Source organism: Medicago truncatula, chromosome 7 (genome assembly GCF_003473485.1).
Source record: "Medicago truncatula cultivar Jemalong A17 chromosome 7, MtrunA17r5.0-ANR, whole genome shotgun sequence".
In the NCBI taxonomy this organism is placed as follows: domain Eukaryota; kingdom Viridiplantae; phylum Streptophyta; class Magnoliopsida; order Fabales; family Fabaceae; genus Medicago; species Medicago truncatula.
In genome coordinates this window covers 14,070,186-14,142,274 of record NC_053048.1, presented here as the reverse complement: position 1 = coordinate 14,142,274, position 72,089 = coordinate 14,070,186, and the positions used below count along the sequence as shown (strand labels likewise).

The window sequence follows — 72,089 nt, the reverse complement described above, 5'->3', positions numbered from 1 at the left end:
GTCAGTCCTCTCTGGATTTGGCAATACAAACGCGTCTTGGTTATCAACCCTCAATCGAAATTGTTCTCTCCTCCCGTCACTTACATCCTTAATCATTTTCATCTGAATTAGCGTATCAATCTCAATTCCCTTGTAATCCTTCATTGGAGGTTGGTCAGAATAATATTTTATTCCTAACTTCCTTGCAATGTAATCGATTGGCCCCCCGACCACAATAAGACCAGCGTCCTGTGTTGCAACATATGCCATATGGCTTAAAAGATAGTATCCCGTGTCTACCTGATACTTGTTAACCATAGCCCATAACATGAAAAGTTCATCGGTCCTAACCGTACCCGTTTCCTTCCGACCGAATAAGCTGCAAGCCATAACCCTGTGAATGTAGCGGAAAATAGGGTTGTGGATTGAACTAGCTTTAGCAGATCTAGCCACAAATTTTGTCCTCCCGGATATTTTTAGCCAAAATTCATCAGAGTCATAATTATCAGGTCTAGTATTTGGGTTACGAGAATCTTGGATGAATCCCGTGGCAGGGAAACCCATCCGCTTGTTAAACTTAGTTAGGGACATGCTAAACTCCCTGTTATTCAAGCTAAATGACACAGTGTGTTGTGGTTCATCGATATTCAATTTATCTTTGGTAAAACACAGCGTACTAAGAAATTCTAGGGTAATGTGTATATATGTGGAGTACATATGCCCTAAAAATCTCTCCAATCCTATGTTATCAACCAGAAGTCTAACATTTTCTATTATACCTAATGTATTTAACGTGGTTTTATCGGGATACCTGCTCAATGCAATTCCCCTTGCAGCGAGTTTGTTGTACCTCTCCCTTTCCTCCGATTTCTTTAGGATAATCCCAAGCTCATTAGCCTTACCCTTCTTCTTCCTGCCGTCCGAAGAGCCAGCATCATCAACAACTTTTTTCCTCTTTGAATCAGATGAAGCGTCATCAACACCTTCTTTTCTCTTGCTCGCCATTTTTTAAATTCTCAAAAGGGTACAAAATATGGGTTTTGAAGATTGTTTGGTTTTTACCTTAAATTTTGGTTGTGGAAAAATGAATTTATGTTGGGTTTAGTGTTTGGGGATGAGGATTTGTGTTGGAGTCTTGTTTAATCTTCAATTTTGTTGGTTTTGAGTTAGGTTTTTTGACCACACGAATTTGGGAATTTATATGATAATTGGATGAATTTTGATGGAGGTATGGAAAAGAATGTGGTAAACTTGTTGGTTGGTGTTGTTTTTGTTAAGATTTAGTGAAGTTTTGAGAAGTAAAAACTGAGATTGGGTTGAGAAATAAGTTGATAAATAGGTTAATGGAGGTTTAGGTTTTTAGAGAATCTGAAAGAGTGTTTGTTAGAATGAAGAGCGGTTAAGAATATCTAAAACAATTTCTAGCTCGACCGTGTTCATTAATGACACAGTCGTGTCAATATTGAATGCTATTTAAAAAAAAGAGTTGGATCTAGGAATCGAACCCAAACCCTCCACCTCACAAGCACACATTCTTAACCAATAAGCCACATGGGGCGCGTTCAATAAGTAATCAACTTCACATGTATATATAACTTATTAGGCTGCATATAATAATTTTTTTTTCTTCTTTTAGTCTAATAGTAAATGAGTTGTTTTTCGTCACAAAAACGAATTGACATTAACATATAATATAATGTTTCGAAAAAAATAAGAAGTGCACGAGCGTGTTGCATACTAACACGGTCGTGCAAGGTTTCAACATAAATATCCATGTTAACACTCCCAACAACATCTTCAATCAGGCATTGTCCTTCAATTGATATTAAAGTTAGAGAATTGTTGTTCCCACATTTGGTTTGGTTGTGCCACACGAGTAAATTACTCAAATGCTCCTCGGCAGTTAACTGCCGAAGTTTTAGAAATCCAGCGGCAGTTAACTGCCTAATTGTTTTGGGTTTTTTTTATGTTTTATTTTTGTGTCGCGCACATTTTGGTTGACATTATGGTACTTAGAATAAAATTGCATTTGGAATAAATAAATTTGAAAAGTGAATAAATAAGATAATTATTGTTCCATTCAAAACAAAATATATGTTATCACATTACATTGCATTAGACATAACATTACATTCCGAAATTTACATTCCAACTGCAACAATCATCTTACCACTGAATGTGGCAAATTCAAACTTGCTAAGCAGCAGGACCCCAGTATTCGATCAGAATCTTGAACGCTGGTATTCAAGTGTCAAAAGAATGAGGTGCATTCCTTGACACTTGAATACCAGTGTTCAAGAGGCTTATCGAATACTGGAGTCCTGCCGATTAACAAGTTTGAATTGCCCCATCCAGAGTAAGACAATTGTTGCAGTTGGAATGTGCATTCCAACTCCAACAATTGTGTTACCTTTGAATGGGATAAATTCAAACCTGCAAAACTACAGGACTCAAGCATTTCGTCAAGAACTTCATGTTTTCCCTTTGAAAAGAATAAATTTTTGTTAGGCCTGCTTTAGATGATGGTATTCAAGTGCCACTGAATTGAGGTTCAATCCTTGACACTTAATACCTTCATCTAAACCAGCATAACAAGAATTTAATATTTTCAAAGGAGAAACATGAGGTTCTTGCGAAATGCTCGAGTCCTGTTGTTTGACAAGTTTGAATTACCCCATTCAAAGGAAGACAATTGTTGTAGTTGGAATGCATCTTACCCTAACTAATGACGATCTTATGGCGAAATCAAATTTTTGATGATATCTTCAGTTGATCTAAGCAACTTCACCTGCATATCGATCCACTGTAATATGCTGTGTGTAACACCCCGTTTTCCCAATATAAAAATTTCATAAAAATAATCAGAGTTTTCCACGTAAACGGAATGTCACATTCTTTTCTTAAAATCATAAACTGAATAAATAACTATTTATCCTTTAAAATTCAATAACAAAATATTTAATACTTCGCAGCGGAATATATTCAATAACTAAACAGTCTTTGGCACGAAGGTCTCTTCATAAATGTCTCATAAAAATCCACTCTAAAAACATAGTCATAAATCTTCAAAAACAATACGTAAGGAATAGAAAAGCAATAACAAAGTTCCCATCCCGTTACGTATCAGAGCACCTAAAGACACACGTGAGAGAATTGACTCACTTCACAGCTAAACTTGATTACCTACAAGTTACTCATACGAAGAGCAACATTTTCAAGCAAAAGGGGTGAGATTTCACAAAACAATAATATCAAGCATATAATTCAATAGAGGAATGCTAGCAACACTCTCTTTTGAGCACTCTCTCTAGCACTCACTCATTTATTGGGTGAAATCAATGTAGGACCTACACTTTGAAAATGGAACCCACATAAAGTGGTGGGACATACATTGATTTCACCCAATAAATGAGCGAGTGCTAGAGAGAGTGCTCAAAAGAGAGTGTTGCTAGCATTTCTCAATTCAATAATTATATTTAACAACATAAATAACTTCATCTATTAGTAATAATATTCTTCATGTAATAACTCTTAATAGTTCAACCAACTTCTAATTATCATTTACTTCATATTCATCACATTATAAACATCATTATATAGCACATATTAACCAAACTGTAACATCATAGATCATCACATCATAGTTCATATACAACCTAACAACATCTTAATCATAATTCATATACAACATAACAACATCATTAATTCGTAATAACATTTCTCCACCAAGCATCTCATTATCAATTCATGAATAAAAGACAACTTATCAACTTAACATAAACGTCATCAAGTACATTTAACAACTCATATATAACATCCTGTAATCATCAATCACTAATAACTTAAACAACACAATATAATCATCACTTTATGATAATAATCAATCACAACATAATCATCGTAAACGACATCATAACATTATAATCAATATCATATACAACATCATAACAACATAACAATATCATAATCAATATCTTAAACAACATAGCAACATCTTAGTCAACATCATATAATTCACATCATAAACATCGTATAATCTTCATAGGTACTTCTTTAACAACACATGGGTAGAAGACAACTCGACAACTCATAGATGATAATTCATCGACAACTTAACAACTCATGGATGATAATTCATCAACAACGACTTTGACTCGACAGATGCGACAATGCAACTTAGACACTTATATGCATGTGGTACCAATCGTCATCATAAGTATTAATATACTTTAATCGTGCGGAGGACAAAGCTCCTAATCATGGTGAGGACAAAGCTCAATGAATGCTAATGCATGGACTCTATCAACAAGACACCTTAATCAACTTATCACTTATACATCCAATAATTTGGAGTTCATCATCAACTTATTCATACTCATGCAACTTAGTTAAATAACAATTGCAGCATAATCAAATCACATCAAGCTTAATAACAATTCATTTCAACAACATCTTGATCATTCAATAATATTTCGAGTAATGCATTTAATCATTAAATCACACTACAAACAACTTAGCAGTTCATAACAGCAACAGAAACAGCACAAGCAATTCACAACATAACAATATTAATGTGAAGCATCAACAACTTAAACATCATACATTTTCCATATAAGGCATATAAATATTTCACATAACCAACAACAGCAACATAGGCGACACGTAAACATCTCAAGATATAACGATATCAAATGATAATTAACAACAACTTAAACATCATATATAATTCACAAAATGCATATACAAATATATTACATTACTATCAACACTAAATCATATTATAATAGCTTCACAGATCATCAGTAATATTATATTCAACCCACATTCCTACCCAAACACTAAATCATAATATTATACTCTTAAACACCTTAATTGAACTCATAGAACTTCTAGTTTTGAGGGTTGGTATTATCCCATAAGTTTTGGATTAACTTAGAAATGGTTATGCTGAATTTTCATAAGATTTCACTATGACCTACGTGCAGTAATTTGACCATAACTCAAGTTCTATAAATCGTTTTGACGTCAGACCAATGGAATTAGAAAGCTAACATTCATACCTACAGTTTTCGTGTTTACACCTAAAGACCAATTCTGTACCAATCAATACCAGTTTTCATTTCAAATTCGGACAAAGTTGTGCTGAAATTCATAAAAATTCACTAAGACCTCCTTGGAGTATTTTCATCATATCTCAAACACCAATAATCATTTTCATGTCAAACCAAAGCCACTGGAAAGCTAACACAATTATCTACAACTTTCATGTTTACACCAAAGGCCAATTCAAAACAGAAACGTGTGAAAAAGAAGCAAGACCGCGAAACAGGGAATGCTGTCAAAGTGAAGCTCGCGAGGCGAGTGAGTGTACTCGCTGTGGCGAGTTGCGACGGACAAATCTACGGGAACAGACCAGTTTTCACTCCAAAAGCCCCAATTTCATCAACCCAGATCCCAAATTTGATAGGAAACTCAACCTATGTTTATTCTACAGCCTGAACTTCAATTCTTAACACAATTTCGATGGTTTCTACACTTTTCAATTCAAAAATCAATAATCAAAACCTAATCCCAATTATCCAACCTAAGAACAACAACATGTTAAATCACAAATTCAGAATCATAGGCTTAAGAAGATTGAATGTTAGTCCCACCCTTACCTTAGAATGTGAAAATCGCAGCTCTCTCTTGTCTTCTCCCTTTTATGGCTTTTTCTCCCTTTTCTCCAAAAACAGTAGTACGTTATGTTTTTTCTAAACTAGGTCTCTCCTATTTATATAAATCATCAACCTACTTATTTTATCTTATTCCACTTACACCACTAAACTCTCTAAATTCACGAAACAGCCCTTAACTAAATATTTTATTTTATTTTCAAATCTTATTTTATTAAACAATATAATAAGCTACCAAATAAATCATATAATCATATAAACAAACAACATATATATTTCTATAACATATATATATTTTTACACTAAATAACATATATTTCTACAACAAATTATATATATTTCTATAACAGGTCATATATATTTCTATAACAAATCATATATATTTTTATAAAAAATAACATTTATTTCTAAACCAAATAACATATATATATTTCTAAATCAAATAACATATATATATTTCTAAATCAAATAACATATATATTATACTAATAAATACCAACATATATCATAACAAAATATCACTCATCAAAATAAATCATAGAAATCACACAAATCATATAAGTATATTTTAAACTCATTAAAATAATCAAATAATTAGAGAGGGCGTTACACTGTGCTCCCAAAACATGGTCATCACATTTTTGTCATTCGTTAATTCAACCCAAGTGAATGATACTCTCCCCTCGTCGAGCGTTGGACGTTTATACCAAATGTGTTCCACCATCCTTGTGTCTCTGGGGTTGACTCTTGGTTGAATTCAGTCAGTTCATCCTTGAAACCTCTTAACATTACGCCAAGGCACCGAACCTTCAACCTCTGAGGTTCTCCGCCGTTGAATTGTGCATGAACGTCGATCCACCCGTCCATTGTTTTAAATCTACACAATAAGAAACTAAAAACAATAAATGAAAAACTCATTCAAACATTTCATCAAACACTTGATGTGCACGTTATACATAGACTCTAAAATTCATAAAAATAACCCTAAAATTATAAATCATATACTCTTACTAAAATAAAAAAAATTAATCATATAACATAAACATCATGCAAATATTTTAACAACATTAAGCAACTAACATCTATCCTAAAAATTAATTATAACATGTAAATCTACTCAAAAACTAAAAAATATTAAATGTACTCAAAAACTAAAAATCTACATAAAAGTTTATTTTTTTTTTCATTATACGTTTCACTTCATCAAAATACTAAAAATCTTGAAGAAAAAAAAATCATATCTATCACACTAAACTTATTCACGCATAGCAACAGCAGAATACACAAATAATATGAAAAAATAAGTTAACTCACGGTAAAGCAGAAGGTGTTCCAATTTGTTGAGGGTTGACTGCATGACCATTTTCTTCCATTGTAGAGTCTGTAGGTGTTCAAGTTTTTGAGAGAGTATTCTTTCTTTCAAAAAAAAGTTTTTGACCTGATAGAGTTTAGAAACAACGTATTTTTGGTAGAGTATTTTCTTCCACTCAAGTCTCAAAAGGTGTGATTGAAACTATTTATAGAAATATGGTGCTAATATTTTCCAAAATGACATTAATAAATCATGACATTATAATCGGGCATTGTCCTTCAATTGATATTAAAGTTAAGGTTCTTACATTGGTCAAAGTACTATAAGATGTAAGTATTATTTTATTTTTGTTTTATTATGGATTTGATAGGTTAAAGGATTTTATTGATTGGATAGCACATACATTTGCCCTTTGAATGCTTTTCATGTTGCATGCATATGTCTTTCAACTTCAATCTCAGAGATTCCATAAATTGGATGCTCCCTCACTCAACCAATTTTTTAACAGACACTACCCCACATGTGTTGTCCTATTCTCATTGGTCCAATGACAAATGTGTTAAAAATCATATTTTCTTCTTCCCTATAAATAAATATATACCATCATCCCTCAATTTCTCACACACTATCTTATTTACTCTCTTCCTAAGTATCTAAAATTTAATTTTTACCATGGCAACTCAGCCATCCGCCCCAGCAGCAGTGAAGTGCAATGTCAAATTGGAGCATATTGATGAAGTCTACGACGCTTGGTACTTGGTACTAGTGGAGACGCTATCAGAACTATCTCGTTACTTCAACGATTATTTCATGAGGTACCATGAACCAACTCGTAGGGTGAAAAAAATTTGCTGCATAACACCATACTACCCGTTGGATACAGTCCACAACGATTGGAAATTAAGCTACGATATCAAGTATCTTGAAACCGACCGTGATGTTCAAGACATGTTTCAATGGAGGACAAACACAGGGGACCCATTGTATTTACATGTTGCAACTCAATTAATCGACTGGTAGATTCCACCGATTATTGCTATCCTACTTAATGGATTGTATTTTGATGAAATATGTCTTTTGTAATTTCAACTACATGTATTCGCGTAATCATTGTTATATTATGATAATTTATTTTGATTATGTTTTACAGAAATAATTGTTGTTTTGCTATGTTAAGTACATTAATATCAATTGAGGTGACGAAATAATATACATAATTATGTTTTACAATATTCTTCCACCTAAACTCCTTCCAAGATTTCAAAACGAATAATCAAACTCAAAATTCTTGCCCTAACTGAAAGAATATTGGAGTCAAACTACCTGCATGAACGTTCAATGAGAAAACATGCTTGCAGATCTAACCCTAATCACAAGATTCATTGATCTAAACTACTTCAAAGATGTTAGAATAACTAATCAAACTCACAACTTTTACCCTAACTGAAAGAATCTTGCAGTAAAAGTACTTGGAACGTTCAATGACTAATCAAACTCTTTATCGACTAATCAAAATCTTTACCGACTAATCAAACTCTTTACCGACTAATCAAGCTTACAACTCTCAACCTAAAGACAAGATTCTTCAACCTAAACTACTTCCAAGATGTCATAACAACTTATCAAACTCACAACTCTTACCTTAACCGAAAGAATCTTGGAGTCAAAGTACTTAGGTGAATGTTCATTGACTAATCATATTTTTCACAGACTAATAAAGCTTACAACTCCCGACCTAATGACAATATTCATCGACTTAAACAACTTCCAAGATGTCATAACGACTGATCAAACTCACAACTCTTACCATAACTGAAAGATCTTGTAGTTAAAGTACTTGGATGAATGTTCAATGACTAATCAAATTTTTCACCAACTAATCAAATTAACAACTCTCAACCTAATGACATGATTGTTTGACCTAAACTATTTCCAAGATGTCATAACGACTGATTAAACTATTTCCAAGATGTCATTTTAAACTATTTCCTCGGAGTAAACTAGTTACTAAGTTGACTAGTTTATGAGGGGATAGTTTGTCCAATCGACTTAGCTCCGGGAACTCGATCTGAGAAATTCAAGTTTATATATCCTTTTAGGTCTTAGAAGGTCATTTTGAACGGTCGGATTGATTGTACTTGTTGCTGTTCAGGTGATAAGCACGTTTAGTTCCTCGGAGTAAACTAGTTACTAAGTTGACTAGTTTATGAAGGGATAGTTCGTCCAATCGACTTAGCTCCGGGAACTGGATCTTAGAAATTCATCCTTTTAGGTCTTAGAAGGTTATTTTGAACGGTCGGATTGATTGTACTTGTTGCTGTTCAGGTGATAGGCACGTTTAGGTCCTCCGAGTAAACTAGTTACTAAGTTGACTAGTTTATGAGGGGATAGTTCGTCCAATCGACTTAGCTCCGGGAACTCGATATGAGAAATTCAAGTTTATATATCCTTTTAGGTCTTAGAAGGTCATTTTGAACGGTCGGATTGATTGTACTTGTTGCTGTTCAGGTGATAGGCACGTTTAGGTCCTCCGAGTAAACTAGTTACTAAGTTGACTAGTTTATGAGGGGATAGTTCGTCCAATCGACTTAGCTCCGGGAACTCGATCTGAGAAATTCAAGTTTATATATCCTTTTAGGTCTTAGAAGGTCATTTTGAACGGTCGGATTGATTGTACTTGTTGCTGTTCAGGTGATAGGCACGTTTAGGTCCTCGAAGTAAACTAGTTACTAAGTTGACTAGTTTATGAAGGGATAGTTCGTCCGATCAAGCTTGTACCTCTAACCCTATTGACAACTCTAACCCTAATGACAAGATTCTTCGACCTAAACTGTAACGCTCCTATTTCTATTAAAGCAATTAAACATGCGAATAATACATTTATTCAAGAAATAGAGATTACGTCTTATTCAAAATTCAAAAACCGATAGACATGTATGTAAACCTCAACAGTTACAGCGGAATATAAATCAGAGTGATCAAATATATACATGCCATGAGCAAATAAATCATATCCCAAAGATAAATCTCAAAACCCAAACATACGGGTAGTCATCAACAAAATAATAATCCAAAGGAAAATATAAACAACCTAATCTAGACCGACACGACAAGCCTAGATCAGAGCCGACACGACACCGATATCGGAGGCAGCTCCCGATATCCCAAGCAAAGACTCACCGAGACTACTCCTGCACAACGTCTACTCACCCATACAGGCAAGTAGGCGGTTAAAACCACTGGGGGTAAGCATTACATTATCATAATCCAAATAATAATCAAATCAAATAATATCATGTACTTGAATAATATTAGTCATGCATAAATACTTACATCACAACTCGATATCTCATATCAACATACATCAATCACATGAATAATTACCCAATCATAAATATTCATTCACAACACCAATCATTGAACAATCCTTATCAACATTCATTCATCTCAATTCATCGTCAATCACATAATTCACATAGGACTCATGCTATGATATGCACTTACGGACACATAAATGCATGCGGTACCAAATCTCAACAAGGTCGTCACCTTTCGATGCCACTTGCACATCGATTGTAAGGGCTCACACCTGCCTTACAATAATCTCGAAGTAAAAGAGTCATCCCTTTTACAGCAACACCGACTATGATGCATGGACATGTATAATGACTCGATAATGCGACAACAATTCTCAATCTCAACTCAATATATAGGACAACACCCAATTATATTGATTATCTCCACAACATTGCATTACCAAGAAAACATGCCCATACACAATTAAATCATAGTATTCACCATCACATTTCAACATAATTATCAATAATCAACAATGTCATGCAACATCAACTATATCATATAGTTTCACCATTTCAAGCATTCTCATATTCCAAGTAATGGGGAAAAACAACATCTCATGATAAATATCATATTCAACATATAACCATTAAACATCAACTATCACATATAGTTTCACTATTCAAGCATTCCTTACATTCTAAGTAAGATAGCATACATATCTCATGATAAACATCATATCCAAAATATAATCACTCATTCATACAACTTCACTTAGTCATACAAGAATAATCACAATAACTCACAAAACAATTTGCTAAAGAAACATTTCCGACAAAAATCCAAATCATGTGGTAAACGGCCAACATTGATAATTTTCAAAGCTAGGCAACTTATTCAAGTTTGAAATCCTACAATTCAATCTTAATCAATCATATAAGTATGAGCATAGGCCACTTACGAACTATCGATCATTAGTTCAAAGGTTAGCCTAAGTTCGTATGAGAAAATCTCAAGTTTATACATTCCACATTCCCACCCGAAAATCAAGTTTGACATGATTAAGACATTGTACCAACCTTACAAGCATTGCCTAAGCCCATAAGAACTGTAAACTAAGCTTGCAACTCCTTTTGTTCACAAAGACCAAGTTCCAACAATTTCCGAAAAACCGAAACGACACAAACTCAAGTTTCAAACCATTTAGAAAATTAAAGTTCCGACAAAGCCAAATGTGTTCCAGTAGAAAAGTAGGTGAAAACAGCAAAAGAACACTTCAAAACGATCGCCTAGGACCCTCACACGACCACCCCCAAGCACTCGGACACGGAGCAACAAGCATGTTACCCTGTCTAGGGCGCCTGGCGCTGGCAGTGGGGCGCCCAGCGCTGGCTTCCTGACTTGTGGGCGCCTAGCGCCCTTGCTCAGGCGCAGCACTCCGTTAACGCGTGTTTAGGCCGCGGGTTTTCGCCAATTTTGACCAAAAATCGAATATTTAAAGTCCTCAATCATCAAAAGTGATCCGAGGCATAACCCAAGGCTCTAACACATCGAACTCGCTCGTTTCGTGGCATTTGTACAAGTTATGAAATTGTTAAAAATGATTTTCTCAAAACAATAAGTCTTCAACAACAACAACAATTCATTTCTTCCAATTCAAAACAATTCAAATTCTCATCATCAATCCATGAATATGCAAACCCAAGAAATTATTCATCAATCATAATATCAAATAACATTCATAACATCAATTGAACATGAATCACATCTCAAATCAACAACAACTTTAGGAGAAATTCACCAATTGAGCATAATATTCATAACTTATCATTTTTGCATATATGAACATGTAATTTCACCAACAATCATACAATTAACATCAATTCATGCATACAAACATAACATCACAACAAGAGCACGAATTTAGCATGAATTGTTCATCAACTCATTTTCATACAACATGAGAATATGCAAAATTACACATGATTATGATAATCAATAACCCCCTTACCTTTGAAGTTGATTATCTCTAACCCTTGCTTCAATTCAGCTCCTAGGTCACCCACTTGATTCCTAAAGCTTCCCTTCAACCCTCTTGCTCTTCTCTTCACCTCTTCTCTCTCTACCTCTCCTTCTCTCTATGAAAATTGTTTTGTGAAATGAATAACCATTCTAAGACAACCCTAGTGTTATCCCCCTTAATGGGCTTAACTCAAAATTCTAATGGGCCTAACCCATCCTAACACAATTCAAAAGTTTCTATACACTCCACGGTAGTTACTAACAACGGTAAAATATAACCGACGGTCACTAACGGTAAAAACTAATCATTACACTAGTAACTTAGTAAAATAAGGGTTCTCACTAATTATTAAAATAATTCTCACCAAAATTACCATTTTACCCTTACCCGCCAAATGACCAAAATACCCTCCTAATATGATAAACCACGTAAATGCACCCGATGACAATAAAATACATACAATCACAATTAATCACACAATAAAAGTAATTAAATAAAACTAGCTAAAAATCGGGCTGTTACATAAACTACTTCTAAGATTTCAAAACGACTGATCAAACTCACAACTCTTACCCTAACTTAAAGAATATTGGAGTCAAAGTACGTTGATGAACGGCCAACGACTAATCAAAGTCTTTATCGATTAATCAGGCTTACAAGTATCACCCTAATGACAAATCTAACCCTAATTCCAAGATTCTTTCACCTAAACTACTTCAAAGATTTCAAAACGACTAATCAAACTCACAACTCTTACCTTAACTTAAAGAATCTTGGAGTCAGAGTAATTGGATGAACGATCACTGACTAATCAAAGTCTTTATCGACTAACCAAGCCTTCAACTATAACCCTAATGACAAGTTTCTTTGACCTAAACTAATTCAAAGATTTCAAAACGACTGATCAAACTCATAACTCTTACCCTAACTTAAAGAATATTGGAGTCATAAAAATACATTAATTGAACAAACTCAAACTTGCTAATGAATAAATGTTTTGCGTGTTTTAATGTCCATTTACCTTGACCCATTCAACAATAATGTACACACTCTGGTCACCAAAATAACCTAAACTTGACATTTTATATTTATTAATTAATTAATCTATGTAAACGAGGATTATCTAAAATGGTGATTTTCATTTAATTATCTAAATCTAATTAAAACAATAAAACAAAATCCAATTATTAACTAAATTTTCTCAGTTTACAACAACTTCTACTAAATTTTTATTCTTTTTTTATTTAATGTATATTTGATTTATAAATATGATTTATTGTATATTTAATTTATATTATGAATTAAGAAAAATTGTAGAATTTTCTTATACCATTAATCCCAATACAAATCGACACACGGTCGTGCACTACATCGACACGGTCGTGCTCGACCCTTGTTCTATTTGATCCGGTCGTCCTGTATATTAACACGGTCGAGTTCAAGCCTTTACACAAACACACAGTCGCGCTTAATATTGACGCGATCGTGCTTGCGTTATGCACCTGATTCTACTATATAAGCCCAATAGAACACTTGCCAAAAAAACCATTTAAATAATCAGATTTATTCCACGCGTGGGACCCGCCTGCACAAAAGCAACTTGATGGAAGCAGGTCACCTCTCCCACTTTTCCAACAAATCCTGACCATTCGAATAAAATATTAATAAATCAATGGCCCAGATTTGATTTCAGGTTTTAAATGCACAATTTGTGCATGGTGCACAAATCTTATATTTGTGCATACCAAACTCCACCGTTTGTACTTGCTTTTACCATTTGATTGGAAATGTAGTGGTATTGGAGACATAAGAAACTAAGAGCATAAAACCACTTGTAGTATGTGTGCCAACGTGTTGCTCAGTTTTGGGCAAGTATATCCAATTTTGTCCATAGCATTCTTATCCATTAATTTCTTGCTTTGTCCATTGTATGAGATACTCAAATAATTTTAAGGGAACTCGTTTATGTCAATCCATTCGAGATTAAGTTCCTCCAACTAAAAATTTCTCACACAAAGATATTAAATACAATAATATCAGAATCCATTTATAAACTAAAATCTAAATATATTTTTTCATCTTTAAAACTCAAATAGGGATTTATGAATATTATCTCAGCAACCCTGTTGTAGGGTCTCCCTTTCCTGGAGGTCCTGAGACCGCGGTATTGTTGTCCGACTACGCGAGGCACGTGGCGATCCCTCTTTGGGTGAACCACCATAATGTAAGTGTTTAAGTTCTTTAAATGTTTTAAAGTGACCAAGTGTTTATATTATTTAAATGACGCTTGCGAAAGTGTTTATATTTTTTCAAGAATGTAACGTAAGTGTTTAAATTATTTAAATGATGCTTGCGTAAGTGTTTATACTTTTTAAAGAATGTAGCGTAAGTGTTTAAATTATTTAAATGGCGCTTGCGTAAGTGTTTATACTTTTTAAAGAATGTAGCGTAAGTGTTTAAATTATTTAAATGACGATTGCGTAAGTGTTTATATTTTTTAAAGAATGTAGCGTAAGTGTTTAAATTCTTTAAAATTTGTAGTGACAAAATCTCTTAATTCATTTGATTTTCAGATGTGGTTTGATGGGGAGTACAAGTGTATAAACACAATGAGAAAGGTTAGAGAGATTCCTAAGCCGGAGAGGGGTCTGAGGTGGTTTTGGGATCCTGTGGAGGCGTCTGGCTTACATCATTTGATATACACCGGATTTTCGTCTGTGACCAATGCCATGGTACATGCTCTGTGCGAGAGGTGGCACATGGAGATCAGTAGTTTTCATCTACCTGTGGGGGAGATGACAATCACTTTCGACGATGTGTATAATCTCCTGCACCTTCCTATTCAGGGCCGCATGCTGGACCATGACGTAGTAGTCGATTGGGACTATGGGCTTACACAGATGACCAGGTTGTTGGGCATGTCAGGTGCTGCTGGTAGGGCTGAGGCAAAGACTGAGTATGGTGCTCATATGAGGTAATCCACACCGAAGCGGCTTTATGAAGCCGACCTGACAAAGGCTAGACGGCTGGAGGACCCACAGTCGAGGGAGGAGATGCTGGAGAGAGATATGAGGAGGCAGTGGTGTGCGAGGAGTTTTCTTCTATATCTCGTCGGTAGTTTTCTCCTTGTGTTTTTAAATTATCAAATTGTCATTTGTTTGTATGTTTAATAAATTTGACTTTTCATATTTAAAGACAAGTTAGTAGTATTAATTAGGGGTGTGTTTAGGAAAAAATTAATAAATACATCTAGTAATAGATATTAACCTTATTGCTAAATTGAGATTAACACAGTCCTTGTGCATATGAACTTATTTTTATCACTTCTATAGTTTTTAGTACACTTGCTAAATATCTATCAAGTTTTTGGCGCCGTTGTCGAGGACCGTAAATTCATTTCAACTTGGTAATTTCATTATTATTTAGGATTTGTGTCATTTATATATTGAATAAAAAAATTGAGAAAAAATTATGATTTATGCTCTTTATTTCTATTTCTTTGTGCTTTGCTACTAAAATGTTTATTTGAGTTTTGTAGCAATGTGGGGTAGTCGATCACTGGTTGATGCTGAAGAGATCAATATCCTTTGTTATGAAAAACTGACGATCTCTCTACATGTAAAGGATTTGGAAACAAGATTGAATATGAGCTGCGATTTTTGTGGAGGCTATCATAGTAGTTACTATTGTGAGGAGCAATTCATAGAAAAAATAGAATAGCACGAAGTAGTCAACATATATTATAACTTTCAACTTCAAACTATTTTAGATGAATTTTTAATGTCCAATCGAGTTTTATATGATAAATTTGACGTTCCGTGTGGTGATCTTGTTGAGAAAACAGATGAGTGTGAAAAGTTGTTGGTTGAGGTTGAGATGATGCGACATGCCATCATGGTGCAAGTAGATCATTTGAAAAATAAAAGTAGCAACATAAAAGAAAAGCTACGAGTGAGGCGCGTCGATTTGTACCTTACAATGGATGTCCAATCCACGTGGATGAAAGAACATATTCATTTGCAAAAAGATACTCACTTTCCTCTATGGTGGGAGGCCACAATTTCCACAAGTCTATTGGTGGGAGCATGGGAACATCTACTTCTTTGTTACAAATTCATGGAATTCTTACCAAACAAGAGGAAAACGAAATATGATATGTTATTTCTGTCATATTTACCACCCTAACAGTTAGTAGAGTAGTTAAATGAGTGAAATGGAATAAATAAAAGTATGGTAGTGGAAAAGAAAAATGAATGTTGTATTAGTATTGTAAAATAGACAAATAATTTGAAATAAATAAAAATAGTAAAAAGGACATCTATTTTAAGTCGGATGAAGTATTAAAACAATTTATGAGGTTGCAAGAGAGCTTTCAAAGAGTTGGAAGAATGATAAAAAAAAGAAAAATGATATTTGAACATCCATTAGTGACAACCTTTGCAACAACTTTCTCTCTTATACTTACATTATTTTTTTACTTTATCTCTCTATTGTTATGGTTTCCGTGCCAATACCACTTTTTTCTTTGTAAAATATGGTTGTCAAATAAATTATCACCAAATTAATTGTTCAAATAAGACTCCACTAAAACAAATGTCTAAGACCATAGCCCTCCGGTAAAAGTAAACAACACAGGTATGGTGTGGTCAACCATCTCCGGGAATCTACAAATGCAACGTGGATGTCTCATTTTCAAGTACTATTAATAAGGCGGGTGTTGGAATTTGTATTAAAGTGTTTTTTATAGTAGTGATTCTTGTGGTAGATACGGGTGGACCAGTTGGGTTGTCGAAGGCCCTTGGGTGGTTTTGAGACATGCAGCTTCTCGACGACAAGAAATCAAGTGTTTCAGCTTACGATACTATTTTTTTTTATAAAGTAGTTTAGTGGTTAGAATTCAACTTTTTTAAAGTAAATAAGTGGGGTGTTCGGAGTTCGAACATCAACCCCTGCATATAACCAACTGAGCTATGCTCACGGGAACATCTTACGATACTATTATTAATGATTGGAGATGCATCCTATCCACATATATGTGAATCCTTGTGTCAAATTTATTAAGAGACAAGTCAACCAGGATGCCCATAATCTTGTTAGAGTGGCTCCATCTTTTTATTTGCATACATATCCAAATAATTATTATGAATGAAATGAATTAAGTTTTTTGTCGTAAAAATTAATTAAATTGAAATATTTATAAATTTATGATTTAAATTCCCAAAATGTTTTAACAAAATACATGGTCTAAATAATTTTTTTTAATCCATTCCTTGTTTATTTTTTTTTTCTTTCATTTATTACATACCATAACTATTTAATTCTCTTTCTTTGTGCAAAAGAACACAACCTTTGCTCACTTCATACAATTTCACATTTAATGTGTGTTAACTCTGATATAAAATAGTCCCGTGAACATAGCTCAGTTGGTAGGACAATGTATTATTATAAACAGGGGCCGGAGTTCGAACCCTAGACACCACACTTATTCACATAACTGATATAAAATATTGTACAAAAATTCATTCTATGGTACTTTTAATTTATAAAATATTTTACACCGATACATCTTCAATCCATTATTTATGCATCCAACTCTTTTTATCATTCGTTATTGGTGTTTTTATTTTTGGATTTTCCGTATTGATTATGAAAGGCTAAAATTTAAATAATAAATAACGAACATTGATGATCATTAAGATATTTATGTGAGATACTTACCAAATTTAGATGATCAGTTCAGTGAGCTAAAGAGATACATACGACATATTGATTAGAGACATATAATATTATTTACAACTTTATAACTGGCTTCTTGCAACTTCTAAATGCTAAAAACTATTTAAGTTAACAAAGCATTAAATTACTTATAAAAAGATGTAAAAAATGGTTTATTACATGCGAAGGAGGAAAAACATGGCTCAAATTCTCATGTTTTTTTATTCTTTGATCATCTTTTTTTTTCTGTTTCTAGTTGAAACAAAGAGAAGTATGCCATTTTTCAAACTATTTCTGAATTTTCTAATTTATCTTATACACAATATTGTATCCCTTTAAGTAACATTTATTTTCCTTATTTACAATGCAGCTAACATTCCCTGCTTTTCCGATGATGATTGTCCAAAGACGTCCCCTCCTCTAGTTTTGAAGTGCGATGATTATTTTTGTCGGTACTTTAGGGAGAAAAATTTAATTTAAAAATAAGTATGCTTCCTCAAAGCGTATAATAATGTTAGTAACAAAAAAAAAGCGTATAATAATGTTTATACTTTTATAATTTACTTTAGAATTTAATTTATGTCTCTTATGCCTTTGAATTTTATGACAAGCTCAAAAGTATATTATTATAAATGCAAGTATTATTATCTTCGTTTGTTCATTGAAGATATCACAAACAACAACACCACTACACAATTATAAGAGTAAATTACACTCATCTTCCATCAAAGATGTTTGAATTACACTCTGCTTTTATATTATGTTAAAATATACACTTCCATCCCCTTTTATTCAAAACATATTAGAAAATATTTCACTCTCCTCCGTTGAGAGAAGCTTGAATTACATTCCCCTCCCCTCTTATGTTAGAATATACGATTTAGTCCCTCAATAAAAAAATTTCATTTCTAATAATCTAGCAACAAAAAATCAAACACATTTCAAAGAAAAATAGTATCCTGGATCCATTTTAATATAATCAAATTTTGAATACATATTTTTCGCAAATTTTTATTCACAATTTCATTAACATATAGTTTTAAACCCTATTATAAAATATGAAACAACCCTAAATAAAATTAAAATATGTGAAAAATTACTAAAGTAGATTAAGTATGGTTATTTAAAACTGAATTTTATACTCTAAATTATAATATTAATAGCAAAGTATTTAAATTTAATTATTATTGACATTTCAATTTCCTTCATCCATCGGCCGGGTCATGACAAGGAAGGGCTCTAAGCCCTCACTGAAAAAACGACAACTGGAAAAAGGGAGACAACCTCCAACTACGGCGGAACGGCACCCACTCAGTGGAAACAAGTCATAACCCTGTGACTCATCACTGATAGTTTCTCCCGTAGAACACAACAAAAACAGACAAGTCCTAAAAACTGTTCATACACGGTGGAAACCACCAGAACAAACTATGGAAACCACCGTAACCAGAACAACCTTAACTAAGCATGGAAGTTTACAATTTTTAACAGAAACTAAAGCAATCAAAACAGAGAAAACAAACAAAGAATGCAGAGAAGTACAATCTTGTTGTGTGTTGAGGAAGAACTGGGCTCGGAAGTGAAAAGTTGAGGGACTAAAATGCACTGAAATTGTCAAGAGATTCAGAAACTTCTGAGTTGCTAAAATAGTAAAAGTGTTCCAAACAAACGTTTGAAACTATTTATACTTCCTTCGCAACCTTTCAGAAAACAGTGAATTTGATCCGATGGAGTCCTTCACGTGCAACCATTCACTGATCTAACGAGACAACGGTCCAGATCACATCTATTCGCACATCTAACGGTTCTGATCAAACACATCTGATTCCCAAACGTCAAGATCAAACCAACAACAACGGTGGAGCTTTGGGAACATGAACCGAGACACTCTCAAGGCACTAGGTACTCAAGTACTACACTAGCCTTTACACGTGGCACCAAGGAACCAAAGTTCATGTCCCCTTAGCCTCACCCTCGAGACGTGGGCATTGATTGATGAATGACAAACGACAAACTCTCTGACGAGGGAATCTTTCCATCTCACCACAAGATAGACGAGCACATGTATGCCGAAAACATCTCGCACGAACTAAGAGACTCGCTCCGCGCTGACTAAAGAACTTATCCTAGGTTTTCGCGAGCGCATCCTTGTGAACAACACCGTTAAGTCTAATGTCGACATAGTCACTGATATGACAAGTTCTGAGGTATATTCGCATTCTGTATCAAAAACACCCGCTCATAGTAGAACTTGTAAGGCATCCCCTTGTGAACTACACAGTTTCGTTGTGGACATACCATAATGTCTAAATCACTAAGCGGGCATTCCTAGGATTCTAACAGGCAAATCCTTGTGTCTTTCCCACGTTGCCTCGAATCTATCCCCGACGGTTACACTTCCAACGATTTCGTAACTGTCGGGCTCACGTGTGCCTTACAACGTCTCTACAAACCAACGATTACACTTCCCTAAAATCTCTCTTATCTCTCAACCCCCATTTCTAACGTCTAGTGACTTGAGGGTCAGAGTGTCTACAAGTACACCCCCCCCCCCTCGTCGTTCCAGTGCATAAATTGACGCATTTCCACCACCAGCATGAAGGGGAGAAAAACACAAGAAGGGAGGTTGAATTGTGTTAGCTTTTTCTTCGTTTTCTCCTACATAAGTCAATGATCAGAAGCAAATAGAGTTCAACTTCTGATGTGATGTTCAGATTCTAAATACAGCGGATAAAATAGAGAGAGAGAGAGAGAGAGAGAGAGAGAGAGAGAGAGAGAGAGAGAGAGAGAGAGAAGAAAGAAACAAAGCAATTATACATATTTCTTCCACAAACCAGAAGTAGTCCTGTCCCCCTTGTACTTCCAAGAAGAGTTCGCTAAAATATAATTTCTAATTACAATTGCTCATTGCTGAAGCTAGCAAAAGACTTCAAACTACTCAAGCACAACTGTAAGTGATTTCCTATGCTCCTGAACACAATCAAGAGACTTCCTATGCTCAAGCACAACTGCAAGAGACTTCTATTCAAACATAATTATAAAGAAAATTGTTTGAGGTTGAACTCTTGATATACAATCTGTGCACTACAAGAAATCATTGGAATTCCGAGGCCCATAACTCTTAGGAAAATGTCTGTTTCTCCTCGGAACGTCGCTTTATTCCGAGGAATATGGATCCTCGGAAAATCATTGGTTGCAATCCAGGCTCCGAGGAAATAAAGTTTCCGAGGAACAAATGTCCTCGGAATATTGATTTGACAACTGCGCACTAGACTGGTGGATCTGCGATGGCTGACACAAAGTAACTAGCCTTTCCGAGGATCTTGTACTCGGAATGTATGTTATTTTTAATTTTTTTTTAATTCATAATTAAGCGGCAATATCTGAATACCAAATTTTAAAAAAGCGCCAAATATTTAAAATTTAAAACACTAAAACACTCCGAGTAAAAAGTTCCTCGGTGTTTATTTTAATTAAAAATAAAAAAACAGAATTTGATTAAAAAAAGTAAATATATGGTTTTTTTTTTTCTTCTTGAAACGGCAAATATTATAGTCGTCGAGATTGTGTACGGAACACAAAAGCTCGCGGACAAATCGAACAAGATTCTGCTAGTACAATGGAATACTAAAATAACACCTACGAAATCCTCTCAAAACAAAGAACTAAAACAAAGGTCTAAACCCAAAATCACAGCAGCAGCAAAACTGCCGAAAACAAAACTAAATAAATTACCACTAACATAAAAACAGCCCAGCCCCTCAAACACTGATGCTAGCATATTCCAACAAAAGTTCAACCAGCTGCACACTAGTCTGAACAAATAGCAGGCAACAAGCTTCTTGCTGATAGCGAAACCACAAATGAGAATACCCTAGCGTCATAGTCAAAAAATACCTACAACACCAATAAACAACCTGCAATAGCAACAACCGAAAGATAATCCATCAGATAAACACATAATTCAAGTCCATATAGTATGCTAAACAAAATTAAAGTTCAAGTCTATAACAAACATGAGCATGTTGGATACATCATTATAATCATTCCAAATTCGACTTGGGTCTGAATCTTGAAGCAGTTGAAATAGTAAGTCCATTTTTTACAAAATCTAACCATAATAACACAGTGCACTTAAAATAACAACATTAAACTGAAAAAGTTGTTGTGCAATAAATAAAAGTGTAGAACACACTTAAATTAGCTTCCTAAACCTGAAATATATTATAGAACAAAACTAATTTAACAAAATAATGTATATACTTAGGCCAATCAATTCACTGCTAGAATCAAGAGTTTATCAATTTTTCATAGTTAACTTGAACTCATACAAGCAAGTTAACTCAAATACTTACGAAAAGAACAGAGTTTACAAGCAATTTAACTCATTTTCATTTCAAGGCCCAATATTACCTTCCAAACACCTAGTTACATGCCTCCCATGAAAAAGTTGTTGTAAAACAGTTTTCTCAAAAGTTTGACTGAAACTGCATTAATTGTAGCCTTTATATTTTTGTGATAAAGTTCTTCGCATAATGGGATACATTGTTTCTATTTTCTAGTTTTCACACCCCACGATAATATAAATAAAGCACCATGCTTTCTCACAAACTAAACAAGCGAACAATTAAGCAAATTGAACCATACAAACAGTTTTGTAGTCAAATATCATTCATTCCATCAGACCCCATTATGATACCAGATGATCTATACCAAAATCACAACTTATGGCAAAGACTCTACAACATACCAATAACTTTTCTGGCAGAAAAAAATGAAGGATTTATACCTTCATGCATTTTCTGAATCCTCATCATCATCACCATCACCATCTTTTGAGTAAAGAGATTCATTATTTGCAGAGTCTTGTTGGGGCAAGCATTCGCGGTGTCTACGGTCCCGTCTTTCGGCCATCCTTTCCATCTCTTCTACCAACTCTCTGTTACGCTGAATTTCCAGAATGAAAAAGTCTTGTTGTTGTTTTAACTGAGTCCTCATCTCTTGAAGTTCTTTTTGACTCTGAGTCCTCGCTTGTTCAAGCTCCACTTGATTTTGAGATTGCATATGTTGACTCAATTGTTGTATCATTGCCACCATTTCAGGTGTCATCTCCACATTACGAGAGCCGCCTTCTCCATCAATCGATCGTTCATAAATACATCTATTGTTTAGCAAGTTGGAGGCCATGGATCCAGCACCATAATATTTGTAACTTTTTCCACGTCCGACTATTTCCTTCCAAATGGTTTGTGAGGTAGAATGATCAAGTAAACGCATTGTACTTGTTGGAGATGAGCCATCAAACGGAGATAATACCTCTTTAGCCTTCTTATCAAACTTCTCCTGTATACGTAAATAATAACACTTGTTAATTCAAATTACAATTGGTGAGAAAAGTAACTTCTTAGTATATGTTTGTTTGGCAGTTTGAATGGCCAAACGCACGTCAAATTGCTTTGAACTCTATCAAACTAATTTTTCACCACCTACAGAACCAAACACACGCTAAGACAATTCAAAAATACGAAAGTGTAAATTTACCTAAGTGGTCTTAGCACGAGAATCAACATATTCACCACTGCCTTTTTTCTTGTGCCAATATTTGTGCAATTCATTAATAAATGGATCTCGCCCAAGGGTGCGTTTCTAATTTAGCACGACATAAAATTAATTATAAGTGGTTAAAAATAAATTTAGTTAGAATTTGTGAGTAATTAATATATACAAATATATAAAAACTAAGAAATAAATGTATTTTTACCATGCGTTGACTAGTTGTATAAGAACTTGCAGAACCACCTGAGTGCAAGCAACCTCCCTTCTCTGACGCTCGGTTAACTTTTCCAATATGTGAACGTTTTAGAAATGTTAGATCTGTTGCCCAATGCTCTAATAAGCGAGGCCAAATGTTAACTCCTATCCACCCAGGTACCCATTCAGGATCTCTAGCATGCTTTGCTCTTACTATTGACATCATATCTTGGAAACGGTGTTGAGCTCGATAATGAAAATTCTTCTTAAGCTGAGCATCATGGCGAGACTCCCAAACACATTTTTTCTGCACCAAATATATTATCAAAATCAACTTTATATTTTTATAAACTCGCCTTTACCTCTCACAAAATTGATTACTGTAAATTAGAACTTATATGTTTAACCAAGTGGCATTAGTAACTTCAAATGCATTAGTAACTCAAAATGTTTAACCAACATTTTCATATGCATTAGTAACTTGACCCTAAATCAGAACTTATATGTATTTATTTCAAGTTACCTGATACCATTCAAAAATCAACTTCTTATCAACAGCCTTGTAAGTTTTCCAAAACTGCTTGAAGTTGGTTTGTATTGCCAATGTAACGCCCTCTTTGAATTATTTAATTTATTTGATTGTTTTAATAGGTTTATAATATATTTATATGATTATGTGATTTATTAAGTGGTTACTTTTATTAATTAATAGAATAAGTGAGAATTAGGATTTAATTGGAGTTTTGGGGTTAAATGAGAATTAAGTAAATTAAGTGGGAGTTAATTAAATATTGGAAGATTATATTTACTGAGAAAAAGGAGAAAATAGGGTTAGAAGCAGTTTCACGTAAAAACAGTTTTTGGGAGAAAAACCATGAGAAAGCTAGGAGAAGAGCCAAGAGGGGAGAATCTGATTTTTGTAGAGCTTTGTTCATCAATTTAAGGTAAGGGTGAGGCTAACTTTCAATAATTATAGTGTATGTAAATTCTGAAATTCATTTAACATGAGGGTTGTTCTTGATTTGAGAATTAGGGTTAGCATGTAGAATTGAATCGTTGGAAGAAGTAGATAATCTGATGGATTAGGGTGATAAAGGATGTTTAGATTGTAGATTAATCTCGGACTAAGTCCTTAATCAGTTTTGGGGTTTGGGTCGATGGAAATTGGAGTTTTCGTTTGAAAAGTCGAAGTATAAACGTTTTGCAAATAAGAGATTATGTGAGGTTTGGAAAAATGATTTTTGGGATGGTTGAGACTTGAAATAGCTGTAGATTATGATAGAGCCAAGTGTCAGGAGAGTGTAGGAGAAAACGGCATCAAAATTCGATTAACGGTTGGAATTTTACGCGCGAAATGGTGAAAATCGCACTTTTTGAGAAGCAGATTTCTGGGCCTGATGCTGTTAAAACGTGTCACAATTTGGCAAGCATGGCACGATTTTGTTGGCCGAAAGTTCAATGGTTTTGGGCACAAAAACATGGCATGATTTTTGTGAATCAGATCCTTCATATTTCACTATTTTTCACCCCTTTCCGCTTTGAACTGGGTCTTGGTGTAAACATGAAAGTTTTAGATAATTTTGTTAGCTTTCCAATGGCTTTGGTTTGACTTGAAAATGATTATTAGTTTTTGAGATATGATGAAAATACTCCAAGGACGTTGTTATACCCTGATTTTGGACCTAAAAATACTCGTTCAAATTTCTTTTCTACCATTGATAATTGTCAGTTTACTATTGTTTTACTTTGAATCTTCACTTTATTTTCATCTGTATATTTTATTGTCTCTGCCTCAAGGTATTTGCAAATCATGATTTTGCCTGTGTTTTTCTTGCATAAGATCATCCAAAGTGTCTTTCTTACATTACAAGTCATTTGAAAACTCTCTGAATCATTGCATTGCTTTTCTTGCATTTTAATTCAAATATTTGCAAAAATCGTACAAGAAGGGTATTTTGGTCATTTCCTGCAGTGGAACCCATTTTAGTCCCTGTGTTTGTCTCTGAGTCTTTTCAACTTGTTTTACAAATCATTGTTGAGTCTTTATTAAAAAAAATCATTTCAAAAATTGCATCTGAGTCAGTTTAGTCCCTAGGGGCATTTTGGTCTTTTCCCATAAATTTCGACAGAGAGGTATTATAAAATACCTCATTTTTGTAATTGGTTCGTTTTAGTCCTTTTGTTGATTTTATTTTAGGTTTCACTTTACTATTTTTTCCAACTTACCAATTTTAATTCAATTTTATTTTTAATTGCATTCTGGTCCCTCAAACAAGTTTCCAGAATTGCACTTTAGTCCAAAACTTTAAAATTGCATTTTAGTCCATTATTATTAATTGCAGTTTAGTCCTCAATTTTACTTTTTTTGCAGAAAGGTCCCTAGGTTACAACAAGTCCAAGGCCGAGCCATACCAGTCCAGGTGTCACCATTTCATTGGATCTCAAGTACAAGTGGCAGCTTATAAATAGTGCACAATGTCAGAGAAATCCAGAGAGACCCATTCAATTCACGCCACATCACAAACAGAACTCCACTTTTCTCTCTCCATTCAGTTAGATCAAAATTCAGAAACCATCAAGAACAAGCAAGAACCCTAATTCTCCAGAACCAAAATTCATAAACAAATTCATCAAATTCTCGTTGATTCTCAATGATTCATGGTGAATCTTCATCATTGAATCGTTTTTCTCTGCAATTCAAGTGCGAATTCATCACCAAGTGGTGACAAACTCAAGCACGATCACAGAGCTTTTTTTGAAGAAGAAGAAGAAGAAAGAAAGAAGATGAAGAATATGAAACGGTGAAGAAGAAGAAGGAATCAAACCAGCCAGAAACAACGATTTATTTTCGGTTTCAAGTCAAAAATCAACAAACAGAATCAAATCGAAGATTTCTAAAAAATCTTGTTCGAAATCTCCGATTAAATCACAGGTAAACATATAACTCCACCGTTCTTTCTTAAAAACCATCAATAAGGACGAATCCATGTAGATCCTCAAGGTTTCAAACAGTTTCTTTCAAAGAATTTGAAAACCTAAAAAATATTTTCAAAACCGTAACAAAAATGTAGATCTACAAAGATTCAAGCCTTGCATGTGATTTCTGGCATTAGATTCATGTTTAGGGTGAAGAAACGAGTAGATTGATGTAGGATTCATGGTCGGACCTATGAAGGTTCCGGCCAGATCTTCATCTTCCCCGGCCGTTCATCCATGAATCCGGCGGAGGAAGTTAGAGAGAGATGAGAGAAGTGAGAAGTTAGAGAGAGAAAGAACAATAGCAAATGAAAAAACCGGCGCTCCCCTCCGTTTATAGGCCAGTGAACCGGACCGGTCCAAGACCGGTCCAATCACCTTCATTCCTGGCCGTTTGATCTAGGTTTGATCCCTTGGATCAATCCTGTGGTTCCTGTGCGTCCGGACCTCTTAGGCTTGGGCTTGGGCTTTTTTCCTTTTGGTTCTGCTGCCTTTTTGCTATTTTTTGCTATTCACACCATGCTTTCTTGCTGTTTGAACCACTGTTCGTTCTAATTTTTTCGTAAAAATTCCTAAAAAAAATTCTATGTGTTTCTTGATACATTTTTGACTATTTTGTGACTTTTTTGCATGTTATAAAATTGATAAAAATATATGTGTTGCTTTCTTGATTATTTTCTTTTCTTTAGTTGAATTTCATGCAATTTCTCGTTTTTTCCGTTCGTGATATCTTGATCTATGATAGGAACGTTCAATGTGCAATTTCATGATAAATGCCACTGTTTGTGTGTGTGTTTTTCTGTTCTCAACATGATTTGTTAATTTCTTGCCTTGCAAGTATTACTTTCCTCTTTGTATTGTGGTCATTGTCGTCATTTTTTATCGTTTACCATATATTCCTTTGTTTGCTCTCTTCGCCATATTTTCATGCCTTATTTTACTAACCATTTTTTGTTCTATGTCTCATCCATTTTATAGCATTTCATCATTTCATTCCTATTCATTTTTTTATGTTAAGTGGACATGTAATAATTCTAGGTAGTTTAATTACCTTTTAATTTCTTGCAAGACCATAGCATGTAAATTAGGGCAAAGTGTAAAGGACAATGGACTCTCTATAATGATGTACACCGACACAAGCACCGACACGCACACACGTTGTATGTTTACCGCTTAGATGCATGCTTAGGAAACGCAATACTTAGAAAAATATCTTTTTTTCCAAAAAATAACTCCATAACTCAAAATTTTTCTCTAATAAACCTTGGAGTCAACACTCCATTGTATTTTCCCTTTATTTTCTTACTCAAAACTTCAATGAATCTTAATTTCTACTTAGACACTCTTTCTTTAATAATCGAACCAACCATTCACTATCTTTTCCTCTCATGCCTTTACGGCCTCTTTCTCTTCTTCAAAACCATTTTCAAAATCTAAAATCAATTGAAACACACAAAAACCATTTTTGAAAGAGAACTACATGGAATTTTGATCCCTTAAAAGGGTATGTAGGCAAGAGGTCAAAACCTCTCCAAGTCCAATAAAATAAAATCTCAAACATTTCCTCCCTCCATTCTTAAACTAAATAAACTTCCTTTTCAATAAATAAACATAAAAATAAAGCGTAGACATAAAGCTAGGAAAGCGGTTCCTATAGAATACTATAGTCGTTACGGGTGCCTAACACCTTTCCGTAACGAAAACGACCCCCGAACTTAGAGTTTCTAAAGGGTTTTCTCAATTTTACCCTTCCCAAGAAAAAATAGAGAATATCAAAGATTGAAAGGTTCAAGCCTAATTAATGACTTGATACCCCAAAATCGTGATAACAGACGTCTTAGTGAAATCTTATTAAAATTCAGCATAACCATTTCTAAGTTAATCCAAAACTTATGGGATGATTCCAAAGCTCAAAACTAGAAGTACTATGAGTTCAATTAAGGTGTTTAAGAGTATTTAACCTATGTTGTGATGAATCTAATTTGGCTTGACGTGAATATCTGGTGTTTCGTGTACCATGTAGCGTGTACTGTTGGGTTGGATTCTTTATACTATAATATTGATTATATGTGACTGCATTGTTTACCAAGAACTCGATTGCTTAATGATTGATGTATTATATATATATATATATATATATATATATATCCATGTGAATATATGCTATGTTGATGAATCTCGTTGTTAAGAGTCGTTTGTCATAGTTGACCAAGTTGTGGAGTAAGTCATAATTATTTATGCACAAACGTCGTTGTCGTTGATGTTGTTGAGTTGTATGTTGATATACACAATGTTGAGTCCATAGCTGTAATTCTTGTCTTGTTGCAGAGACAAAACAGAGTAGTGGAGGTAGTGGTTGTACACGTTGTACAATTGTCCTTTTTCAATGCTTTTTAAAGAACAAACATTCAATGCCTTCAAATCCTTTTGAATTAGCCGTTGCTTCACTCTTCTGGTCTTCTGCAATGCTAGGCGTGATTAAATCCTTTGAACAACCTTTGAAGCTTTAAGTATTTCATCTTCTGATGATCTTCAGCTCCTGATGAAAAACTGCTTCTGGTGATGTTGCTTCTGATGAGGTGCTTTTGATGACGTCATCACTTCAAAAAAGCTTGACTTCAGGAGCACTTTGTAACGCCCTCTTTGAATTATTTGTTTTATTTAATTATTATTGGTTGATTTAAAGTCTTTTATATATGATTTATATTATTATGTCGTGTGTTATATTTTATTAATGAGTTATTTTACCATTTAATAGAATAAGTGGGAATTTAGAATATTTGGAGTTTAAGGGGATGATTTAGAAATAAGGAGAATTGAGGGGAATTAAGTTGGAATAGAAGAAGTTGGTTTAGGTTTAGAAAGAAAAGTGGAAAGGGAGAATTAGTCAGAAAAACATTTTCACGTGGAAGCAGCTTTTTGGGAGAAAAACCAAGAGGGAGCCAAGAGTATCCAAGAGAAGATCGTGTAGAGTTTTGTTCATCAATCTAAGGTAAGGGTGGGACTATCATTCAGTGATCTTAAGTCTATGATTCTGAAATTGGATTTAACATGTTAGGTTTTAGTTTTTGGAGAATTTGAGAATTTGGGTTGAAAGTGATAATTTGATGATTAGATGGTGGAAACGTGTTGAAGTAATGTAGAAACTGTGTACATACCTTAGATAATGCATAGGATGATGATTAGAATCAGTTTTAAGGTTAGAACCATGGGATTGAGTGATTTTTATGAAAATCTGCGATTTTGCCCGAGCTAAGATTCATCGCTCGCCCTCGCGAGTGAACCTTGATGTTGCTCGCCACTGCGAGCCAGTCACTCGCCATAGCGAGTTGACCAGTGAGATCATCATGATTTTGTGAATTAACGTTGTTGGTCAAGTCTTAGATGGTTTCGAGTGCCGGAATGTGTATAACAATGATTAGGCAAGTTTTTAAAATGAAATTTATTACGGGGAAGTTAAAAATGGGATTTTTGTGTGAAAAATGTCAAGTTCCCGAGAGCACCCATATTTTATTCGCCAAGGCGAACAACCAACTTTTGTGAACTCGCCATAGTGAGTAGAGGCGCTCGCCTCGCGAGCCTTTGAGTGTTAGACAACCTTGTTTAGGGTTTTTGCGATCTTTGTCGCACGAGATGTTATGAGTTGATCCTTGGGTTAAGATAAAGATTTAATAAAATATTGTTGATGTTCAGTGAGTCTGATATAAGATGGTTGAGGTTGTTAAAGTTATGGTAAATTTGCAAATGCATTATGTGGATTATGTATGATGTTTAAGTAGTGTTGATTATCATTTGGTATTGTCATATTTTGAGATGTCTATGTGCTACTAGTGTTGCTGTTGAATCTTATTTAAGATGTAAATGTTGGTCTAAGTTGTAAGCGTTGTTGGGTTGTACGTTACCGAATAAGTCATAAGTATGTTATGCAAATTGTCGATGTTGTCATCATCGTTGGTGTTGTTGTTGAAGTCGTAGTTGTAGCCGTTGTTGGTGATTGTTTATGTCAGGTGTTTTATAAGAGGTGGCGTACTCTTACTTGTCGTTTTTATAAGAGGTGGTGGACTCTTACTTGTCGTTTTTATAAGAGGTGGTGCACTCTTACTTTGTCGTTTTATAAGAGGTGGTGGACTCTTACTTTGTCGTTTTATAAAAGGTGGTGTACACTTACTTTGTCGTTTTATGAGAGGTGGTGTACTCTTACTTTGTCGTTTTATGAGCTCTTACTTTGTCGTTTTATGAGAGGTGGTGTACTCTTATGTTGTTGTTTATAAGAGGTGGTGTACTCTCACATTGTTATATTGTTTATTATGACGATGTTATGATGACTGTTTATGGAGTTGAATATGAGGTTGTTATGATGTTACATGATGATGATTATGAATGTTGTGCTGATGATTACATGATGTTATCTATGAGTTGTTAAATGTACTTGATGATGGTTATGTTAAGTTGATAAGTTGTCTTTTTTGCATGAATTGCTAATGAGATGTTTGATGAATAATTATTATTATGAATTGATGATGTTACGTATAGTTGCTAAGTTGTCTTCTATTCATGAGTTGCTAATGAGATGCTTGATGGAGAAATGTTATTACGAATTAATGATGTTGTTATGTTGTATAGGAATTCGGATTAACATGTTGTTATGTTGTATATGAATTATGATTAAGATGTTGTTATGTTGTTGATTATGACGATGTTATGATGACTGTTTATGGAGTTGAATATGAGGTTGTTATGATGTTACATGATGATGATTATGAATGTTGTGATGATGATTACATGATGTTATCTATGAGTTGTTAAATGTACTTGATGATGGTTATGTTAAGTTGATAAGTTGTCTTTTATTCATGAATTGCTAATGAGATGTTTGATGAATAATTATTATTATGAATTGATGATGTTACGTATAGTTGCTAAGTTGTCTTCTATTCATGAGTTGCTAATGAGATGCTTGGTGGAGAAATGTTATTACGAATTAATGATGTTGTTATGTTGTATATGAATTAGGATTAAGATGTTGTTATGTTGTATATGAATTATGATTATGATGTTGTTACGTTGTTTATGTCATTGATTATGAAGTTGTTATGTTGTATACGAATTATGAATATGATTTTATATGATAATGATTAAGATGTTGATTATGATGTTAAATGATGCTGGTATGATGTTGCTTATGATATCGAGTTATGACTATTGATATGAGGAGTACATAATATGGTTTAGGAGTCGATAAAAGAATTATTATTACTAATTGATGGAGTTTAAGTTGTTAGATGCATTTGATGAATTAAACGCTTATTATTATTGTTTGAGAAATCTCACCCCTTCTGCTTGAAAATGTTGCCCTTCGTATGAGTAACTTGCAGGTAATTGAAGATTAGTAGGAGTGGTGGCTCAAGTGTCTTAGGGCTCTGATACGTAACGAGATGGGAAATTGTTGCCATGTTTATCATTCCTTTATGTATCAATTTTGGAACATGTTGTTGGAGTTTTTATTGTCGTTGAATTAATTCCGTTGCAAAGTTTTGATTATTACATTGTTGAAATTTGAAGGATAATTATTTAATTATTCCATTTATGATTTTTAAGAAAAGAAATGTAACATTCCGTTTAAGGTTTTTTACTTTGATTAATTTATGAAATCTTTATGTTGGAAAAACGGGGTGTTACACACTTTCTTCAGATGCTTCAAGCTTCCTTCTTGTTGATTCCATTGCTTTCATTTGTTCTCCCAGAACCTAATATTAGCATATCAAATTGACAATTTTTAATACTAGCATATCCAATTCACAATTTTTAATACTTTGTTATCATCAAAACTCTAAAGGTAATGTTAAACACATTTTGTTCCAACATAGCAACAAACGCACTAAATAGCACTGGCAGTTAACTTCTGATCAGATACGATCAACTGCAAAACCTAAACTACTAAAAACTACACGTCTTCGACCAGAAACTGCATGCCTTCCACGTATCTGAACACTTGAAACCACCTTCTTTACTGAATTAATTGCCTGTCAAATTATGGCTTTTGTCGAATGCTATTTGTCGAACTCAACAACTTGTAACGTGGAGTTGGATATTTTTGCAGCTTTGAACCTTCTTTTAACCTGTCGAATGCACAAGATAAAATACGGGATAACACAAATATAATGAATTTTTTACCTTTTTCAATAACATCAATATAACATTTTTTTTAAAAAACATCAATATAACATTCTTTTTTTTTGAAAGATCAATATAACATTCTTAAAAGCAAGTTTATTTAAGGATATAACTAGAACAATAAAAAATCGCCTAAAATATCTTATATTCCCTTTATATATTGCAATAGATAACTCACATCTTAGATTAAGTGAATCCAGAAGAAGTTTTTCTCATCCACAAAACAACCTGAGGCATACCATACAATTTGAGAGAAAAAAACATATTTTTTTGGTATGAAAATACACCATGAGTAAAAGAAAAACACTTTTAGATTTTTTTATAAAGGATTAATCTAACTAACAAAAAGTATGTTTTTAAATAAATAAGAAAAATTATTTTGACACAAACACCGTATAATACAATTGTTATATTTTTTTTTTCTTCTCATTTAACCACATATGTTTATGAAAATAGATTTGGTCAGAAAGGAGTTGTCCCGTCAATTTAACTCTGCAGTTAATGTGATAATTATTTTTTTTTGAGAGGTAATATATAGGTTTAATTGCAGTTTTAGCACCCTATTTTTTCTAAAGTTATGATTTTGATCCCTAAGAAAAAATTATAAAACCGCTCCTTAAGTTTTGCATTTGTGGCAGTTTTGGTCCCAGTGCCAATTTTGACTTAGTCTACGCTGATATGGCACCCTAAACGAGGTGCTAGTGTTATTTTATAATTTATTATTTTTTGACCAAAATTCGATCTTGGGGTCCAAAACTGCTGCACTTGCAAAACTTAGGAGGCGGTTTTGTAGTTGTTTTTTTTAGGGGACCAAAATTACAACTTCGTGAAAGTTAGGAGGAAAACTGCTATAATTTTTTTAATATATAAGTATTTCTTCCAAACATTGTAGACAATTTTGATTCATGAGCTTTCAAGACCCAACTCATATAATTTTTAAAAAATAAAGTGAACACTTTATATTTTATGGGATTATCAATACACTCTAATTTTTTCTTAAAAGATATCCCACACTTACATTATGCTTTCTTTTTGTACAGGTAATATTATATTTTATTATTATTATCTAGTGTCTAATTTTTTTCAAAAATATAATTGCTAAAATAAAATCATATACGATCTTTAAAAAGTGGAATTAGCCCCGACTCTTTTTCCCTAAAATAAAGCCCAACCCTTTTTGCCTCTAAGTACTTCACCTTTACGTACTTTGCTGAAGAATCAAATATTTTCTCCCAACACATTAGGGTTTCAATCGTATATCTCTGCTGCTGTCATGAAAAACGAACCACCAAAGTCGCGGCGTCGTAGCCGTCACTCCAATCCCTCTCATTCAGCAATCCTCCCCGACGACCTTATCTTTGAAATCCTATCCTGGCTTACGGTGAAACCATTGATGAAGTTGAAGTGTGTTAGTAAGTCATGGAACACTCTCATCTGTGATTCTAACTTCGCTAAAATCCAGCTAAAATCCACCTTCATCGATCTGCACGACACTCACACTCTTATGTAGTCTCTTATCAGAAAGGTGATTACAGTTTCATACCTTTTTCTGTTGGTGATTTACTTGAAAACCCTTCGTTCACCCCTCCTGAGGATCCTTACTATCTACTGATCGACAAGGACTGTCGTCATGTTGTTGGTTCCTGCAATGGATTGGTCTGCTTGCTCGGTTATTCTCCCGCTGAGATGTGGTTCCGTTTCTGGAATCCCGCCACCAGAAAAATATCTGATAAATTAGGGTTTTTTCGTGATGATACGTATGGATTGAAATATTGGACGTTTACAATGGGTTATGATAATTCAAGTGACGTGTATAAGGTTGTGGCCTTACAATATTGTAGTCACTTGACAACGAGGGTGCGAGTTCTTACTTTCGGAAATAATATTTGGCGAAATATTCAATGTTTTCCTGCAAGGGTTCTTCACTTCTCTTATGATAACAGGGAGTTCGGTGGTGTACATTTAAATTGCACTGTTAATTGGTTGGCTGTTATTACTGACGACGGTAATCATGGAAAATATGTGATTATTTCGCTTGATCTAGCTACAGAGACACACACACAATTGCGGCCTCCTCCAAGTACTCCGAATAGGTCTGTACAAGATGTACAGCCTGGTGTTTGTTTCTTGATGGATTCCCGAAAACCAATTTTGTTATATGGAAAATGACAAAATTTGGAGACGAAAAGTCTTGGACTCAATTCCTTAAATTTAGCTATCGCAATTTTAAGATGAACTTCAAACCTGGTTTCTCGTGTTTCAACCTTTATGAGAATGATGGTACATTGGTATTCGCACACGACGACCTGAAAAACCGAGCAATTTTCTACAATTGGAGAAATAATCGGGTAGCGAAAACTAGATCAGTACACAAAGAAATACGTTGGTTCTCTATAAACAATTATGTCGAAAGCTTGGTTTCAATTTGTTAGCGATATACTTGTTGAATGTAAGTCCTTATCTAGTGATATTCTTATTTGAATTTGTGTTGATTCACATACTCTTGTTTCGGTTTTGTGTTTATTTACTTTACTTCAAAGTTTGATGTAGACATGATGAATCAATTATCTGACCTGAATTCCAAGTTTAGTACTCATTTCTGTAACTATGTTTTATTCTCTTGCCTACCAAAAATGCTTTTGGAGTTATAGATCTACAAAGTCAACTTCAAGAAAATCCAACATTATTAATGGTTCATGTGAGGATGGTAGAATGAAAGAGGCTTATTGCAACTACATTCTCATTAGTTATGGTATTTGTTTTATACAAGATATTAACGGTCCTATTGATGTCTATTTAGGGTTTTAAGGGAAAATTTGTAGCTACTTATTGCTTTAATTACTGTGTTGTTTTACTCATTAGTTATAGTACTCATGTTTGCGTAAAGGCAAATGAAAATTTTCAACTCTTTATGAGTCAGTTGAGTATAATCTTTGCATATGATATCAATATTTCTATAGTTGTATATGGTTAAGTTTCACAGTAGTGAGTTGTATGATATCAATATGTCTTGGTGATATTTGTTTTTTAGTAATCCACTGAAATTAAACTCATACAACTGTGAGGTTCCGGGTTCGAACCTGGGTCACGACGTCCGGTCTTGCAAGTTCGGCATTTGCCAGTTGAGTTAAGACTTCTACTACATATTTTAGTGATACTTTTATTAAACTGTAAAATAATAATCTTAATTGATAATAAAAGTTTCGTCATGTGTAATCTAAAGGTGTTATATTGTATATAACTATCCTTATATATAGCTTGAATGCACAAGTTTGGTTGTGTATATGGACAAGTTTCTAGGCACTTATTGAGAATTGCATAATGCAAGGCAAGTTTCTACAATGAACTGAAAGAAAGTAGGATCAGTAGTGAAGTTGGAGACATACTTAGTAAGTTTAGCATTAGTGATCATGTAGAGAGAAACTATTACTATATGAGAAACTCTTGCCTACCATCAGCTGGAAGCATTAGAAGACTGGATACAATAATTTTTTAATTATTGCAAATTACAAAATTTAAATTTTAAGAAGGGTTAATAAGGCTTTAGCCCCAGTAATATAGATCATTTCCGAATTTACACCTTGTAATTTTTTATGTTTGTTATGTACCCCTAATAGACCATTCAAAAAACAATTTTCTTTTTCAAAAAATTTCGTTATTGTTTAGCCTATTAGGGGGTAAATAAAAAGAAATTAGAATACCCCCTAATAGGTCATTCAAAAACCACTTCTCAGAAATTTTGGTTTTTGAATGACATGATAGGGGGTAAATAAAAAAAAAATACAGTGATGCAGAAGGGTTTTATTAGTAATTTAGTAGTATTTATTATTTAGTCAAATCTTAGTAATTTTCTAGAACTCTCTATTATTATTACGTTTTATTTTATTTTGGCCCACGGGTTTGTTATTTCTTTCACTATATAAGCTGAACTTATGTATCCTAAGAGACACTTTTTGATTCAATAAAATCATTCGAGATTTTCTCTCAATTATGGTGGATTCTGGAAACCCTTATTTTGATAGGTTTGTCGCTTGCAAACCTATTTTCACAAGTTTGTCGCTTGCAAACCTATTTTCACAAGTTTGTCGCTTGCAAACTTGTTCTTTTCTATCTAGGTTTAGCGCTTGCTAACCCTACGCTTCCGTACTGCGTCAGTTGGTATTAGAGCAGGTTTCTCCTGTTCTTTTCCCTAACGTGATCAGCCATGGGAGATCAACCGATTACGAGGGCAGAGTTTGGCAGTTTAAATGCGGCCGCCAAAGCTCTTTTAGATCAGTTGACGGCGTTGACAGCTAAGATTGACAACATCAACAACAACAACCGCAACTACAACAACAAAAACAATCAGAACATGAGATGTGAACCAATTAGGGTTCATGAGGGAAATAATCGAATTATCAATGATTCGAGTTTTTCAAAGATGAAAGAAGTTGCTGTTGTAACTAAAATCAACGAGAATAATAAAAACTCAGATGACACCTCTCAATTTACTCAGGTTCGTAGCGTATGTGCAAGTCCTGCTTTTTCACTTTCAGAACCGTGTTTTTCTGATGGCTTGACATATAAATCTGACTTTTATTCATCGACAACATCCCTCTCTAGCATTTATGGCATAACAGACAATTCAGCCCCAAGTTCTCCATATATTAATTCTGATATTCGTAGCAATATCAAAACATCTCGTTTTGAAAAAGAGTACAAGAAGGAATTGTCATCAAATAGGTCTAACATACCACCTGAAGTCTCACTATCGGAGGAATGTGAAGAGGAAGTTCACGACATTGTCGAAGTTTCTCAACCATCTTCTGTTTCAACGGCAATTCTCATTGAATCAATACTGCTCGGCATTGAAAATTCACAGGGTGATTCCCAACAATCTCGGATCCCAGCAAAACATGTAGAAGATAATGAAATTGTTGAAGATTCTGAGGAATCTTTCAGTTGTAAACAACAAACGCCGAGGTCAAACTTCAGATTCACCCGTCAAGAGATTGCCAACACTCTTCCAATAGGAACGACTTTCTATTCAAAACAACAATTGGGTGAGGTAAAATTTCAATTACTTTCACCTAACCACTTCAATGTGTTTGCACAATCAGTTCTGTTAAGCTTCGACTGTCTCAAATGTTTCGATCCCGGTGGATCGATGCCGCTGTCGTTGCTGAACTTACTGCGGTCATGAACTAAACGAATTTGTTGCCCGAAATTCGGGAGTCAATTTCAATTTCGCTGTGGACGTTGATTCGAATTCCATTGTTATGTTGAAGCTTGTATGTTATGAGGTTCCCTCCAATCTGCAATGCTTAAGTGAGGTAAATTTTAAACCATTCTCATCTAATCACCTGATTGCATGCCACCGAAACCACCTGATGTCGTCCACACATCGTCACTCAATCTGCCTTTCTCATTTACTACCAAAGGACAAATTGGTGATGCACTTGCTCCAATGATTGCAAGAGGGATGATGTTGGGCACAAATCAACATGTAATATTGCATATGCTTGATATTGAACCAACATTAGAGGCACTTAAAGGGGTGAAGATGGAGCTAATTGATGTTGATGTTGCGGCAGCTGGATATGTCGACAAGTCTGCTAATATTGAGATGGACAAGTTATCTATTGCTCCTTATGGATTTGAGAAATCAACATGGGATCCTTCAACAGACTATTTTCTTCCAGAAAATTTTAATGCTAAAAATAACAATGGAAAATCTGTTTGCAAAGTTGCGTTACTGCAGCGGCTCGGGTTATCTGAACATTCTTCTACTATTCTTGTTGGATGCAATTTTTCAGAAGGAGCTGATATTGATGAAAAAAAAAATGAAGGATATTATTCTGAATGCTAAGAAGCACAATGTCCAGTTTATATTTATGGAGACCAGTGAAAGACCAGACTTGAACCAGGCACTAGAATCACTTCATATGGAATTCGAGGATGTTGATGATATTAAATTTGTGCGTTCATATGATGAAGCTCTGTCACATTTATTATTCGCAGGATCAGACATTATATTATGTCAGTCTTTTCATGATCCTACTGATGAAACCCCACTCAAAGCTTTAAGGTATGGAGCAGTTCCAATAGCAGTTGGCTCTGATTCTAACACAAACTATTTTTCTTGTTTGTCAAAAACAGATGGTAGCGTGAATGAGAACAAACTGCTATCATATGATGTTTTACTTCCTTCTACAGTGCAAATACCGTCAATCCGTCAACATAACTTAATTGTGAAAGTGGCACAACCTCCACCCCCTCCTAAGCCACCTGATTTATGTTGTCGTGGAGTTGCTGCCATGAGTTTTTGTTCCTCGTCATTTTATCATTCATTTCATATTCATGGTTGTGCGGGGATTCAAGAGAAATTTCATGCATATGATCGGAAAAATAGAGTGTTCCAATTGAATTCAATCTTCGAGACATTGACATTGAAACAATATGGTCCCTATTGTTTTCAAAATCATAAACTGAAGTATGTTTTTATTGTCACTGGAATTGATCATAAAAACATGACTTTTCATGCATTTGGACATCAAGGAATTATAGTAGTTATTAGTGAGAACATTGTTGGATTAATGGTATGTGAACAATCTGTTGGAATTGATGGTGTTGATTTAAAGGGCGTTGTAGTTTTGTTTGAAGAAGTTTTTGATCAGCCACATCCTCTAGAAGGTATTAAAAAACCGGTGGACCCTAGGCTTGGAGATAATTATCCAATTGATCACGTTTTCAAGATGGCACAACTTGGCAAAGTATGTACAAATAGTGATCCACAACAACCTCCAAATATGAGTTCTGCTACAGCTGCTTTAGAAAGTGATACAAGAGTGCTTGTTTTTGAAACTAGTAGAATGAAAAGACTCAGAGTTAACACTATATCTGCAGGTCCACTTGGAAGCCATGCTGCGAAAGCAATTGGTTTCATTGACATTATGATTGATTATTCATCATTCTATATGGACCAACAATACTCAAGAGAATTCAATTCTCCTATGTAGTTGCTGTTAATGAAGCTTGTTGGAAAATGTTCTTCACCTTTCATGGATTGCTCAACTTCGTATTTGACAGAGGCAAGTTTTGGTGTGAAAGAAAGGGTTGGCAGCAAGGGACTCATTTCAACCTTGAAGCTCTTAAAACATTTTAGTGATCACATGCTCACCAATTCCACATTATTTCATTCAATGGGATCCAGGAGGGTGGTCTCTTGTTTATTGGAGGAGCCAACATATGCATGAGAATCTCTTTATTAGAATGAGAACTCGGGTCGAGTTCTTTAGAGGTGGACGAGACTGATGCAGGAGGGTTTTATTAGTAATTTAGTAGTATTTATTATTTAGTCAAATCTTAGTAATTTTCTAGAACTCTATTATTATTACGTTTTATTTTATTTTGGCCCACGGGTTTGTTATTTCTTTCACTATATAAGCAGAACTTATGTATCCTAAGAGACACTTTTTGATTCAATAAAATTATTTGAGATTTTCTCTCAATTCTGGTGGATTCCGGAAACCCTTATTTTGATAGGTTTGTCGCTTGCAACCCTATTTTCACAAGTTTGTCGCTTGCAAACTTGTTCTTTTCTATCTAGGTTTAGCGCTTGCTAACCCTACGCTTCCGTACTGCGTCATACAGGGGGTTGAATCAAACAAAAAAATACAGTGAGAAAATCAGAAATGACCTATATTACAGAGGGTAAAGACCTATTAACCCTTTTTTCAATCTTCAACCTTTGTACCATATTTGGAAAATTTGGTAATATAATTTTAAATTTAAATACTAATGTATTCAAAATGTAAGCAGGATTGATGTAACTATCAGTTTTAGTGTTTTCCTCCTTCAATAATAAAAAATAAATAAATCAGTTTTAGTGTTTTCTTTTTGTTTTTTTGGTACAACGTTTTAGTGTTTTTCAAACATTGATGTATTTTAATTTTGGTGAAATAAAACTTGAAATTAGCAGCTATAAAGAATTTATGTGTCTTAATATTAAGGGTCCGTTTGTTTTAGGTTTGAACAAAAAGATTTTGGATTAAAAGAATCTAGATATTTCTTTTCGAGATTATTTTTGTAAGATTTGAAGTTCTTACACTTGAGTTCCTTGCTTTTTGGAAAAAAAAAGATTTTGGAAAAGTTACTAGGAATAGCTTTGCATTTTGAGGTTAAAAATAATTTTATTAACCATTGATGATAGAATATTGTTCATTATAGAAAATCTATTAGGAATAATTTTTATAAGATAAGATGCAATTGTTCAAATTGTCCATGCAACGAGTAGGGGTTGAATTTAGTATTTTGTATAGTGTTGTTGCATGTCTAACACTCTTTTATGAGTGACAAATGTTAGTGCTTTGATGATGCAATGCATATATTTTAATAACAGTTGATGATAGAATATTTATGTATCTGACATATAAGGTAAAGACAATGGTTATCCAAACAATCGAATGCTCATAGTTTTGATTTCGTGTTGTTACTTGAATCAGTAAACAAGAATGTGACCTTAACTGATAATTAAGGTGATTATTTGTGTTTTATGCGAGGTTTTATAGTTCATTCCATGTTTCTCATTAGGTTACATATAAGTTGTGGAATGACCTATTTTTTCAGTATATAACCTTGAACTTTTGAAACACCTATGCTTTGTTTTTGAGTTTATGACATATCTAACGGTAAGAATTTGGTAAAGCTTAATCCTTCAGCGGTAGATACATCATGGAACGTGGATGTTGATTGTTCTCATATCCACCTCATGCATCCCAGGCATTGATTCCCTTAAAGTGTTGAAATACCCAAACCTGCAATAAAGTCAACAAGATATAAGTATACAAAATCCATTATTATTTATCTATCCCTGCAGCAAAGTCAAATATTCTGCCACATGTATGATCTTATAATAGGAGGCATTGTTAAGCTACTTGTACAAGTGTGCTAGGGCAACTGCTCCCCATGCATAATCAGATACAAGATCCAGGTCTCTAAAGTACCTCAAACATATCACATCCATATAGTTTGCGCTCTTGTCGGTGAATAGTGTGATATCCACCAAGTAGAGCAAATAGATGCAGAGATACTGGTCCTGCTTCTGGTGCATCTCATGTATATCACCAGCATCAAATGCCTCTTGAAGACGTTCCTTGAAAATTTCCATCAACCAGCTAAAATGTGCATGAGCACCATTTGTCTTTTCCACCTGCTGCACGCCCTTGGCCACATATGCATGTTGGAACAAAATGTGTTTAACATTAACCTTTAGAGTTTTAATGATAACAAGATACTAAAAATTGTCAATTGGATATGCTAATATTTGTTCAAGTGTGCAGGACCATATACAAAAATTTAGTGTCTCCTTAAAGCAAAGGTTCTGGAAGAACAAATGAGAGCAATGGAATCAACAAGAAGGAAGCTTGAAGCATCTGAAGAAAAGTGGTTATGAAGTCAAGTGCTCCTGAAGTGATGACGTCATCAGAAGCAAGTTCATCAGAAGCAACATCACTAGAAGCAGTTTTTCATCAGGAGTTGAACATCATCAGAAGAGGAGAGAGAATTAAAGCTTCAAAGGCTGTTCAAAAGATTTAATCACGCCTAGCATTGCAGAAGACTAGAAGAGTGAAGCAACGACTAATTCAAAAGGATTTGAAGGCACTGGATGCTTGTTCTTTGAAGAGCGTTGAAAAAGGACAATTGTACGAAGTGGTACAACCACTACCTCTGTTGGAACAAAATGTGTTTAACATTACCCTTTGAGAGTTTTGATTATAACAAGGTATTAAAAATTGTCAATTGGATATGCTAATATTTGTTCAAGTGTACAGGACCATAGACATAAATTTGACATCTTAAATAGGTTCTGGAAGAACAAAAGAGAGCAAAGGAATCAACAAAAAGGAAGCTTAAAGCGTCTGAAGAGAAGTGCTTCTGAAGTCAAAGTGCTCCTGAAGTGATGACATCATCAGAAGCAAGTTCATCAGAAGCATCTCATCAGAAGCTGAAGATCATGAGAAGCTCTAGTTCATCAGGAATTGCAAGACATAAAGCTTCAAAGGCTGTTCAATGGACTTAATCTCGTCTAAGCATTGCAGAAGACTCGACGAGTGAAGCAACGACTATTTTGAAAGGATTTGAAGGCATTAGATGCTTATTCTTTGAAGAGCGTTGACAAAGTACAATTGTACGAAGTGTACAACCACTATCTCCACTACTCACTTTGTGTCTCTGCTACAAGACAAGGATAACAGCTCCGCCTGCAACAATGTTCCTACATACTGGGAATGGATTTGAAATTGATCCTTCAGAGGACAATAACCATATCAGGAAAAAGATTATTGGTGATTGATCAAAACTTCAAACGACTCTATTTTGATGTGCTGGCAATGTGACAGCGTCTCTTTTCTACACCTCTCTATAAAGGAGTGAAAACTTAGAGAAATGCAAGACTCAACAACAATTTGAAAGCGCCTAAACTCTGTCAAAATTGTTCTGCATCAAAAGTTCAATTGTGAACACCACTGATTGTATATCAAGTGTTCAACCTCAAATATTTTTCTTTATAATTCTGTTTGATTTTAGAAGTCTCTTGCAGTTGTGCTTGAGAATTAGAAGTATCTTGATTGTGTTCAGAAGCATAGGAAGTCTCTTGTTGTTGTGCTTGAGCATTTGAAGTCTCTTGCTAGTTTTAGCAGTGAGCATTAATTGTAATCAGATATTACATAGTGAACTCTCCTTAGAAGTGCAAGGGGGACAGGACTGACTTCCGGTTTGTGGAAGGAACCTGTATAATTGCTTTGTGTCTTTCTTCTATCTCTCTCTCTCTCTCTCTCTCTCTCTCTCTCTCTCTGTTTTTATCTGCTGCATCTAGTCTGAACATCACTTCAGAAGTAGAACTCTATCTGCTTCTGATCAGTGTTTTCAGCATAAGAGAAAAAGAAGAAAAAGCAAACACAATTCAACCCCCCCCCCCTTCTTGTATTTTTCTCACCTTCAACTGGTATCTAGAGCCTTGGTCTGTTGTCAAAACACTTAGCAGTGTAACAAAAAAAGATCTGGGAAAACCATGTCTGGTGTGGAACCTAAATCCAGTACTAGTACTGCTATTCCATATGATTATGGTAACAACAAGAAATCTGACTATGGAAAAGTTCCAAAGTTCAATGGAGATCCTAAAGAATTTTCCTGGTGGAAGACCAACTTCTATAGTCATTTCATGGGTTTAGATGAAGAGCTATGGGACATGCTAGAAGATGATATAGGTGGCTTGGTCGTTGATGAAGAAGGAGTTGTTGTTGATAGAAGAAAACATACTCCTGCTCAGAAGAAATTTTACAAGAAGCATCACACAATCAGAGGAGCACTTGTCAAAGCTATACCTAAAGCAGAGTATATGAAGATGAGTGAAAAATCTACTGCTAAGTCAATGTTGGCTTCTCTCTGTGCAAACTATGAAGGTAGTAAGAAAGTAAGAGAAACAAAAGCTCTTATGCTTGTTCATCTGTATGAGTTGTTCAAAATGAAAGATGATGAAAGTATTGAGCAAATGTACTCAAGATTTCAGACTCTAGTTTCTGGACTTCAAATACTGAAGAAAAGCTATGAAGCCTCTGATCATGTGAGCAAGATACTAAGAAGCTTACTTGCAAGATGGAGACCAATGGTGACTACTATTGAGGAAGCTAAAGATTTAAACACATTAAGTGTTGAAGAACTTGTCATCTCTCTCAAAGTTCATGAGATAAGTCTTAATGAACATGAACCTTCTAAGAAGAGTAAATCCATTGCTCTACCATCTAAAGGGAAGTCATCAAAAGCTCTTAAAGTTGTTGAATTTGAAGAAGAATCACCTGATGGAGATTCTGATGAAGATCCTACTGAGAAGATGGCTATGCTCTCCAACAAGCTTGAGTATATGGCAAAGAAAAACATGAAGTTTCTGAGTAAGAAAGGTGGCTACAAGAACTCCAATAAAGAAGATCAGAAGGGATGCTTCAACTGTAAGAAGCATGAACATTTCATTGTTGATTGCTCTGATCTTCAGAAGGAGAAATCAAAGAACAAGTCAAAGAAGTCAAACTTCAACACAAGGAAATTCATAAAGCAGATCAAGAAGAGTTTAATGGCAACTTGGGAAGATTTAGACAATGATTCAGACTCTGAAAAGGAAGAGGCTGAAGAAGATGCTAAAGTAGATGTTAGGTTAGTGGCTACTGTGGCTTCAGAAGCAGATTCTGATTCAGATTCTGAAGATGAAAATGAGGTATATTCTAAAATTCCTAGAGAAGAACTTATTGAGTCTCTTAAAGAACTCCTTACACATTTTGAATACAAAACGAATGAGTTGAAAGATTTAAAAGAAAGATATGTTGTTTTGATGAAACAACAAGAATAAACTATATTGGATTTGAAAGCTTCTAAAGAAGGACTTAGAGGATTTGACTTCATTTGTATAACTTATGAAGAAAAACTCAAGCATCTTTGTCAGAAGCTACAAGAAAAGTGTAATGGAAAGTATTTAAGTAAAGAAGAAATTGCTCTTGAGGAGTATATTATGTCTGGTATTGACAGAAGCAAAGTTGCTTCTATGATTTATAGCATTTATAGAAACAATGGTAAAGGGATTGGATTTTCAGAAGCGAAACCAAATGAAATCAGTCTCAAAGCATGTTGTGAATGCATCAAGGAAGGGTTGAAAACCTTCTTTGTACCTGAAGGTGCTAAGAGTGAAGTTGTTGTTCAGTCAGAACCTGAAGCTACTAGCTCTGAGACTAAGATTACTTCAAAGCCAAAGAACTATAAGCCAAAGACAATGATAAATTCTGATTCTAAGACTTCAAAGATTAAGATTCTAAAGAGATCAGAACTTGTTCCTCAGAGTCTGTTAAAGCCAGAAGTTGGTATCTTAAAGTCTAAGTTTCAGAGGAAGAAAACAGTTGTTGCTGCTTGGGAACCAGAACCAAGAGGTATTAAACCTAAGGCACTGAGTAACCAGAAGCAATCAAACTCTCTGCACAAGGTACAAGAAGTGAAGAGTAAAACTTCTAGTACTAACCTCAAAGGACCCATAAGACAATGGGTACCTAAATCTGAAAATGTAAATATTGCAGATATGTCTAAGAGCAAAAGTAAATAAAAAATCATGATACCTAGACAGCGGTTGCTCAAGGCATATGACAGGTCAGAAGTTTATGTTCCTCACCCTTACAATAAAAGAAGGAGGAAATGTGAAGTTTGGAGGCAGCCAACTTGGCAAGATTATTGGTACATGAACTATTGGTAACTCCTCTATCTCTATTAATAATGTGTGGCTAGTAGATAGTCTTGAACATAACCTTATGAGTATCAATTAGTTTTGTGATAATGGTTATGATGTGATGTTTGGAAAGAGCAGCTGCACAGTAATAAAAATGGATGACAAATCCATAAAATTCAAGGGAAATAGAGTAGAGAATATCTATAAAATTAACTTTTCTGAACTGGTTGATCAGAAGGTAATTTGTCTTCTATCAGTGAATGATAAGAAATGGATGTGGCACAGAAGGTTGGGACATGTTAACTGGAGATTAATCTCTAAGCTTAGTAAATTACAACTTGTTAAAGGCTTACCTAACATTGATTATCATTCAGATGCACTTTGTGATAATTGTTGATGATTATAGCAGATGGACTTAGGTAAAATTCCTAAGAAGCAAGGATAATGCATATGATGTATTCAATAGCTTCTGCACTCAAATACAGTCTGAAAAAGAAATAAAAATTTTAAAAGTCAGAAGTGATCATGGCGGTGAATTTGAAAATGAGCCATTTGAACTTTTTTGTGAAAAACATGGAATTGTCCATGAATTCTCTTCTCCTAAAATTCCACAACAAAATGGGGTTGTAGAGAGAAAGAATAGAACTTTACAAGAAATGGCTAGAACCATGTTGTCTTTAAGCAAGTTTGTTTCAGCATCCTCATTCTCTGTAAAGTTGGCTCATGATTGTTGCAAAAATTCCATATCCTTGGCCACTCTCTCAGGTGTTGAAATGTCATTTTGAGCACTTGTAACTTCTTCATTAGTGGACAGATTGTCATTATTATCCACGGTGGCATCTACAAAAGAACCTTGTGTACTATCTGTTTCATTATCTTTGGTAATGCTCTTGTGTGCCTCTTCATCAATGTTAGCATTAATTTCTGCCTCTAATTGAACATCTTGGCTCTTGAAGACTTCTGCAGGTTCAGGAACCTTGTTTGGAACTTCCACTGGCTTGTAGGACAACAGCAGCTTGCTCATATGTGTTTCCCTCAACTTCATCCTCTAAGTTTACAACTTCCTTCTTTGTATCAATCACTTCTTTCAATTTGCCCTGTTCTTGTCTCCCATCTTTTTTCTGGACAAATATTTTTTTTGGGTTCTCTGATAGGTTTCTTCTTTGCAAGGGTTTCGTTGTCTTGAACAAAATCATCTTCACCATGCCATTTCTTGCAATAATCCATATGATGACCAATCAACCTGCAATAAGTACAATATGCAGGAATATTTTCATATTCTATTTCCACAAAAAAGGCGAAGCCTTTTCTTTCCACCAAGAGCTTGTGTTTTAGGGTTTGAGATAAATCAATATCAACCAAAACCCTAGCAAACTGTCCAAACGTGCGCTCTGCATAGGCTTTGCAGTATTGTTATCTGTACAAATAGGAGATCCAAGGCCACTAGCAATTGAGAAGATGATGTTCTTCCTCCAATATTCTTGAGCCAAACCATGGATTCTTACCCAGACTTGAGCAGAAGAGTTAGCTTGCAATTTAGGGTTAAAGTCTCTTGTCTAGGGAAACAATTTCAGAAACCCAGCACTAAGATTCCAAGAGGCGAAGGATCTTACCTTTCTCACATCTTCTAGGGTTGAAAAAGACAATCCAAAGTATCCTCTGCCCAGAGACATGATTCCCCATGGTGATAAGTGTTACACTCCTATTTCTATTAAAACAATTAAACATTCGAATAATACATTTATTCAAGAAATAGAGACTACGCCATCATACAAAAATTCAAAACCATAAACATGTATATAAACTTCAACAGTCGCAGCGGAATATAAACCAGAGTAATCCAAATATACATGTCATGAATCAATTATTACATCAACATAGATGAATCTCAAAAATTCCAACATACGGGTAAGTCTCCAATCATCACTGAAGTAGCAATAAATGTCACAAGAAATGGGGGTTTGAATTGTGACCCTTTTTAAATTATTCCTGAAAGTTTATATTAAATTTTATACTCAAGAAAATTTCTTGGTTAAGATATGTTAGTCAAATAAGTAATAATTTTAGGACCAGAATGATCTGGAGTAGAATAAGCAAATAATATATGGCTGAAATATAAAGATTCAGTTAAAGACCAGAATGTTCTGGAGAGTAAGAGTAATAAAACAATATATTATGCTGAATTTAAACTTTAGTTAAATATTATGCAGTTGTTTTATCTTGGACCAGAATGTTCTGGAAGCAGTGTAATTAATTAATTATAAGGACCAGAGAACTCTGGATTAATATGATTGAGATTTAAACGGGACCAGAGTGTTCTGGAAGAAATTATTAAAGTAATAATTTAATTATAAGGACCAGAGAACTCTGGATTAATATAGTAGAGATTTAAATGGGACCAGAGTGTTCTGGAGATAAGCAAATAAAGTATGTGTGATTGTGTGTGAATATTGTGTCAAGATAAAAATAAAGAGAGAGAGAGAGAGAGAGAGAGAGAGAAATAACACAGGAGAGTTATCCTGGTTCACCCAATCCGCTACTTCCAGTCCCCACACTTCGTGTGAGATTATCCACTATAGTTTTCAGTTGGTAGAAACTTCTAACCAACACTATAAGGTCTTGATCACACCAGATCAGTCCAGAACACCTATCTCAAACTATTAAGCCCAATAGAGGAACCTGCATCTTGTAAACAGGAACAGCAAAAGGATTTTCAAAGGGAGGAGGAACTTCAAAGTTAGCACCCATAAGTTTTCCAACCCAGTTCCTATACACAATGTCATTGAAAGTGTTGAAACTCATATGATTCATCATGGTAGCTTGATTTTCAAACAGCTTACGAATGTCAGCCCTAATTTTACTTGCGTCCTTTTCCATTATAGACCTTTTAGGAGGTCTCTCATCAGTGGAGAAGCTTTGAGTGGGACGAAAACCATCAGTTTTGAAAGGTGGACAAGTAGATTGAAGTGTACGAAAAGAACTCATGGGAACCGATGTTTCAAAGGGACGTTGATTGAAGAATATTGACACAGAATCAGGTTTAAAAAGAGCAGACAAGTCAGGCTTAGGAGGAGAAATAAAGAGTTGAGAAAATTTTGAGACTCTTGTGGCAGTGATTGGTTTTGAAATGAAACTTTGTAAAACATTTGTTGCATCAAGTGCAGAAAAGGAAGCAGCTTGAGTTGAAAGTTTGATAAAAGAACACCATGCTCTTCTAGCACAGGAGAGCGATCAGGAGGTTGTTCTGCAGAGAGCACTGCAGAATTTCGAACGGCTTGAGAAAGGTCCTCAAGACCACTCTCTTCCCTTTTTCGCTTGAGAGTTTTTTTAGAAAACTCTTCAGAATCTTTTTTCATGTGTTTGATGTTTTTAGTGTTGAAAATCTGAATATCATAAATGGAAGGTTCATCATCAAGAGGAATCTTAAAATTTATAAACATAAGTGATAATAACATCCCATAAGGGAGACAAAAGGTTCGATTTTTTGTTTTGGAAGTGGCAATCATGTGTTGAATCAAAACAAAAGGAAGATTTATTCTTTCCTTAAAAACAGTATGATAGATGATCATAAAATCATTTTTGGAAATATTTTCAAAACTGCCTTTCCTGGGAAAAATATTGTATTGACACATATTGTGAAACATTTTAGGAATAGGCAAGAGATTGGCAGAGACATGCTCAGTGGTGCCAGGAATGAAAATTTTCTTGTAAAAGTCATCTAAGTTGACAGACAGTTTTTGAGACCAATCATCACCATAAACACAGTTTCCATCAATGGGAAGAGACAAAATTTTACCTAATTTCTCAGGAGTGAGTTCGATTTTTATACCTTTGATGGTTGAGATGATGAGACTTTTTTCTGCAAAACCCTTTGCTTGACAGAAGAAAGCTTGAACCATTTTTGGATAATGCCTTTCTCGAGTTTGAAAAAATTTTGTCCACCCTAAACGATCAGTTTCGTCTTTCAGCATGATTTTCTCACTGGCTAGAGCTGCGAAATCAAAGTATCGACCTACTACAACAGGACGACAAGCCCATCTATCCTTGAAGATTTCATAATCTTCTGGTTCCATAAAGGGAATTATTGGTGAGACTGAAATGTTTATGTTCTGAGTATTCACCCTTCTTTTTTTCGGAGGAACTTTCTCAGTTGATCCAGATAAAGCTTTTCCCTTTCCTTTATTTTTAGGAGTTGGCTTTTCTGTAGGAGGCTTTGGTGGAGTTCTTTGAGGAGAAGGAGTTGGAATGGTTTCAAAAGCCACTCGTGTTTCTTGTTCATCTTCTTCATCAGAATCCTTGATTTCATACACATTTGTGTCTTTGATTTGTGGTTTGCGTGTTCCAAAGCCAGAAATCAACCTTTGAGATCTCCTTGTTCTGTTTGATTGAGAAGATTTCGTTCTTCTTGCTAGACTTCCTTTTCCAGTTTTAGCTTTAATGGGGTCGGATTTTGTGGTTTTAGTTTTAGGGTTTTGTGGTTCAGTGTGAACGATTTGGTTTTCAGTAGAAACTTTTGGAATTTCTTCAAACACAACCTCAGAGACTTGGATTGGATCATCTTCAGGTGTGAAGGAGGGAAGATCTTTTAAAAAGGAGGGGTGAACAATGATGGCTAAATGGTTGGTTTCAAAAGGGGTTTTGAGAGTAGAAGAGCGTTCTGGAGAAGAGGTTGGCGATGGTTGAGAAGAGGGTTCTGGACATTCTTCCATGAAGGATGAAGGTGGGGTTAGAAGAGGTGCAGAGGATGATGATGACGACGAGTTTGGTTTAGGCGGAGGAGAAGGTGGCGACGGCGATCGTTCCGGCGAGGGAGAGGGAGGTTTGTGGCGTGGAAATTTGGCTCCTCTTCCTTTGGTTCTTGCCATGATTTGAAGAAAATTTGTTTTGGATAGTTTTGTGTGAAGGATGAAGAGAAGAAGACATATTTTTAGAGAGAAGAAGAGTGATTTTTGAAAATGAAGAGAGAGGGAGGTAATGAGTGATTGATGGTTGTTTTTTGTGTTAGAGAGTGGTTTCAAGACTAATGATGTTTTTTGCATTAAATTTTGGCTGCAAAGATGCCATTGGGAAGTGTGACAAGAGAGTTTTTAAGGGATTTTGATTTAAATAAAAAGATTAAAAACAAATAACACACAAACAAGAAGATTAAAGGATGTGTGGGGAGCAAGTATAGAGATATAGTGGGAACTAGTTTTTGAGATTGATCTGGAGAACAATTATACACTAGATTTTTTAGTAATATGCAATTTTTCTCTAATGAAATTAAAGCGATCTTCAACTAAAGGTTTAGTAAAAATGTCAGCTAGTTAATTTTCAGTGTTAACAAAAATTAATTCAATTTCCTTTTTATTAACATGATCTCTAATAAAATGATGTTTAATCTCAATGTGTCTTGATCTTGAATGCTGGATGGGATTTTTTGATAAATTAATTGCACTCGTATTATCACAAAATATGGGAATATTTTCGTACCTTATTGAGAAATCCTCAAGTTGATTTTTTATCCATAATACCTGGGAACAGCAGTTGGCGGCTGATACGTACTTAGCTTCCATAGTTGATAGAGCAATAGTATTTTGCTTTCTACATGACCAACTGATTAGAGCATTTTCGAGAAACTGACATGTTCCACTTGTACTTTTTCTTTCAAGTTTGTCTCCAGCGTAGTCAGCGTCACAGTAAGCTGTCAAATCAAAACAAGACCCTTTGCTATACCAAAGGCCAAGATCAGTAGTACCAACTAGATATCTGAAAATTCTTTTTACAGCTATTAAATGAGATTCTTTTGGAGAAGTTTGAAAACGTGCACATAAACCAACAGCAAAAAAAATATCTGGTCTACTAGCAGTTAAGTACAACAGAGATCCAATCATACCTCCGTATTCTTTTTCAGAGACACTCTTCCCATTTTCATCTTTATCTAAACTTGTAGATGGATGCATGGGAGTTGCCATTATTTTGGCTTCATTCATTTTATATTTTTTGAGAAGATCTCTAACATATTTTTCTTGACAAATAAAAATTCCATTTGTTTCTTGTTTAATTTGTAAACCAAGAAAGAATCTTAATTCTCCCATCATACTCATTTCAAATTCATTTTGCATGAGATTGGAAAATTCTTCACACAGTTTTTGTTGGAAAGGTATGAAAAAATACACTTGCAGAATGTTCTTGAGCCTGTACAGAACGTTCTTGAAAATCCAGCAAGTCCATGGAAAGAGCTTTCACGCGTTTGTGCAAGCTGTTTGTTGCTTTCTTGAATACAGCTCATGTGAAGTGACTTATGTGATGTCATTGCATGATATCATGTATATGTCATTAGAGATAAGAGATATTTCTTTTTATGGGTCTTTTTCCTTAATGGATCAAAAGCCTTAAAAGCCCATAAATACCCAAATCAAGTCATATGATCTTATTCCTTTATTTGGTGATGTAACGCCCTCTTTGAATTATTTGATTTATTTAATTATTTAATTGAGTGTAAAATTTATTAAGAAGAGTTTAAAATATATTTATTTGATTATGTGATTTATTAAGTGGCTTATGTTGTTATTTAATAGAATAAGATTTGAAAATAGAAATAAGATTGAGTTGAGAGTTTGTTATGAGATTTTAGAGAGTTTTGAGGGAGAAAGAGAAATAAGATAAAATAGAAAAAGCGTTATAAATAGGAGAAACCTAGTTTAGAAAAAACATAACGTACGATCAATTTTGGAGAAAAGGGAGAAAAAACCAAGAGAAAAGCAAGAGACCTAGGATTGCTGCGATTTTGAGTTATAAGGTAAGGGTGGGACTAGCATTCAATAATCTTAAGTCATTGATTCTGAAAATTGGATTTAACATGTTGTAGGTTTTAGTTTTTGAGAATTTGGGAATTAGGGTTAAAAGTGATTATTTGATGATTTTCTAAAATAATGTTTTGGGTCAAATTTTATATGGTTTTGAGTCTCTTTTGATGTATATAAATGTTTAGACAAACTTTGGGATCAAATTTGGGCATAGGGAAGTTAAAATTGGGATTTTGAGGTGAAAAGTGTGTTTTTCCCGAGTTGCTCTCTGACAGCATGTCCTGTTTCATGTTCTTGCGTCTTTTTCACACGTTTCTGTTTTGAATTAGCCTTTGGTGTAAACATGAAAGTTGTAGATAATTGTGTTAGCTTTCCAGTGGTCGGTTTGACTTGAAAATGATTTTCGGTTTATGAGTTATGGTCAAATTACTGCACGTAGGTCACAATGAATTTTTATGAATTTCAGCACAACTTTGTCCGAATTGAAATGAAAACTGGTATTGATTGGTACATAATTGGTCTTAGGTATAAACACGAAAGTTGTAGGTATGGATGTTAGCTTTCTAGTGCCGTTGGTTTGACTTCAAAAGGATTTATAGAACTTGAGTTATGGTTAAATTACTGAACGTAGGTCACAGTGAATAATTGATTATGATTGATGAATTAGTATATGTATGTATATGTTTGTGAATACGATATTGTCCATGATTGATGAAGTTTTATATGTATATATGATGTTTTAAGATGTTGATTATCATTTGATGTTGTTTATATTGGGATATAATTGTATATGCATCAATTAGATTATCTTTGAATAATTGAGACGTTGATTGACTTGCATTTGATATTATTATGTCATGCTGTTTTTGTATACTACTGTGTCGCTGTTGTTATTTAACTAAGCTGCATGAGTCGGTCTAAGTTGATTAAGATGATGAGGTTCCAAATTATTGGATTATATAAGAGGTTGTCGATTTAAGATGTTTAAGAAGTCGAGTCCATGCATTAGCATTTCAGCGATAGGGGCTTGATGCTCTGGAGTATATTAATACTCAAATAGCGATAGGGGCTTGATGCTCTGGAGTATATTAATACTCAAATAGCGATGGGGGCTTGATGCTCTGTATTGGTACCACATGCATATAAGAGGTCTAAGTTGCATAGTCGAGTTGAAGTCGCATTTGTCGAGTCAAAAGTGTTAAGTTGTCAAGTTGTTTAAGCTGTGATTCTTTATTTGAACTATTAATGATGTGATATATGATATATTATTATCTATGATGAATATTATGATGTTTTCATGTTGTTAAATATAATTTATTGAATTATATGTTTAATATTATTGTTTTGTGAAATCTCACCCCTTCTAAATGTTGCCCACCATGGGTAACTTGCAGGTAACCAAGAATAGTTGATGTCGTGTGAGGTTTCCCTCTCGTGTGTCTTAGGTGCTCTGATACGTAACGGGATGGGATTTTGTTGTGGCTATTTTCTATTCCTTTACGTATTGCTTATGTTTTTACATGACTATGATTTAATTTGGATTTTTAAGAGATGTTTTAATGAGGCCTTCGTGCCAAAGACTATTTTAGATGTTGAAAAAATTCCGCTGCGAAGTATTAAATATTATGTTATTGATTTATGAAGGATAAATAGTTATTTATTCCATTTACCATTTTTGAAAAGAAGTGTGACATTCCGTTTATGTTGAGAACTCTGATTATTTAAATGAAATTTTTACGTTGGGAAAACGGGGTGTTACAGGTGAGACAAAGTATTCCATGTTAAAATTATTGCCTTTAATGATGCATAGACCATTGCATATAAAGTTCACTCTTGTCTTCATGCGTGAGTGTTATTGATTGTTCTTGTCAAGCCAAGATCATTCTTGAGATCATTCTCATAAAACATTTCTCATAAAAAATCATTAGTAGATAACAATATATAATTAAATAAATATGTTTGTAATCCTTAAAATAATAAAAAGAATTTTGCTTCAACAATCACAAGATCCAAAGTAAAAGATAATCTAGACCGACACAACGAAGTCTAGATCAGAGCCGACTAACTCTAAACACCGATATCGGAGAAAGCTCCTGATTTCCACCAAGCACAAGAACTCACCAAGCAACTAATCCTGCAAAACGTCTACCCATCCATACAGACAGGTAGGCAATCCATCACAGATCCACTAGGGGTAAGTATTACATCATCATAATCCACATAACAGTTAACATGAATAATTCAATTCAAACATCATGTACTTGATCAATAATAATATTCTCATATATATACTTATATCATAATCTCAATATCTCACATTAATAATCACCAATCACATGTGTCATGAACAAATATCAATTCACAGTTATTTATACACAATCACCAATCACATATATCGTGAACAAATATCAATCATATTTCATGAACAATCATTAATCACATTTATCATGAACAATCATCAATCATATTTCATGAACAATCAGCAATCACATTTCATGAACAATCACCAACCACATATATCAATAAGACTCATGTCATGATATGCACCTATCGACACATATATGCATGTGGTACCAAATCTCCTCAAGGTCGTCACCCATATCCAGATCACCAAGGGTCTTTACAAGACCGAAGTCCACAAACTAGATCTCAAAAGATCTCTGCAAGGCCGGAGCCCAATAATGAATAAAACATCATATAAAATCTCAACACGACTATGATGCATGGACATGTACAAGGACTCGATAATGCGACAACAATCCACAATTTTCACTTCAATATATAGAACAACACCCAATTATATTGATTATCTCCACAACATTTGCATTATCAAGAAAACATGCCCATACACAAATAAATCATAGTATTCACCATCACACATTAACATGATTATCAATAATCAACAATGTTATCCAACATCAACTATCACATATAGTTTCATCATTCAAGAATTCCTTACATTCTAAGTAAGATTGCATACACATCTCATGATAAACATCATATCCAAAAAACAATCATTCATTCATACAACTTCATTGGTCATATAAGAATAATCACGATAATTCATAAGACAATTGGCTTAAAAGAATCATTTCCGGCCAAAAATCATATCAAGCGGCAAACGACCAACATTGATAAATCCCAAGACAAAACAACCTAGACAAGTTGATAGTCCTCAAACAACCTTAATCAATCTTGTATTCATGAACTTGAGCCGTCTCCGGACTATTAGACATTAATCCAAGAACAACTTAAGTTCGTACGAAAAACCCAATTTCACAATCTTTCACATTCCCACCCGAAATATCACTTTTGACATGATTAAGATGTTTGACTACTCTTACAAGTCTTACCTAAGTCTATATGAGCTGTAGGTTCAACTTGTAAGTTCCATTGTTTGCAAAAGTTTTTTTCATAATTACTTAATTCAATAAAAAGCAACGCAAGAACTTATTAGACCCTTTATACAAGGTTATCTCTTTCATAAAAACACCCCTAGATGATTAGGATAAAGTCCCTACACTTAAAAATAAGTGTGGAAACAATTTAGTTGAAGAAAAATGCATTTTAAAAGTTTCTGGTCAGACAAAATCGTAGCCCGATTTTTCCCTATCGTAGTACGATTTTTTTCGAGCTGAAACACCCCAAAACCTGGTCAAAATCGTAGCCCGATGAATAAAATCGTAGTCCGATTTCTGCCTGACAGACCACATCAGATTTTCCAATTTTCACGTTTTCGCGCGTAAAAACCAAACCGTTAAACTGTTTTCGATGTCGTTTTCGCCTACACGCTCCTGACACTTAGCTCTATCTTAAAGTACCGAAAAATTCCAGTTCAACAACCCCAAATTCATTTTCCAAAGCCTTACACAAACACTCATTTTTCCAAAACGGTTAACAATTGAATTTTCACCCGAAACTCTCGATTTCTCCCAAACGACTCGACTATCACAACTAAAACATAAAACAGAAATTCCATCAAGTTTAACTCATCCAACCACATTGACAACTCAGTCAAAAACTTTGTATATCAAATTTCATTTTGGGTCCTTCATATGAACATCTAGCACAACTTCACCAATACAAACAACAACTTCATAAAATGGAATACCCATGGTATAATTCAACAACAACAACATATCTAATTCAACAACACTTCATTTAGACATGAATTTTGTAACACCCGTTAACCCAACAATTAAAATGTAATAATAAATCAGAGTTTATTACCAAAACGGGTCTGCTACACTGCTATTTCAAAATTTCATAAATAGATAAAATGCTATTTATTCAACGACTTTAATAAAATGTCATTACTTCGCAGCGGAATATTTTTCAAATTATTCAATATCAACCAACTTCATAAGATCTGGCACAAAGGCCTCAACATAATATTTTTAAAACGTAAACCAACATCAACATGAAACTCCAACTACAGGTTTACAATTTGATACATAAAGGAATGAATATACAACTACATAATTTCCATCCCGTTACATATCAGAGCACCTAGACACATGAGCCACCACTTCTACTAAGCTTCGTCACCTGCAAGTTACCATAAGAAGGCAACATTTCCAAGCAGAAGGGGTGAGATTCACAACAATAGATATAGGTATATAAATCATCATTAGCATTTAACAATATCAAATACAACAGTTTAATCAACAATAATATTCATGCTTCATTTACAACACCACAACAACAAGCAACAACCTCCACGACAACACCAACGACTCAACCAACAATGACTACAAATGCAACCGACAACAAACAACAAATGCATTATGCATGTGATACCATTTTCAACGTATCGAATGACTGAGCATTCCGGCGCATGAGCCCCCAACAATTTGAATGGTTAAAGCATTCCAGGACATAAGCCCCCAACGGTATATCACAACGTGGTGAATGACAAGCATTCCAGGGCATGAGCCCCCAACAATTGAATGGTTAAAGCATTCGTTTATATCAACGTGGTGAATGACAAAGCACTCCAGGGCATAAGCCCCCAACGGATTATAGGTATGCAAATGGACTCAACATTTGTGTATATCAACATACGACTCAGCAACATAAGCAGCTTGCAACATAGCAATATTAATAATAACAACTTCAATGATAATAACAACGATATTTTCTATATCATACATTTTCCTCATAATATACATATCTTAAACTAACCAACAATCATTAATAATTTGATTCAGGCTCTCCGTACGTCTATAACTTATTAACAACTCCCATTCCTATCCCAAGATCAACTCATAACATGGATTAAATACTCTTAATTGAACTCATAGTACTTCTACTTTTGAGCCTTGGAATTATCCCATAAGTTTTGGATTAACTTAGAAAAGGTTGTACTGAATTTTTCTAAGATTTCACTAAGACCTCCTTGGAGTATTTTCCTCATATCTCAAAAACTAAAAATCATTTTTAAGTCAACCCAAATCCATTGGAAAGCTAACAAAATTATCTACAACTTTCATGTTTACACCGAAAGCAAATTCAAAACAAAAAAGGGTGAAAATTACGAATATTTTCCAGATTTGCCTGGCAGAAAGTCGGTGGCCGATTTTGACAAATTGGTGGCCGATTTTGGAAACTCAGTGGCCGATTTTGAGCTTCACAGCAGTTCAAAAATCAGATTAACAATGCGTTTTTCACTTAGGAATCACTCTTAATTCACTAAACTCAAACACAAACTCCCAAATTTGTTAGGAAACTTAACCTATGATTATTATACAATCTGAACATCAATTCTTAACACAATTGTCATGATTTCTACACTTTTCTAATCGAACTCAACAATGGAAAACCTAATTCCCATAATCAAGAACAAACCTCGTGTTAAATCAATTTCAGAATTTACATACACTATAATTATTGAAAGTTAGCCTCACCCTTACCTTAATTTCGACGAACAGCTCTATAGAAATCGGACTCCTCTTCTTGGCTCTTTAGCTTCTCTTGACTTTTCTCCCAAAACTCTTGTTTCTATGTAAAAAAAACTGTTCTCTGACTCTTGGTTCTATTTTCTAGTAACTGAGTAAAACATAACCTCCCACTTATTCATTAACTCCCTCCAATTCTCCTTAATTCTAAAACAGCCCCATCACTCTAAAATAACTCTATTTCTCTACTTATTCTATTAAATAATAAAATAATCATTTAATAAAATACACCACACCACAACATCAACAATAATTATTCCTTAAAAAAAAACATCAACAATAATTATTTAAAATCATATAAATCAGTTAAAAATAAGGCTTAATTGCACTTTTCACCCCTATCTTTTGCCAATTGTGCGATTTGCACCCCATATTTTTAAACGAGCGATTTTGCACCCCATCTTTTTCCCCCTTTCTGATTTGGAGGCCCCGATGTGTTTTAGTGATGATGTGTCTGATTTTGATGACATGTCTTCATTTAATGTTTGCCACGTGTGTAAATGTAATTTTTAAAAAACAAAAAATTAATTTTAGAAATTAAAAGAAAATGCAGATCTTGTTAAATTAAAATTAAATAAAATACAAACAAAAACCAATTAAAAAAATAAAATTAAAACAAAAACGAATTAAAAAAAACCTAATTATTTATTTTAATTTTTTTCCATTTGGATTTTATTCATAGAATTTTTTTTAAACAAAAAATATCGATTATCGGTTCCGTTCATGGCAGAGCTGTCAATTTTTTTCCTTTTTTTTTTTTGGTTACCAAATTTTTTTTCCGTTTCTTTTAATTTCCAAAATCAATTTTTTGTTTTTTAAAAATTACATTTACACACGTGGCAAACATTAAATGAAGACACGTCATCAAAATCAGACACATCATCACTAAAACACATGGGGGGCCTCCAAATCAGAAAGAGGGAAAAAGATGGGGTGCAAAATCGCTCGTTTAAAAACATGGGGTGCAAAATCGCACAATTGGCAAAAGATAGGGGTGAAAAATGCAATTAAGCCTAAAAATAATTAAATAACAACTAGGGCGTTACAAATTCAACCATAATTCAACAACACAATATCCCAATCCAACAATTTGAGCAAAACTCATAAGTACCCATTTTCATCAAACCAACAACAACAACTTATTTCACATTATCAAATCATTGATTATGAACACCCAAGCCATGCATCATTAACAACAATATCACTTAGCAACAACAACAACAATTGAACATGAATATTATCACAATTCAACAACAACATAGCATAATTCAACCAATTGAGCATATTTTCAACACATACCCATTTTTCATACTTTGAACATGTAATTCAACCAACAACAATTCAATTATTCATAACTTCATACATCTAAACATTTCATCATAATTAGAGCACGAATTTCATCATTTATGGACAATTAATCTATTCACCCAATTAAGCTTCATACAAATAATTGAAAATTACAATAAGTGATTATGATGAATTCTAACCCCCTTACCTTAGTTAGGTTAATCTCTCTAACTTAGGCTTCAATTTTGCTCCTAGCTCTTCTCCCAACCATTGATTCTTCAAGTCCTCTTCTCTCTACCCTTTTCTCCTCTTGCTCCCACTTTCTCTCTCTATTCTCTCTCAAAAATATCTTATGAAGGAAAGTGTGAGGAAATTCTCAAAAGTGTAGGTTTATATAGTGTGTCTCACAATTGGGCCTAACCCTCAATTTAATGGACTTAACCCATTTCTATTCAAACCAAAAATGTTTATACACTCTAACCGGTAAATAACGGTAAAATGTCACTAACGGTCACTAAACGGTAAAATCTTAACTTTACTCTAGTAACTTAGTAAAACAACAGTTCTCACTAACCACTAAAAGTAATTCTCACCAAAACTTATAATTTTACCCGTTCTCACATAATGACCAAAATACCCATAAGTTCAAAATGACTAAAATACCCTTCCAACACGGAAACCCATGAAAATGTACACAATGAAATCACACACAAACACATAGAAACACATAATAAAAGTAATTAAAATAAATCTACCTAAAAATTGGGATGTTACAATAAGTTCTTCCATAGCGATGTTAACTTGGCTTTTAAGGCAACAACTATGAGAGGTGTGGAACCCTTTGGCCAAATCACTCTACCATGTAGATTGAATTTGCATGCATCCATACCAGCTGAGTATTCATCCTCAGGAATCTGAATAACATAGTCATCACCCTTGATTACTGCTTGAGGGAGTTGAGATTGAGGAATATCGCAAATGTTTGAAACAGCTTCACCAAAGGGTTTTTGAGGTTTTGGTTGTTGGATTGGTGTTTTTGTTGGTTCTAGGTCAAAGTCTAAGCATTTCCACGGTATGTTAAAGGTTGACATGATAAAAGGAACGAAGAAAAAGGCTGGAAATTGAAGGTGGTTTAGGGTTGCTACACTAGGTTGATGGTGAACAGTTCAAACACAGAAAATCTCAAAATCTCCAGAGCTTCTCTTTCTATCTCTAAAAACATTTTTCACCAATAAGAATTCTAGAATACAGTATATACAAACTCTATATCTATACATCTATACAATATATAAAGAAAATAGACTTAAAATACATGAGTTTGGACTGACTTTTTCAATACATATTTTACTGTTCATTTTAACTATTTTATCCTTTAATAATATTATTTTAAATTTTAATCAAAAAATGAAATCCAATTAAAATAGGAAACATCCCACTACAAATTGAAATAATATTATAATATTATATAAAGGGAAAGAGATTTTGGGCTGAAATTTTTATAATTCCAATTATACCCTTAAAGGAGTTTTCCTATATTAATGTTATATTGTTGGCGATATTAAAAAAAAATAAAGATTTATATTTAATTTGTTAAATTATTGTTGTTATTGAAAAAGATAAACATGGTTTTTTGAGTTTGTTATAAATTGAAAGTAAAAAATATTTCTATTTATAATTTTAATCAAAATCAAAATCTATCTCTAATTACGAAAAATAATGACTAGGAAAAACACAATCTTGCCACATGATACAAATTTATTATTTATAAATGTATATAAAATATATAAATATTGGTAAATGATCTATGAAAAACATGAGACTCATTAACGCAATCTTCATCATTAGTAAAATCTTTTATTATTTTTAATATTTTTAATCATCCATTTTATAATGTTAAATAATAACTATTTCATTGTTTTTATCATTAACGTCAACTTTATCATTAATTTTTTCTTATATCTCAATACAAATAACATTGCAAATGCAATTTGACGCATTACCCTCGTCTCGACGTTCAACCCGTGTAGAGAACGGTTTCTGTGCGGAGCACAACCACGTGCTTCGTACGAGTTAGTTGCTAGTTTCATCATTGATAAAACGAGTGGAGAGAGGCACATGGTATACATAAAAATATATCTTTTTTATTTTTTTAGGAGAATATATAAAAATATTTTGGCTTAAATGCAGTTTTAGCCCCCCAATTTGATTTAAATTAGATTTTACCCCTTATTTCAAACCTCAGTTTTACCCCCTCTGTTTTATATATTTTTTGGATTATACCCCTTCATCACATTTGAATATCCACCTAATTAATTATTTATATTAATTGCTCTGAATTAAAAAAAGAAAAATAAATCAAGTAAATTAAAAACGTAACCCAAAATAATATAAAAAAGAAAATTGATATTTTGTTATGTTTTTTTTTTTTAAACCTTATTATTGTTCTTTTTTAATTATATTTTAGTTTTTAATTAGAGCATTATGCATGTGTCATTTTTATTTATTTTCAAATTGAAAGTTACACATATGGCATTCCACTCGTGTGCTAAGTTGGTCAAAACTTGTTCGAGAGGTCAAAACTGCAAAATGGGCTAAGTTGTAATTGTTTTTTTAAGGGGTTAAAATCGCAAGTTCGTGATACTGAGAGTCAAAGCGTTATTAAGTCTTAATTATTATTCCCTCCGATCCTTATTATAAGAAACAATTGACTTTTTAGATTCATTGTATAATTAATGTATATTGTTATAAATATAGACTAGATACATCATTACACAATAAACTTAAAAAGTAAAATGTTTCTTATAATAAGGATCAGAGGATGAATTATTTCTATTTTTTTAAAAGTTAAGCCTTGATTATTCATTCACTCCCATTCCCAACCCTAATCTTCAAATCAAATTCTCGCTCGCGTATCTCTCTCTACTTTCATTCATACAATTTTCACTAAACAACTTCGATTCCAGCCTCTCTCTCATACAACATGGTACTTTTCCTCTTTCTTCTAAATTATATTTAAACTCGTTAAATTGATTTTCCTCAGAAGCCTAATATTTTTCCAATTTTTGTTGCAGGCTACTCTCGCTGATACTTTTCTTGCTGATCTTGATGAACTCTCCGATAACGAAGCTGAAATTCCAGTGAGCATAGTTTTTTTTTTAATAATGATTTTGTTTTTGATTTTTGTGTGTGGATAAATTGTTTTGTAATGTGGTTGGTTTTTATCTTAGGCTGATAATGATGCCGATGCGGCGGACATGGATGAAGATGTTGATGGTGATCTTGCTGACTTAGAAAACCTTAATTACGATGATTTGGATAGTGTTTCCAAGTTGCAACAAACTCAGAGATACGTCGATGTTATGCAGGTTCGTTTCATGTTTGTTAGTATTTATTTGATTTTTAATTGCTTGTTGTAACTGCCAAATGTTGTGAATTCTGTAATTGATTGTGTGTCCGATGTCTAACACATGTCAGTGTCTGACCTCAATTAATTCATTTTCTCAAATTATTACTAGTGTCAATGTTTGTGGTGATGAGGTGGTGGAATTTCTCTTTGATGATGTCACTTAAGTTGAAAGGAAAGTTCTATTGAACAGCAGTTAGACCGGCAGTGTTGTTTGGTACGGAATGTTGGGCGGTTAAGAGTTAACACGAGAATCAAGTAAGTAGCAGAGATGAGGATGTTGCGTTGGACGAGTGGTAAGACTAGACATGATAGGATTAGGAATGACACCATTAGAGAGAGAGTGGGGGTAGCACCTATAGTAGAAAAGTTGGTAGAAAATAGGCTTAGATGGTTTGGGCATGTAGAGAGAAGACCCGTAGATGCTGTCGTAAGAAGAGTAGATCAAATGGAGGAGAGTCAAGTTAGAAGAGGTAGAGGAAGACCTAGGAAAACTATTAGAGAAACCATTAGAAAGGATTTAGAGGCCAATGAGTTGGATCCAAATTTGGTTTATGATAGAACACTATGGCGTCACTTTGCTGTTCTGGTCTCGGTGGGGGGATTTTTTCCTGTTGTGACAGGTTCTGGTGTATCGGTTTAGGCCACTTTGGTGCAGATGCTGTTGCTGTCACAGCGGCTACTGCTGTCTGTGTTGTGGAGGGTGCCTTGCTCAGCTGCTGTTTGGTGTGCCGTGTGGGGATCCTTGTGCGGTCCAGTTTTTGAGTTCTTTGTTTGACAGGTTGTTTAGTGTGGGCAGTGATGCAGGAGTATTCTTGGGTAGGCTATATTTTGGTTTTGTGCTCCTTGTATACCTCGGCATCAGACTTATTCCTTTAGGCCTGGTCTGTTGTTGTTTTATTTTTGTGGCAGCTTTATTTTGGACCTGCTGTTTATGGTGCTGTTTTTAGGGGGTTTTGTTGGTTTGTATCAGGTGTTCCGCATATATACGAATGTTTTTTGCGTCTTGCACTCATTCGTCGTTAATAATATTTGTTGTTGCAAAAAAAAAAAAAATCAACTAATGCTTTGATTGGAAGTTTGGAGAGGAAGGTTTTGGGGGAGTGGAGTAGAGGGAAAAATAGAGAAATCTTTCACCTTTTTGGACAAGTGTTTTTGTAGATAATGATAAATGAATGCTTATGATTAATATGTTTTTAATATTGAGAGTATTATAACAACGTGGATTAGATTTAAAAAATTTGTCCAAGTCCTCCAATGCAATTTTATGAAGAAAAATAAACTCCCAAAATCATGTATTCATTCCACTTCATCCTTTCTTATTTTTTACAAAGGCCTTCCCTCCCCTCCTAAACTCCCAAACACACCCTTAGGGGGTATGCTTGTGGATTCGTTGGCATGAGTTTTGAGGTGCCGAAACGAAGAAGCAAGCAACAGAATTATTTGATGATTTGGAGCAAATTAGGTTTGAGTGCTTGTAGAATTTGAAAACAAACACACGTTAAGCTTTGCATCGGTTGTAACTGAAACTTTTAAGTTATCGTCCTTCATTATTTGTTTGTTTGTGTTTGTTTGTTTGTTGTTGTTTTTAAATGCTTCTAATTTGTCTACGGCAGAAAGTGGAAGAAGCCCTTAAAAAGGGTTCAGATGTCTCTCAGGGGTTAGACTTAGAAGATGATCCAGAATACCAATTAATTGTGGAGTGCAATGCGTTGTCAGTTGACATCGAGAATGAGATCGTCATTATTCATAATTTTATTCGCGACAAGTATCGGCTGAAATTTCCAGAGCTTGAGTCACTAGTACATCATCCAATCGATTATGCACGTGTTGTTAAGAAGATAGGAAATGAAATGGATCTGACCCTTGTTGATTTAGAAGGGCTTTTACCCTCAGCCATTATCATGGTTGTCTCAGTTACAGCGTCAACTACGACTGGCAAGCCTCTTCCGGAAGAAGTCCTTAGTAAGACAATTGAGGCTTGTGATCGAGCCCTTGCTCTTGATTCAGCTAAGAAGAAAGTTCTTGATTTTGTAGAAAGTAGAATGGGTTACATTGCGCCTAATGTTTCAGCTATAGTTGGGAGTGCTGTTGCGGCTAAACTCATGGGAACGGCTGGTGGCCTATCAGCTCTTGCAAAGATGCCTGCCTGTAATGTTCAGCTTCTAGGAGCCAAGAAAAAAAATCTCGCCGGGTTCTCCACTGCAACGTCACAATTTCATGTCGGTTACATCGAGCAAACCGAAATATTTCAGACTACCCCACCTTCTTTCAGGATGCGAGCATGCCGACTCGTGGCTGCAAAGTCTACACTTGCAGCACGTGTAGACTCAATACGTGGCGACCCATCTGGGAAAACTGGAAGATCTCTCAAGGACGAGATCCATAAAAAAATTGAGAAGTGGCAAGAACCCCCTCCTGCTAAACAACCCAAACCACTTCCAGTGCCTGATTCTGAGCCTAAAAAGAAGAGAGGTGGTCGCAGACTTAGGAAGATGAAGGAGCGGTTAGCATAAATTTTTGTAGTACTTTTTCTCAGGTTGCGGGGTTAAGGGTATATTTCTTTTTGGCCTTTTTTCTAATTCTTGATCTGTTGATTCTTATGCCATCAGGTATGCAATAACGGACATGAGGAAGTTAGCTAATAGGATGCAATTTGGAATTCCTGAAGAGAGCTCTTTAGGTAATTTTACATTTGTAGTTCAATACTTTGCATTTTTTGTATGCACATATTTATGTTTTTTTTTTTTGCCTAAAACTAAGGAAATAATTATTAGATAGAAGAGGAGAAAAGAGGAGTATCAGTAATGTGACTTTGAATAATTGTGATATCATGATAGCAAACTCCGTGTTAGGCATGACTATGTGGGACCTTGTGATTCCTATTAATTATTACTCCCGTTATTCTAATTATATTAATAATTAACGCAGTTTAAAGAAATTGTCATAATTCAAATGTTTCGAACAGGAAGAATATAAAATTTTAGCCAATTTTTAGGTTGGTTTGTAAATACGAACAACCAACTGTGAAAAATAATGCATATATTAGAAAAATGGCCTGCAGAATTTTTATTCAATTTTTCTAATAATGCATATATTAGAAACATGTTGAAAACAACAATTTTGGGATTGGGAAGTACAAGGGTAAAACTATTACAAGCCTTGGGCAGAATATTGTGATACTGCATATTCAATTCCAATAATCTAAGTCACACTAGTGTGACCAGGATTATTTTTATAACCAAACCTCCCTCCTTAGATAATAAGACTCCTAATACCTAATTTGATAAAGACATAGAATGAAATCCTTTGGAAGTGAACATCATCTCTTTTTGTTTATTCTTTTCGTATGCAATAATGTTATTTTCTCCTTATTTATATTTTTATGTTCCGTGTTATAGGGGACGGTCTGGGTGAGGGTTATGGAATGCTGGGTCAGGCTGGCAGTGGCAAGCTTCGTGTTTCAGCAGGTCAAAGCAAACTTGCTGCAAAAGTTGCTAAGAAGTGAGTCTTTTCTTACTGCTTTTAGTTCTAAATATGCTATTAAGTCCTTGTTAATTGATTGTGTGGCAAGATTTTGAATCATGATTCCTGTCTCAGTTATCTTACTAAACAAAATGATAATTCTAATTAACTATTTTCATTTTTCAGATTCAAGGAAAAGAGTTATGGTAGCAGTGGTGCTACATCTGGTTTAACCTCAAGTCTTGCATTTACTCCAGTGCAGGTTAGCTTCACTTATTACTCTTTCTTTAGTTATTCTCCTGCTCTTTAGCTGCATAAATAGTGTCGGAATTGATGTGAAGCAAATTTAGAAACAGAATATCTGGATTACTTCCCTACTGCTATTGCGGTATATTTATAATACAACTGTGGTGAGGCTACTTTGATGATTCAGTGAATGCCTAAATAAATACCACAAGATCATGCATAACTGATGCTATACCTGTGCCTTATGGTGGACGTCAAGCCCCCATTGCGTAGAGTATCACCATCTTTTGGGACAAATAATAACATAAGTTTCTCAGGCCCTCAAAATTGTTGTATCAATGGCATGATATGATAATGATTAGGGCTGGACAGAATATCCGTACCCGCCCGAAAACCGGCCAAACCGGTGAAACCGTGACCATTCGGGTCGGGTGTATATGAACCGCGGGTTGGTGATTCATGCTTTTTCGGTTTTATACAGTTATGAACGGTCGGATTCGGATTGCAAAAACCAATCCATCGGTACCCAGCAACTGACCGATTTTATGCCAAGAATGATAAAAATTAACACTTTTACAATGTGAAAGCTGGCTTGCATAGGGAAGACGTGTTGTCTCTCTCTCAATTGTCTTGGAACTCTCAAAAACTATTCAATTCCAAGGCATTAATTTATGTCTATTTTTAATATTTTATATTTTCAAATCACTACTTTATGACCATAGTCATTGCACATCAGCATACACACATCACAGCTCCACAAATCTGAACTCTTTCTTCTTCTACTTCTTCCTTTATTATCAACACAGACAACACAATCCTTTTCATTTTTCACATGTCATAAGCTGTGAATACCTACAAATCCAAAACCTTTCTTCCTCACTGTTATTCCGTTTTTTTTTTTGTAATTTTTGTACCAGATTTTGTTTAATCCAAAACCGGCGGAGTCCGGCCGACCACCCGCTAAAAGCGTTGAACCGCCGACTGTCGAAACCGTGGGCTCAAACGGACGGAAACGGACTGTAATATTCACACCGTCGGTTTGATCGGTTCCGGATTTTGAGACCGAAAACCTCACCGAACCGCCCGTTGTACAGGCCTAATAATGATGACTAAAAGGATACCTACCAACAGTGTGATTTCTCTCTATCTAGGAACATCTTGGGTATGTGATGCCTTAGTTGAAGTGTTTTAGAATTACAAGTTGCTCATTGACCAACATCCAGACCGGACCCTGTCCTTTCAGAAGCCATTTTATGATGATTCTATTCTGTGCCTTGAGAATAAAGGCACAATTGGCAAACTCTAGAGTTAACTCAGAATCGCATGAGTTTATGAATCTATGCATCAAAGTCACTCTTTCCACCTGTCTGTTTTCTGGCTTCATATAGAGATTCACATTGGTAAATTTCAGCTTGTCTGGTGCTGGATCGCCAAGTGTTTGTATTTTGAGAAACAGTGATGCCATTCTCTAATTTACAAACACCCTTCATACAGTAGTACCTTCATTTTTTTCATACTTAAGGGGAATGTAACAGACTAGTGATCAGCTGACATTCTTGTGCACATGAGTGACATCATGAGCATGTTTTCACAAGAATGTCTCCTTGCATTGTGTTTGTCTTCGGCTAAACTGTTTTGTTTTGTCCATTTTTGCTTTGAGAAGACTTAAACATCTCTCTGCTTCTTCAACAGTACAACGTATCTCCTTCTTCCACCCTCCATTTGGTATTTTGTTACAAAAAAGTTATAGAAACCCAAGATACAAATGATCTTTTTCTTCCAATTATACCCTACCCCCATAGTATTGACTATTGAGATTTGAGAGTAGGTAGGATAAATAAATGAAAAATTGTAAAGCATTTTTAATGATTAGAGTAAGGGTATTTTGTTACAATACACATCAATCAAGTTCTTAATATACCTGCACATTCCTTAAACGACCAAAGTTTTGGAACAACGGGAGAACTATATCAATTAATGTATATAAAAAACTTGTCTGATATTATCATGAATGATGAAAATTTGGGTTTGAACTCAAAATGCTTTTAGCAGAGTAACTTAATTAGTCATGCTTTTATTATCATCTTGCATTCTTGTTAATTATTAATTTATGTATTTTCAGGGGATTGAGCTCTCAAATCCACAGGCTCATGCACACCAACTTGGTAGTGGAACTCAAAGCACCTACTTCTCTGAAACAGGAACGTTTTCAAAGATCCAGAAGAATTGAACCATGCACGAACCAATCGGAGTTCTTGTTCTGTCCCCTGAATTGGTGAACATATACCAGTAAATTGTTAATGCTGGAGGATATTACTTGATAGGTCTATGGTAGATTTTTGTAGCATAGACATATATGCCGTTGATTATGTATGAAACTGGTTTCCTCTTCAGGGATCCCAGTGGTTGACGTGACGATCCATTTGTACATGACTTTTACAATGCCTTGAGGTTATATTCTTAGTTATGGAGAAATGATAATCAATCTATACCATTTTCATGGCAATGGAGACAAAGTTTCTTTTCTGGGAGGCATATGGCCCAATGTCTATTTTGTTTCATGCATTGGGGATAATTGACCAAGTTTTTAGTTGGTACCATTTAAAAATGTCAATGATTTGTACTTACAAAAGAAAAATAAAAATGAAACGTCAATGAGTTTGTGAAAAGCATGCCGTTTTGGTAAGCAGAATAGAAGTAGAATGCATTGAGTAAACTTTTTTTTTTTTTTAAGGGAAACCCTCATTTTTTTTATTCTTAAGTATGTAAGGTGATATCATAATAGTTCCGGAATGTATAATAATTTCTATGTATTACTGGTGTAAATAAAATATTTTTACCCATGTATTAAACTAAATTGTGTCAATGTCTTGACCAAAAAAAAATTTGTGCCAATGTCTCGGTGAGCTTAACTCAAAGTTCAAACCCCGAATACCTAATTTCTTCTCGTTAAAAATATGTGAGCTGCAGCCACTAAAATGACGTCATAGAGTGATTTGATTTACTCATTAGGGGCGTTCAAAACTGAACCAACCCAATAGAAAAACCGCAAACCAAACCAAACCAAATTGAAACCGCAAAAAACAGCACTTGGTTCGGATGAATTCGGATGACTTTTGCACTGAACCGAGTGGTTCGGTTCTGTTTGCGGTTTGCATCTCAGCAACTGAACCAAACCAAACCAAACTGCAAGAATAATGAATATTATTTAAATATGTACTAACTCAATTACATAGCTCAAGAATAATCTCTTTTGATTCGATTTTTTCATTGTTACCATCAGGTTCGATTATAATTCCTTTCCATCTCTTTCAATTCATTTACAGTGATGAATTTGTTTCCTTTACTTTCCAATAATTTGTTTCATGCTTATGTTTCTTCTTAACTTTACCTATTTTGATATAAGTTTTATCTAATATTTTATCATATAAATAGCAAAATAAAATGTCCTATGTTTATTTTGTACCAAGTTGACAATATTGGAGTTAATGTAATATTTTTTTATCTCGTGATAAACCTCACAAACCGAACCAATCCAAACCGCATTGGTTTGGTTTGGTTTGGATGACTTTTTAAAAATCAACCGAACCAAACCAAACCGCATGCTTTTTTATCTCGCAGTTTGGATGACTTTTATGCTCAAAACCGAACCAAACCACACTGCAAACACCCCTAGTACTCATGTATCATAATAGTTGTGTCTTTCATTAATTGGTTTGATTTTCAAACTTGTTTTTCCTTACTTAATTTGATTCATAAAACTATTTAAAAGGATAAGTTTTTGTAATCTTGATGGATTAAAACTCAAGTATTTGGATGAAATAAAAAGAATTTTTTTCAACTTAGAATTTCATAGAGGATTCCCCTGATTTCTTTCACCTTAGGACTAATTCACCTGAATGATATCTCAAACTCCCCGTCCTCGTGAGCTTAGCTCAGTTGGTAGGGATAAAACATGATATTATATGTAAGGTTCGAGGTTCAAACCCCGACCACCACAAAAAAAAAAAGATGTCAAATTCAGCTGATGGTAGCGGCATTTGACATTTTTGCATTTCTTTACTTTAATTAAAATTATAACAAGCTTTCTTCGACATCATAATTTATCAGTTTTTTTTTTTAAAGAGCTAAATTATGTTGCTAGCGGCTCATGTGCGTGATTAATTTTAATTATTATTTTTTGAACAAGCCAAAATAAAATATATTAGATCACAAAGAGTGATTCATCTCGTACAAGGTGTGCAAAAGAGAACCACATACCAAAATACAAAGTTAAGAGTCTGGTGCCACCAAAAAACACACCGTAAGAATGACAAAAAATAAAGGTACATAATAACACCCATACAAGGTAATGGGTGCCGCCAACAGTCGTTGTAAGTGAAGGCGAAAGTAGGTATATTTGCCTTTAGCCAAGAAAAAGACATAAATTTAACGTTGTCTGCTAAATGATCCAAATTGTCAATCTTCTGGTTAAAAATCTTGTTGTTTCTTTCCTTCCAAATAACACAGACAATAGTCATCCAGATTATTGCCACAAAAGAGTGTGTAGATCGCGGTAACCCCGCCAGACGACCAAATTGGTAAAGATGATCGCTAACGGAAGCTGGAGCAATAAAAGAAATGCCTAGCCACTGATATTTGCGGTGCCACACCATACCAAAATGATCACAACGAAATAGGAGATGGTCCGCGGTCTCGGAAGAACCGCACCCACCTATACAAGAAATGTTGTCCGAAGAAATGATTCGCCTACGGAGAAGGTTGTCTTTAGTTGGAATTCGATTGTGAAGGAGTCTCCAAG

The 72,089-nt window shown here is 34.4% G+C and overlaps 5 protein-coding genes and 1 long non-coding RNA gene across 6 annotated transcripts; all 6 read left to right on the top strand.

Annotated features, from left to right (window-relative positions):
• The first annotated feature begins 7,626 nt into the window (after positions 1 to 7,626).
• On the top strand, positions 7,627 to 8,113 carry LOC11438959 (uncharacterized). The gene has a single exon (XM_003622390.3). The coding sequence runs from the start codon at positions 7,639 to 7,641 to the stop codon at positions 7,984 to 7,986; it is 348 nt and encodes a 115-aa protein (XP_003622438.1). The 5' UTR covers positions 7,627 to 7,638; the 3' UTR covers positions 7,987 to 8,113.
• A 10,018-nt stretch (positions 8,114 to 18,131) lies between these two features.
• On the top strand, positions 18,132 to 18,662 carry LOC11440969 (uncharacterized). The gene is made up of 2 exons (XR_003006537.1): positions 18,132 to 18,272; positions 18,372 to 18,662. It is a non-coding gene; the product is annotated as an uncharacterized lncRNA (long non-coding RNA).
• A 15,513-nt stretch (positions 18,663 to 34,175) lies between these two features.
• On the top strand, positions 34,176 to 35,071 carry LOC11427566 (F-box/kelch-repeat protein At3g23880). The gene is made up of 2 exons (XM_024770845.1): positions 34,176 to 34,310; positions 34,424 to 35,071. Exons 1-2 carry the CDS (start codon positions 34,176 to 34,178, stop codon positions 35,069 to 35,071), a joined length of 783 nt encoding a protein of 260 aa, XP_024626613.1.
• Positions 35,072 to 37,106: 2,035 nt separating this feature from the next.
• On the top strand, positions 37,107 to 38,084 carry LOC112416593 (putative uncharacterized protein DDB_G0274535). The gene has a single exon (XM_024770844.1). The coding sequence runs from the start codon at positions 37,107 to 37,109 to the stop codon at positions 38,082 to 38,084; it is 978 nt and encodes a 325-aa protein (XP_024626612.1).
• On the top strand, positions 38,073 to 38,750 carry LOC11443055 (uncharacterized). Its single transcript, XM_024769454.2, has one exon. It carries the CDS (start codon positions 38,253 to 38,255, stop codon positions 38,748 to 38,750), a length of 498 nt encoding a protein of 165 aa, XP_024625222.1. The 5' UTR covers positions 38,073 to 38,252.
• A 24,250-nt stretch (positions 38,751 to 63,000) lies between these two features.
• LOC11440004 (U4/U6 small nuclear ribonucleoprotein Prp31 homolog) lies at positions 63,001 to 69,823 on the top strand. The gene is made up of 8 exons (XM_003622378.4): positions 63,001 to 63,157; positions 63,246 to 63,311; positions 63,402 to 63,539; positions 65,194 to 66,083; positions 66,190 to 66,260; positions 66,979 to 67,081; positions 67,229 to 67,304; positions 69,411 to 69,823. Exons 1-8 carry the CDS (start codon positions 63,155 to 63,157, stop codon positions 69,516 to 69,518), a joined length of 1,455 nt encoding a protein of 484 aa, XP_003622426.2. The 5' UTR covers positions 63,001 to 63,154; the 3' UTR covers positions 69,519 to 69,823.
• Positions 69,824 to 72,089: the final 2,266 nt, after the last annotated feature.

Bases quoted from the DNA above. Each gene is read 5' to 3' on its own strand.
- LOC11438959 (XM_003622390.3), top strand. From the start codon at position 7,639: ATGGCAACTCAGCCATCCGCCCCAGCAGCAGTGAAGTGCAATGTCAAA.
- LOC11427566 (XM_024770845.1), top strand. From the start codon at position 34,176: ATGAAAAACGAACCACCAAAGTCGCGGCGTCGTAGCCGTCACTCCAAT. The intron at 34,311-34,423 runs GTTAGTAAGTCA...GTCTCTTATCAG, and splicing joins CATTGATGAAGTTGAAGTGT to AAAGGTGATTACAGTTTCAT.
- LOC112416593 (XM_024770844.1), top strand. From the start codon at position 37,107: ATGGGAGATCAACCGATTACGAGGGCAGAGTTTGGCAGTTTAAATGCG.
- LOC11443055 (XM_024769454.2), top strand. From the start codon at position 38,253: ATGCCACCGAAACCACCTGATGTCGTCCACACATCGTCACTCAATCTG.
- LOC11440004 (XM_003622378.4), top strand. The intron at 63,540-65,193 runs GTTCGTTTCATG...TGTCTACGGCAG, and splicing joins GATACGTCGATGTTATGCAG to AAAGTGGAAGAAGCCCTTAA. The intron at 66,084-66,189 runs GTTAGCATAAAT...TTATGCCATCAG, and splicing joins CTTAGGAAGATGAAGGAGCG to GTATGCAATAACGGACATGA.